The 71,018-nt window shown below is 33.2% G+C and overlaps 4 protein-coding genes and 1 non-coding gene across 5 annotated transcripts; 2 read left to right on the forward strand and 3 right to left on the reverse strand.

The window, feature by feature from the left end:
* Nucleotides 1-1,324: 1,324 nt before the first annotated feature.
* Nucleotides 1,325-9,152, reverse strand: LOC137831176 (tryptophan synthase beta chain 2, chloroplastic). The gene is made up of 5 exons (XM_068638750.1): nt 8,948-9,152; nt 8,491-8,844; nt 6,929-7,371; nt 6,749-6,843; nt 1,325-1,866 (listed from the first exon to the last, which is right to left on the reverse strand). Exons 1-5 carry the CDS (start codon nt 9,104-9,106, stop codon nt 1,691-1,693), a joined length of 1,227 nt encoding a protein of 408 aa, XP_068494851.1. The 5' UTR covers nt 9,107-9,152; the 3' UTR covers nt 1,325-1,690.
* A 16,172-nt stretch (nt 9,153-25,324) lies between these two features.
* LOC137831178 (uncharacterized) lies at nt 25,325-28,307 on the reverse strand. The gene is made up of 2 exons (XM_068638752.1): nt 28,037-28,307; nt 25,325-25,879 (listed from the first exon to the last, which is right to left on the reverse strand). The coding sequence occupies exons 1-2, from the start codon at nt 28,179-28,181 to the stop codon at nt 25,596-25,598; spliced, it is 429 nt and encodes a 142-aa protein (XP_068494853.1). The 5' UTR covers nt 28,182-28,307; the 3' UTR covers nt 25,325-25,595.
* A 72-nt stretch (nt 28,308-28,379) lies between these two features.
* LOC137831177 (octanoyltransferase LIP2p, chloroplastic-like) lies at nt 28,380-31,699 on the forward strand. Its single transcript, XM_068638751.1, has 5 exons — nt 28,380-28,479; nt 29,877-30,087; nt 30,174-30,438; nt 30,534-30,684; nt 31,272-31,699. The coding sequence occupies exons 2-5, from the start codon at nt 29,930-29,932 to the stop codon at nt 31,595-31,597; spliced, it is 900 nt and encodes a 299-aa protein (XP_068494852.1). The 5' UTR covers nt 28,380-28,479; nt 29,877-29,929; the 3' UTR covers nt 31,598-31,699.
* Nucleotides 29,659-29,754, forward strand: LOC137833790 (small nucleolar RNA Z266). The gene has a single exon (XR_011084837.1). It is a non-coding gene; the product is annotated as a small nucleolar RNA Z266 (small nucleolar RNA).
* Nucleotides 31,700-34,159: 2,460 nt separating the features above from the next.
* Nucleotides 34,160-36,322, reverse strand: LOC137831179 (uncharacterized). Its single transcript, XM_068638753.1, has one exon. It carries the CDS (start codon nt 36,226-36,228, stop codon nt 34,237-34,239), a length of 1,992 nt encoding a protein of 663 aa, XP_068494854.1. The 5' UTR covers nt 36,229-36,322; the 3' UTR covers nt 34,160-34,236.
* Nucleotides 36,323-71,018: the final 34,696 nt, after the last annotated feature.

A 71,018-nucleotide genomic window follows, 5' to 3' on the forward strand; every position in this document is an offset into this window, starting at 1 on the left:
TTCATTCTTGGCTTAAAAGTTTGCGAAACCATTCTAACAGTGCCCTTAGAGGACCTGTTGCAAGACGACATTGGAATGATGTGTCGAGCCCTTGCCCTGACCCGCCTGGGTTGTGAAGACCGGTGTCGCTATGCCGAGGAGGTCTTTCGGCTAGAGCATTAGTTGTCCGAGGCTTCGGGCAACTTGAAGCAATCTCTCACGGTCAACACTGAATACAAAGAGAGACTCGCTCGGGCTGAGGCTGAGCGGGAGATTACTAAGGACAGGATGTCGAAGTCGAGCGGCAGGCCACCGAGATGGCGTCTGAAGTGGCTCCCCTGAAGAAGACTTTGGAAGAGACCACCCACAAAAACTCGATGCTGGAGAACAAGGTTTAGGAACTCGATGCTGAGACCGAGCTCAAGACCGAGGTTGAATCTAATATACTTCAAATGCATATATATATATATATATATATATATATATATATAAAAGAGTATTTCTATATTAAATAACCCTTTTATAGTAATTAAATGTCTATTAATTATAAATTTAATTTACTTTTTAAATATATTTTTTCCATTTTTAAAAATATTCTCAATTACATGGTTTATATTTTAAGCTATAATAATACTTTTTTAAGTTTTATTAAAAAATTAATTTTTTTATTTAGTAAATAGTTAAACTATGATTAATAATGTTTGAAATTATTACTTTAAATTTATAAGATATTTATACTTCCTAATGATTTTTTTCAATATATTAAATATTCATTTTACATTTTTTTCATAAATAACTATAATGTGATATATTCTTTTATCTCTTTATTTTATTTTTATTACTTTTCTACATAAAATATAAAAACAACAATTTATTTTAAAAATTAAATTAAACAACACCAATTAATTACATTATTATTTATTGTAATTGTGTCGGTGTCACAAATTTAAACATCATTCCTATTAATTCATTAAAATATTAATATTGCCAATTGCCAATTAAATCATCATACACTACAACTCATCCAAATATTAATATTGATAATGTGGGTGTATAATTTAATTTTATGAATCAACATGTTAATACATGAAATCTTTTCTCCGTTAATTTTTTCCCCTTTCCAACTTAAACAATTTTAACCAATATGTGTTTACACGAGCAACCATCCTTGTATAATCAAATTCCATATCATATATCAATGGTAGTTTTCACTGCTTCCATTGCACTTTACAAAGCTGTTTCTCTGTGACACAGATTATAAATAAATAAGACATTAACCTTCAAATTAGTTTCTAGATACCAATTAGGCATAGGTAGATTTAACATGGACCACAACAAAGCTGAATTAGGTATAAGTAGATGCTTCATTTTGGCAAAACTGAACAACATCTATTATTCATCTATCATACATACTTTTACTACATGACTCCACTCCTTTTTCTTCTTTTTTTGTAACAAATAAACAAAAACAACATCCCTAAATTCCATGTAACATTTTCAAAATTTCTAAATCACATGTTGGCTTTCACAAAGTGGAATATTCCAAGATCAATTGTTTTCACAAATCAGTTCTTTCCAAGAAATTGGCCTCAAATTCTACATAGCAATCTCAATAAGAAAGAAAGCCACCCAAGAACTTGTTGAGCTATGCCGGAGACTCAATCATGTCATAGCAATGCAGCAGCAGTCTAGCAGAACAGGACCCCTACTTTCAAACATTCAAGTACTTGACAGCAGTTTGAACATCCTTATCCCCTCTGCCACTGCAATTAACCACAACCTTAGTTCCATTCGGAAGGGTAGGGCAGAGTTTCTCCAAATAAGCAAGAGCATGAGATGTCTCCAAAGCTGGAATAATACCTTCCAGCCGAGATACTCTCTTAAAGGCTGCAGATTACAGAACACCCCAACGTGAGACACAGAAACAAGATACAAGGATTAAAGCAACTTCAGCTTCTGATCTTGGAAAATATAAGATAAGAACTAATAGCTCTACTGCCTCTATATAGCAGATCAGATGAATAAGGGAAACAATAAATGAAGAATTTTGTAATGGCATAATGAAAAGAATAGTTAACCTGGAATTGATTCATAACATGCTAACAATGGCCATTATTAGCATATATTTCTATCTAAGCCAACAATATGTTATCATGATAAAGTTGGAAAATAGTTGCACCGTTATTAAAGTGGAAAGAAATAGATGAAATATATTTCTGAGATCTCTTACAAATGTGATTACAGTTTCTATTTATAGACTGTTTTACAACCTAATTAAAGAAAGAAATAATAGGCAATGAAAGCCAGAAATAATGAGTGTTTAAAGCTGTACAAATCAAATAAAATAAAATTACTAACAAATCTGTCCTAATAAATATAAAATGGAATCTGCACTTAATTATAACATAATTCTCCTGATTATGCAACACTCCCCCTCAAGTTGGTGAATGTATATTTATCATTCCCAACTTGCAAGTAAGATCTTCGAATTGTTTTGTGGAAAGTCCCTTAGTAAACATATCTGCCAATTGGAGTCTTGAAGGGATGTACTCAGTGGCTATAAGACCATCATCCAACTTCTCTTTAATAAAGTGTCGGTCTATCTCTACGTGCTTTGTTCGATCATGTTGAACCGGATTGTGTGCAATACTGATAGCGGACTTATTATCACATGCCAAACCCATAGGAGCTTCATATTTTATTTTTAAATCATCAAGTATAATCTTCATCCATAAGAGTTCACACACCCCTTGAGCCATGGCTCTAAATTCTGCCTCTGCACTTGATCTTGCAACTACATTTTGCTTCTTGTTCCTCCATGTCACCAGATTTCCACCCAAGAACATGTAGTACCCTGTGGTGGATCTCCTATCAACAATCGATCATGCATAGTCAGCATCAGTATATACTTTCATGGATAAGTTTTCCCCCTTTTTGAATAGCAATCCTTTTCCTGGAGAGGCTTTTAAGTACTGAATAATTTTATCTACTGCCTGTAAGTGTCTTTCTCTTGGATCATGCATAAATTGACTAACCACACTAACTGCATAGGTTATATCTGGCCTAGTGTGTGAAAGATAAATGAGTTTTCCCACAAGTCTTTGATATTGTGTCTTCTCCACTTTTGGGTTTTCCTCATCATTCCCAATCCTATGATTTTGCTCTATTGGCACTCCAGTGGGCTTACAACCCAACTTACCAATCTCTTTGAGAAGATCAAGGATGTATTTCCTTTGAGAAATAAAGATGCCCTGTCTCGAGTAAGCAACCTCTATCCCAAGGAAGTACTTCAGCTTCCCAAGATCCTTCATTTCAAATTGAGCAGCTAGTCTCTCCCTCAAATTTTGTTTTTCAATCTCATCATCACCTGTAATAATCATATCATCTACATAGACCAAAAGTAGAGTGAGTTTACCATTCTGAGAATGTTTTATAAACAGAGTATGGTCACCTTGGCTTTGTTGGTACCCCAAAGATACCATAGCTTGAGTAAACCTTCCAAACCAAGCACGAGGTGATTGTTTAAGACCATATAGGGTCTTCTTAAGTCTGCACGCCTTATTCCCTTCATTAACAATACCATAACCAGGTGGAATCTCCATGTATACTTCTTCCTCCAAGCTTCCATGCAAGAAGGCATTTTTAACATCAAATTGATGCATTGCCCAACCAAAGTGTGCTGCCAGGGAGAGAATAATCCTGACGGTATTCATTTTTGCCACTGGAGCAAAAGTCTCCTCATAATCGATCCCATAGGTTTGAGTGTACCCTTTTGCAACCAACCTTGCTTTATACCGATCGAGTGTGCCATCAGACTTATACTTAACTGTGTATATCCACCTACAACCCACTGCTTTCTTATCTTTTGGTCTCTCTACAATCTCCCAAGTCTCATTCCTTTCTAACGCGCTCATTTCTTCATTCATGGCTCGAATCCAGTTCTCATCTTTTAAGGCTTCTTGTACCGATGAAGGGATTTTGATAGAATCAATAGCTGAAAGAAAACTCTGGTGCTGTGCTGCATAGAAAGTTTTTCTGTAGACACAAATTGGGATATAGGATATTTGGCACAAGATCTTTTTTCTTTTCTCAAGGCAATAGGTAAATCATTTAGGTTAGGTTCAAAAGCAGTATTTAAGGTGTCCTCAAGAGTCTCATTGGTATGAGTTCTTACCTCCGGTTCAGACAATTGAAGTTGCTGTTCGACCAGGACGGGTTCTTGTTGCCTTCGCTGATATTGTTTTCCAAAACATTTGTCTTCATTATTCTTCTCTGGTAATGATGTTGGTGCAGGGTCTTTGTCATCCTCCCTAAGAACGAAATCCTGCAACAAAGGAAAAGGTGGCAACTCAAGGTCCTCAGCTTCTTGAATACTCTCCCCCTGAAGCTGAGAATTAGGAAAGAAAGACTCTGTTTCATGGAAGGTGACATCTTTGGAAATATACACTTTACGACTTTGAGGATGATAACATTTGTACCCCTTTTTGTTGGGGGCATAACCGATGAAGACACATTTGATGGCACGAGGATCTAACTTACCCCGATAAGGACTATGAACATGGACAAAAGCAGGACAACCAAAGACACGATTCTGAAGACTATTCAACATGGGAATAGAAGGATAGAATGTGGTCATAACCTGAATAGGAGTAACACCCTCTAAAACCCGAGAGGGTAATCTATTAATCAAATAAGTGGCAGTCAGGACTGCTTCCCCCCAGTAAGATCTAGGAACAGATGTTTGGAAAAGTAAAGCTCGAGTAACCTCAAGGAGATGACGATTTTTCCTTTCAGCAACCCAATTTTGTTGAGGAGTGTCCACACAGGTTAATTCATGAACAACTCCATTTTCCTCAAGGAACTTGGAAAGGTTTTGGTTCACATATTCTCTTCCATTATCAGAACGCAATCTCTTAATTGGACTTTCAAATTGTGTTTGAATCATTCTGTAAAACTTTACAAACAAGTGAAAAACTTCAGACTTATCTTTCATGAGGAATATCCAAGTAACCCGAGTACAATCATCAATAAATGAAACAAACCATTTTGCACCCGAGATATTAGGAATAGGTGAAGGTCCCCATACATCTGAATGAATAAGATCAAAAGGTTTAGAACTTTTATTACCATTGGGAGGAAAAGTTGTCCGATGGTGTTTAGCAAACTGACAAACATCACAACGAAATGACTCAGCAGACACTTTTGTAAATAAAACAGGAAATAAGGACTTTAGGATACTAAATGGAGGATGACCAAGACGTCTGTGTTGAAGCCATATCTGAGAGGATGACCAAGATTCACAACCTTGCTGAAAATTAGAAGTGTGTGCCTGTAGTCTAGCACCCTTTTTACTTTCTTCATGTTGTAAATAATATAACCCGCCCTGCTCTTTAGCAATTCCAATAGTCTTCCCCGTGGCAAGATCCTGAAAAACACAATGGGAAGGGAAAAATACCACTGCACAATTTAAATCTTGGGTAATCTTTTGAATAGACAAGAGGTTATTGGATAGTTTGGGAACATGAAGCACATTTTTTAAAGGAAATGAAGGTTGAAGGTGAATGTTACCACAACCATTAATGGGGGTAGTGGAACCATTAGCAACAGTAATATATGGCTTACCGGATAAAGTAGTGTAGGATGAAAAAAAAGAGGAATGAGGTGTCATATGATCAGTAGCACCAGAGTCTATAATCCAGATATTTTCAGTACTAGAAGCATTAAAGGATAAAAAACTAGAATTTTTACCACTCATAGTAAAGGAACAATAGCTAGATGGCTTACTAAGGGAGTCCATGAGAGTTCAAAACCAACTTTTTTCAGATTGGCAAAATTTGATCCTGTTCACGCACAAAAAAAAAAAAAAAATCCGCTGGAAAAATTTTCCGGTGGCGGTTTCCGGCGAGCAGTGGCAGTTCCGGCGAGCGACGGAAGTGGTGGTCGGTGGTGGTGGTCGGCGGTGGTCAATGGCGGTGGCAGTAACGGTCAATGGTGCAAGGTGGTGGTGGTGGTCAATGGAGAAAGGATAAGGAAAATAAAAAGTTGCAGCAATGAAGGCTGTCCAACAAAAAAAAAATTGCAGCAATGAAGGCTGTCCAAAAGAAAAATAATTGCAGCAATGAAGGCTGTCAAGAAAAAATGATTACAGCAATGAAGGCTGTCAAGAAAAAATGATTACAGCAATGAAGGCTGTCAAGAAAAAATGATTACAGCAATGAAGGCTGTCAAGAAAAAATGATTACAGCAATGAAGGCTAAAAAAAAATAAAAATTGCGGAAGCAGAGTCTCCTATACCAAGTGGAAAGAAATAGATGAAATATATTTCTGAGATCTCTTACAAATGTGATTACAGTCTCTATTTATAGACTGTTTTACAACCTAATTAAAGAAAGAAATAATAGGCAATGAAAGCCAGAAATAATGAGTGTTTAAAGCTGTACAAATCAAATAAAATAAAATCACTAACAAATCTGTCCTAATAAATATAAAATGGAATCTGCACTTAATTATAACATAATTCTCCTGATTATGCAACAATTAAGATCAATCGTTACAACTTTATCTTATCAAGACACGGCAGTCTTCTCTTTCTCACTTGTCACATTTTATGTTTTAGTTAAATCCTTATGTATTTGAAGATTTGTAGAGAGTGAAAAGTGACCAAATCAAAGAATAGAAAACCATGACAAACAAAATTTTAGTGACTAATTTTCTGCCGAAGATATATCACTATACATTTGACAAGGCAATAAATATAAGATAGTCCTACCTTCCAGTGCTTCTTCATCAGTAACACTATAGTATTCAGCACGCCCTACATCTTTCAAGAAACTATGTTCTGGTCCAACTCCAGGGTAGTCCAACCTATACAATGGAAAAGGAAAACTGGAATGAACAAAACCTGGATAAACAAAAGAAAAAGTAAACAAATACTAACCAGATGAATTACCCTGCACTGATAGAGTGAGGCTCAATTATTTGCCCATCTTCATCCTGCAAAAGATAGCTCATAGCTCCATGCAAAACCCCAATTTCTCCTTTTGTTAATGTAGCTGCATGCTTAGCACTATCTAGGCCTAACCCTGCAGCCTCCACACCAATCAGCCTAACATCTTCATCATCGATAAATTCATGGAAAAGTCCCATGGCATTTGAACCACCACCAACACATGCTACAAGAACATCTGGCTTCCCTCCCCACTTTTCCAATGCTTGCTTTCTTGTTTCTTTACCAATCACCGCTTGAAACTCTCTTACCATCATTGGATAGGGATGTGGCCCGGCAACAGAACCCAAAATATAATGTGTTGTCTCCACATTGGTCACCCAATCCCTTATAGCTTCTGATGTGGCATCCTTCAGTGTAGCAGTCCCTGAATGAACTGCTCTGACCTACATAACAAAATTACCTAACTAATGAGAAAACACATTGACAAACTAGTAGCTGCTCTATCAATGCCTAATTTATGTTAAAAATTTAACTATTAAGATAATGTCTTGCATCAGATAAACCCTGCATCCTCAATAAGATGCCTTTCCCCATGCTCATTTTGAACTTCAAACTTAGTCTTGAACACTAAGCAACTAATTGGATTGGATTATAATTCATGTGAACTGACATCTGACATAAAAACACTATCTCACCATTTTTTCATTCCTACACCATCTACAAACAACCCTAACAAAAAGCCAAAACGCTAAACATAGAAAATCAATCATTCATTCATCCTCACAAAGTACTACTACTTCATTCCATATCTATCAATGGTTAAGATTAATATACATAGATTAAGGAACATGAATGTAAAACATTGTTGTATTTGAACTAATATACTCTTATTCAGTATCTCATTACTTGTGATAAATTCTAAATTACTATTGCAGCAACTGTCAAACAAGTGTACAAGTAAAAAAAACAAGTAATAACATTTTGGAATCTTAAAACATCAATAGTATCTTTTCTTAAAAAAAGAGTTAAAACATCAACCTTATTTCTAGTTTTCTATGTTCAATTCAAACACAATTATACTCTACACGCTCACACATTAAGGAGGCATTCACTTGCCATTTTGTTTCCTGTTTTCACTTTTTAATCACAAAATTGTCATCTAGTTTTCAATCGGTTTCCTCTTCTCAAAGATTTGTGCAGGGATCAATTTAAACAACTTTTCCATTTTTGTTTCCTATACAAATCTTTGAAAACATGAAACAAGTTAAAATGGCAGTTTTGTAATTAAAAAGTGGAAACAGAAAATCAAAGTACAAATAAACACCCCCAAAGGTGAACGTCTCTCTCTTTGTTCCCCACGTTGCAGGGCACTAGCCCCATCTACTAGACTCAACCAAGGATGGTATTAAAACATCAACCTATAAGATAGGGAAGTGCTAGTACCAAAGTTACCAACATAGGATCGTTTTCTCATAAACATTCTCATTAATCATTTCCATTCCCCACCAAAAGAAAACACAAGAACAAGCTAAGAACAACCAAGTAGCCATTAGACAACACACCTCAGCACCAAGAAGCCGCATTCTAAACACATTAAGAGCCTGTCTCTCCATATCCCTCGCCCCCATATATACCACACACTCCAACCCAAACCTCGCACACACAGTGGCAGTGGCCACCCCATGCTGCCCAGCACCAGTCTCAGCAATGACCCTTCTCTTCCCCAACCTCTTCGTCAGCAAAGCCTGAGCAACCGCATTATTGATCTTGTGCGCGCCCGTGTGGTTCAGATCCTCCCTCTTCAGATACACCTCAGGCCCTTCTCCGTCACGCGCGTAGTGGCGCGTGAGCCTCTCCGCGAAGTAGAGTGGGCTCTCGCGACCCACATAGTCCCGCAGAATCTCCGCAAGCTCATTCTGCGAAAGACGAAAACTTTATCGGTTTTGGGAGATACCATTTTGAAGGTTCGGAGAAATACGAAGTGGGGATTGGGAATTGAAATGAGAGAGAGAAGAGAACCTGAAAATGTTCGTCGGAAGCGACGGAGTGGAACGCGGATTCGAGTTCGGTGAGGGCGAACATAAGGGTTTCAGGGACGTACTTGCCGCCGAACCGGCCGAACCGTCCGCGTGAGTCGGGTCGCTGAGAGTGGACCGAACCTGTGTCGCGGTTCGCCATTGGAAGAACTGAGGTGGGAATGAGAAAGAAAGAATGAAGAGGAATAAATGTATGAAGAAGAAGCAAGGTTGTAATAGAAAATTAAATTAATAAGTTAAATAATTTAAATAATGGTAAAATTACATATTAAAAAAATATGCATTTATCTTAAATTTAAACATAAATAATATTAAAAGTATATAATATTTTTTATATCAAATTTAAATTTAAATAAAAATAGTTAAGATTTCCATATATGTTAAATTTTGTTGAATGAATGCTCTTTTTATAAGACAAGCTAGGGACAAGCAGATGAATTCCAATATTTATTAAAATTTTATTTTTAATATTTTGTAACACTCCATTAATTAGAAAAGTTAGCTAAATTGGCTACTTTATTTAAAGGTATTAATTTTCCAAAAAAAATTAAATGCTTTTTTTTTTCAAATTATCTATAATGTTAATGTGATATATTTTAGTTTTAATTATTTTAAAGGTATTAATACTTTCTTACCGGTACTATAATGTCAATTTTATTGATATGTTATATAAAAAAAACAGGAGGACTAATGTTTCCAAAATTTATTGACAAAGGCAAAGTTAAAATGTGAACAAGTTTAAGACATGACTAAATGCAAGAAAAAATAAATAAATGTTAGAAGAACTCTAAAATAATAATTTGATTATACATTGGAAGAAAGTTCGTAGAATAGGTTTTAATGGATGGATATATATTTTTCAATAGATTAAATCAAATTAAAAAAATTATTGTTAATTTTAAAAATCTGTTTAACACGTGATTTAAATGGATTTAGGATTTTATTAAAATATATCGTCAAATCCGGATGATGTAATTTAATTTAATTTAATCAATCTTATTGTTGGAGATCCCACGTCGACTAGAGGTTAGAGTCTTTCATTGTATATAAGTGGGTGCAAACCTCAACCCTATGAGTTGGTTTTATGGGATTGAGTTAGGCTTAAAGTTCACTTTGTAATATGGTATCAGATCTTTTCATGGTTTTATGGGGTTGAGTTAGGCTTAAAGTCCACTTTCATAATACTTATCTTAATAGTTTATTAATAAAAATCTAATCTTATCAATTAGAATAACTAAAACTTTATGAGATGATAACAAATAATATCAAGTTTTAATAAACAAAATATTTTGTGTTGAATATGTATGTTTATTTGACAGAATAATTAGTTGATTAAGGGAAAACAACCTTGATTTTTTTAAGTCTTTAGATTATCTACTTAACAATAGATTTTTGTACGATGCTAATCTAATAGTAGATACAAGGTTTAAAACAAAATTTATTAACAACACATTCATACATCTCAATAAAACATCTTACATAATACAGCAACTTTCCTACAATTACATTGTCAATACCAAAAAGAGATGTTTAGTGAACAAGTTGAATGCAACAAATATATATTAACCAAAAGACTACTAACCTCTTTTATAACTTTCACACAATAATATAAGATTTGCATTTTGCATCCAAGTCACAATACTCTTATTCAAAATGTTTATAAGTAGAAGTTTTGTCATTAAAAAAAAAAGCGAACTTTTTATATGTTGTTTGCTTAAGTTATTAAGTTTTAAATCATAATTTGTCTTATAAATGATATAGATAGAAACACTATATGAGTAAAACTTTCCCTCAGTGACGTGAAATTTTTGAAAGTATAGAAATAGGTCTATTTTTAGTCAAGCAAAGGTTGATATAGAGGAAATCTTATCCATGACTCAAGTCCAGTCTTGGGCTTGGATGAAATATAAAGTAAGGAATGTCATTTTCTTTTCTTTTTTTGACTGATTGTTGTCTTCCGTAATTTGCATTACCATGCAACTAAATAAATTTGCTCGCAATGTACTCGTTTATATTTGTGTGTCTGAATGGCTATAATGTATGCTCTTTGTCTCTATGCTTTAACTCAGGCGTAAAAACATTACAAGGTTTTTATGCATTCCAAGTGTTTATTTTTAATTTTCTTGTGCTGGTTGAGAGGCGTGGAAGGTTTTTGTTCTATGTGCAGGTTGTGGTGTAGCATCACTGGGTGTGTTAGAACTCCTTGTGATGGCGACAACGGTTGTTGAAAACAAATATCATTTGGTTAAAAAAGGATGCAGCAGAAAGAGACGTGTATGAGACAACAAAAGGACTGTGGGATCTGCAACTTAGGATGGAAGCAACAAGGCAAAATCAGAGTAAAGCTTTTCCTAGCAAGTGTAGAATAAGTGTAGATTGAGATACCTTTTGCAGCAAAATAGTTGATGTTAGTGCAAGTGAAAGCAATGCAGATTGTCTTAGCAGCTTTGAAGGGTTTTTTGACCATCACTAGAGGTCTTTATGGGAATGGTTTTGGAAGTGAATATGTGAGGAAAGCAATTTAAAGTATATTGTGCTGGAAATATGCAGATTTGTTGCACATTATGTTTTATTTTGTTTTTTCTATACTGCTGAAAAATGCAGAGTTGTTGCTCTAAAAAGCATTGGTCCTTATAAGTTTTTCAGTTTGTTGAGATGCTTTTGGTTGTTTTTTTTTTTTAATTTATTTTAACAATTGTAAAAGGATTGGTCACCTCTCAAATTTTCTCTTTAATTAATTTAATCTTTGCTTAAAAAAAGAGTAAAATTTCCCTTATGTGAAGATATCTCTCAACAATAGAAATTTTCAACTGACATAACATGCTTCCCAATTTTATTTTCACGGATATCATATTGTGCCTTGTCATTACATCAATAGCACGAATTTCCTATAAGGTCAGAATTGGGTCCTCAGAGAGCCAAATTCCAACTTATCTATCATTAGTTAAATTTAACGGGAATGCCACCCAAAATTCGATTCCTAGGAAGCCAAATTCTGAGTGGTTATTTTTTTTCCATTTTTCAATTTAAAATAATATGAAAGGGCGAAACTTTGAAAAAAATTGTAAAATTTAATGAATTTAAAATAAATAATTTCAGAAAATTAATTATATTTAGTATGTGTGTAAGATATAATTATTTAGACAAGTAAAAAAGGACAGAAATGATTTTTTATAAATAGATATATTTTAAAGACTTTAAAATTAGCAAAAAATTTAAACAAGAAAATTTTGTGAACAAAAATAAAGAATTTAGAGATAAGGTAAAAAAATAATATTTTTGAAAATAAAGAACTGTAACAAAGTAACGCAGCGTATGTGATATAATTGAGTATGTGATATAATTGAATTTATTCAATTGTTAAAAGATATAATAGTTTATAAAAAAAAGTGTATGTAATATATTAATTTTGAGAAATGAATACTTGAACAAATAATTATTTTAAAATACAAACATTTTAAGTAAATATAAATTAAAAAATATGAAAAAAAATTATAAATGAAGTTGAAGGTTAATAATTTTCAAAGTAACATTGTCGTATTTTAGTTTTATAATTTATGACTATAATAATGAGGTTTATTAATGTAAATAAATTGGACATTTTTTATAATGAGTAAATTTAACAGTATGGGTGATCCTATACATTTCCATGTACATAATAGTTAATTAAGAAGAAACTTAACTATAGTGTAAGGTTATGCAAAGATTCATTAAAATTTACAAGTACATGAAGTATAAGTATTTGTTACCTATTTTTTCATACATTAACACCCCACCAATTTATCCTTATGTTTTTATGTCCTAGCATGGACATGGTTCCTCTATATGGTTGTTATTTGAGTGGTAACATGTTTTCTCTTAGTCACTTTAATTTTATCATAGATCCAGCTAGTGACTCCCCCCTTTGAGTTATGCTAAAAAATGTAGCACACATTTCTTCCACTCAAACAAGTTGGTCCAATCATAGGGGTTCCATCCACTCTCAGTCCTACATCTTGTATGGTTATTGTGCATTCTCCAGTTGGGAGATGAATGTATGTGTCTTTGGTCTCTACCTTTCCACCAATGTTGTCACCAAATCGTGATCACCCTGAGATGCCTGAGTTTTGTAATTTCACCAAACATTGTTTTCTTTAGTATGAGAACTACTAGAGGGTACGACTCAGGTATTGGATAACAATATGCCAATATAATGCTTCCTTTCAGGTCCTAATTGTGCAAACAAAATTAGCCAAACTTTCAAATGTCAAAGCTTTAAACAACTAAGACAATACATTAAATTAATCTACCATGGAAGTGATGTAGGCAAATATGTGTTCCTACTGCTTCCATAACAACATTTTATTGTGATTGAAGGAAGTTGTGAAGAATGAAGATTTTACTTTGCAAATTTAGGTTCGATTGAAAGTTTTGTTTATCATGTATTGAGGGTGTAACATGAACATTTTACCAATATATAGAAGAATGTGGAAGTAGGAGGTTACCACATGGTTGTTTTTGGAGTGGTAGAAGGGGTCATGAATGCATGTCAAGTCTTGTCCAGTGTCACGTTCAATCTTATGCATTCATCAAGGGGGATTTAATCTCCATTGTTTGTTAAAAGTTGGCACACTTATCAATATGTTTCATCACTCTGTGAAAGGCAAAAGGAGTCATGAATGCATGTCAGGTATCGTTCAGTGTGACGTTCAATCATGTGCGTTCATTTGCAGGGATTTCATCCTGACCTTTTGTTAAAAGATGGTGCACTTATCAATGTGTTGCGTCTGCGAAAGGTAGAAGGAGTCATGAATGCATGTCAAATCTTATTCAGTGTGACGTTCAATATTGTGCATTCATTTTTGGAGATTTAATCTTCACCTTATGTTAAAATGGCATACTACTCAATGTGTTATGTCACTCTGCAAAAGGAAGAAGAGGTCATGGATGCATGTAGGTCTTGTTCAGTGTGAGGTTTAATCCTATGCACTAATTTGTGGGTTATACCTTTTGTTAAAAGCTAATGCACTGCTCAATGTGTTGCATCGCTCTGCAAAAGGTAGTAGAGGTCATGAATGCATACTAGGTCTTCTTTAGTGTGACGTTCAATTCTATGCACTTGTTTGCAGGGATTTAATTTTCACCTTTCATTAAAAGTTGGCATAATTATAAATGTCCTATGCCACTCTACAAAAGGAAGAAAATGTCATCAATGCATAACAAGTCTCATTCAGTGTGACGTTCAATCCTGCACAGCCAAAACCTACAGATGATCTATAAATTTACTAGCTCTCGAGTTAATGTTAGTCATCCCTTTAATGTACAATTAGAAAACATAATTATTTCTTTGTACCTTAACATTGTGATACATGACGATGTTAACTGCTTTGGACAATACTAACTCATTTGTAGCAAGTTTCCATTTCAGTGGCCGATTACCATTCACATTTGAGGGTTTGTACTTCAGTTCAACTTATCTTATAGTAAGGGTGGTCATGGATTGGATTTTGGAATATCCAATCCAAATCCAAATATGTGGATTGAATTTTAAATCCAAATCCATATTTTTTTATGAAAGTAATTTGGAATCCAAATCCTTATTTTTTATAAACCAATTTGGATTTTTATAAAACCAAATCCAATCCAAATCAAATCCAAATCCATATTTTTATAAAACAAATTAATTGGATTTTAAATCTAAATTTATATTTTCTAAATAACTAACATAATATTAATATAATAATAAATTAATTGGATTTTAATTAAATCTATATTTTTTTAAAAAAACTAACATAATATTAATATAATAATATGTAAAAAAAATAATATTATATAATAAAATAATAATTTAATAATACCAAAAATTATAACGACTATTTTTGAAAAGTTTGAAACTAGTTAATTTTGTTCATATCATTCTAAAATCAATCTTGCAAGAAGAAAAATTGGAAGCATTAAAAAAAAAAATACTAGAGACAGAATAAACCTCCAATATATAAATTTATGTGGTCAAATAACATATTGAAATCCAATTCTTGAAGCTAACCTTGTCAACAAATAAGAACAAAAAGAATAAAAACCAGCAAAGAAATCAATAACAAAATCAAATCAGATAATTCTGTCACCTAATCATTCACAACATAATTTTCATTGAGACTACAAACCAGACCACGATCACAGATCATCTCACATGTTTAACAAGCAACTAATCAAATGAACCCTTCCAAGCAGCAAAGTACATGCCAAAACCCACCAATGATGGATATCTGAACAGGACAATGGTTGTGAAAAGGTAGAGGATTTGGTTTGGCTGAAGAGGGAGTGAAGGAGAGGTTAGTTCCTGTTGAGGCAGATTCATCAATGATGGTTGCTTGGAATGGTTGATTCACTGCCTCCATTCATTGGCAAGGTCAAATCCAAATCAGGAACCATAACTTCAGGAACTGAAACCATAATAATTATAATTAATTCCTTAAAAAAGAACAACAACAAACAAATTCAATACTTGCTATCTTTGTGCATTGCTTGTAGAATATGAATCAACCAAGTAAAATTCTACAGTACAACCCTTCATTTGAGATGTCAAAATGAACTAAAATATATGTTCAAAAGAAATAAACTAAAACTAGACTGCAAAAGGCAACTCTGAGGATAATATGTTGCTGCATCCAATGTACTACCAACATGACTAATCTACAACATACATTCAACGCATTTTAAGGACATGTATGTCTTAAAAATTATCTAGGTCAAGAAAATTACATAACCAAGTTGCATCATTTTGCGTTGTTATCTTTCAACTTCAATTTCAGACAACAATGAGTCATTTTGTAGTGTGCCTAATACCTACTGGCATAACTTAATGTGAAGCTTTCCCATTCAATTTACAGTCTATAATATACATACAACACAACTCTGGACTTTCAAATGCCAAAAAAGAGTGTGCACAAATGCCAACTTGCATAACCAATTTGCACCAATTAATAATAAACAAAAATCAAATGCAAATACAGTAAGGGTTTCCTACCGAAGACCCTTCTCAACAACTACTTAGCTTCAAAGCCTCTCTCCCCAACCCATCTCTGCTCCCCAACCAAAACCCCTATTCCTTTACCAGCATCACCTACAACTAAACCAGACCCACCTCACTTCCATATACCTCACCTCCATTTCTCTTAGTACCAACTTCTCCATTAAGGCAGTTCATGCCCTTTTTATTATAATGTGCAACCAAATAAGTGTTCGAGGAGGACGAACCTGGATAAGGAGGAGGTGATTGAACACGACGACGGTGGATGGACGAAAAGAAGATGCCGACGGTGATAGGATGAACTGAAGAGGCGCCGACGGTGATCAGACGAATTGAAGAGGTGACGACGGTGATCAGACGAATTGAAGAGGCGTCGTTGAAGAGGTGACGACGGTGATTAGGGTTGCAGCAAAAAGGGGAATGAAACAGAAGGAAGGGTATCAGAGAGAGAGAGAAAAAAAAAATTGGATTGGAAATTATGATTTTCCAATTTTTAAAATCCGTTTAATCAAAATGGATTTCTGATTTGAAAAATCCATAAAATATGGATTAGAAAAAAAACCAGATTTGAATAAATGGATTTTAAATGGAATAAATCAGGGCAAAATTGGACATAAATGTCTAAACTGTCATGTCACTCACAAGATCGTCTAAAACTCTCGTGCCAATTTTGCTTACAAATAAGACATAAATTACAATAACTTCCCACACAAGTTACTCATACTTCCTACTTTCTTTGAATTCTCTTTATTCTTTAATAATTACAAAAATTATCTTCCTTTTCATTTCAAATGACTTCTTCAATTCGAGTAATGGTCTACGATGATTGTAAGATTGTTAGTTATGTAAGAAATTATGTAAATTGATTTCTATAAAGTGACTCACATGACATAGAGTTTGGGCTTTGGGGCCGAATATGATTTAATAGTAATAATATAATAAAGTGCCCATTGGTTAACGTGAGAATATATATATATATATATATATATATATATATATGATGATACCTAAATAAAACCTACACCTGATGGAGATTGGGAATTAAGGAAAATAGGGTTCTGTCTCTGCTAATAATAGTTATCTCACTATTAGCCATCAAGAAAGTGTGTGACAATAATGTAATTGCCAAGAGATAGATTGGGACAAAGGAGATAAAGTAACAGCTAAAGTAGGATCACTCATGGATCAAGGTAAGTGCCTATAATGGTGTTAACACCCAACGCCATTAACGGTGTTAACACTCTACGAACCCATTAACGGAACCGCAAGCCGTCGCTGCTCGTCCATATCCGTCGCTGGTTATGCCTGTAGCGATGACGTGGTTGACCGCGACCTGGTTCGGCGTTAAGGATCAAGATCGAAACCCAAGCACGACAGTTCGTGTTTTATAAACCCTGATGCGATGCGGTGGTTCGCGTAGCATGGTGCTGGTGCGACACTTTGTGTTCGTGTAGTAGGTCTTTATGTGCGGTGGTTTGTGGCTGTGACATGAAGGTTCCTGGACCCTTAACGAAACGGTGGTTCATGGCTTAGGGTCACCGGTGGTTGTGATGAGGGTGATCAGAAGAACAATGTCGTTGTGCACCACCATAGACAGAACTTTGGCCACATGATCCTTAAAGGCGCTGTTGCTGGTTCATTGAGTGGGGATCCAGTTTTCGGATTAGGATTTCATGATAAATTTGAAACGGAATTATATTATAATATATATTAATGAAAAGACTATTGAATTTAATTAATGAATTACGTCAATTAATTCTTCCCTGCACCTTACGTTTGGTTGCACCTTTAATTGAATAATATGTGGGGTAGTAATTTGGTTCAAATTTTGAATTTAACATTACATCATCATTTTTTTAAAATTAATTTTTATTATGTTATAATGTAATTCAATTTGCATTAAATTAAAGTTTAGTTAATTGATTGAAAGTGAGGAATAGAAAATTAATTTTTCTGCTTTATGTTTTCAATTTTAAATTGAAATTTTGGAATTATTTGTATGATAGATTTGTTAATCACCAAAGTGATCAAATCTTTAAGTTGTATTTAATTCCAAATTATGGATGAATTTTATTTCAATTAATGATATTTTTATTTTTGGAATTATTTGTATGATAGATTTGTTAATAACCAAAGTGATCAAATCTTTAAGTTTTATTTAATTCTAGATTACTGATAAATTTTATTTCAATTACCTATAGAATGGATGTTAAATTATTTAAATATGGGTAAATGGAAATTCATTATTATAAGACATTTTCAGATCACCCAAAGGTTGATTAGTTGTCCTTATAATTAATATATATGGTTGTTGGTAGTGAGTATGCGTTATTAGTTTTGCTTGTATATCCAAAGATAACAAATGTTTCTAGTTAATGCATATATCTTGCCAAATAAAGTTAATACTATTAGCATCATTATGTTTTGTGTATTAATGAATCTGCCAAAGGAGAACATTAATATACATAGAATGTGTTTCTAAATCTGTATTGTATGTTTAGTTTATGACTCGAAATATTAATGTTAAGCATGTGTGATTGCAGTATCTGTTCCTGTAGCCTTACATTTGCAAGCTACGTCTGCTCCAGTCTTTAATGGTCTAAATTTTTCTGACTGAAGTGAAAAAGTCCAATTTCACTTAGGTGTATTGGATATTGATTTGGTCATTCGAATCGAGAAACATGCTGCTATTACTGATGATAGTAACAATAAGGAGAAAACTCAATATATGGCTTGGGAAAAGTCAAACAGACTTAGCCTAATGTTTATACGAATGAGCATAGCAAACAATATTAAGTCCGCTCTTCCCCAAACCGAGAATGCAAAAGAATTCAGTGGATGATAATTTTCTCGTGCAGTTCATTTTGAACTCTTAACCGTCTGAGTATGGTCCTTTCCAGATGAACTATAACACTATGAAAGATAAGTGGAATATGCATGAATTGCATAAAATGTTAGTTTAGGAAGAGACTAGACTAAAGAATCATGGAAACCACTCCATACACTATGTGAACAATCAGGGAGCTGGAAAGAAAGTCTTCAAGAAACATGGAAAGGGTAAAGGACCACTAAAGATAAATGAGTCCTCTACTAAGCTCCAGAAGAAGAATGACAAATGTCATTTATGCAAGAAATCTGGACATTTCCAAAAGGATTTTCTAAAACGTAAGGCTTGGTTTGAAAATAAGGGTAAACATAATGCTTATTATGTATGTTTTGAATCAAACTTAACTGAAGTTCTACATAATTCTTGGTGGATTGATTTTGGATGCACAACTCATGTTTCTAATAGGATGCAGGGATTCCTTTCAACTCGAACCATAAAGCCAAATGAAAAGTTTGTCTTCATGGGGAATAGAGAGAAGGTTCCAATGGAAGCAGTCGAGACTTATCGTTTAATCCTCGACACTGGATTTTATTTAGACTTGATGGATACTTTTTATGTACCTAGTATATCTAGGAATTTAGTTTCATTGTCTAAACTTGATGTTGCCGGATACTCTTTTAAATTTGGGAATGGATGTTTCAGTTTATATCAGCGTACCTATTTGACTGGATTTGGTACTCTTTATGATGGATTATATAGATTGAATCTTGATAATTTATATGCTGAAACTCTTATGACCTTGCATCATAATGTTGACACTAAACGTAGTTTAGTGAATGAATGTTCTGCTTTTCTGTGGCACAAACGTTTGGGACATATTTCCAAAGAAAGGATGGAGAGATTGGTAAAGAATGAAATTCTTCCAAGTTTAGATTTTACTGATCTAAATGTATGTGTGGATTGTATTAAAGGAAAACAAACAAAACACACAAAGAAGGGAGCCACAAGAAGTACTCAGCTCCTTGAAATTATACACACTGATATTTGTGGACCTTTTGATGTAAATTCTTTCAATAAAAAAATGTATTTTATCACCTTTATTGATGATTATTCACGTTATGGTTATGTCTATTTACTGCATGAAAAATCGCAAGCAGTGAATGCGTTGGAAGTTTATATAAATGAAGTGAAAAGGCAATTAGACAGAAAGGTGAAAATTGTCAAGTCATATAGAGGTGGTGAATATTATGGAAAGTATAATGAAAGTGGAAAACACCCTGGTCCATTTGCTAAGTTCCGTGAGAGACGTGATATTTGTGCTCAATACTCAATGTAGGTACACCACAACAAAATGGTGTTTCAGAAAGGCGTAATCGAACCTTAATGGATATGGTTAAGAGCATGTTAAGTAAGTTAACTGTTCCCGTTTCATTGTGGATGTATGCTTTAAAAACTGTCATGTATCTGTTGAACATGGTTCCTAGTAAGGCAATTCAAAAGACACCTTTTGAATTGTGGACAGGAAGGAAACCCAGTTTGAGACACCTGCATGTTTGGGGATGTTAGGCAGAAGTTAGAATATACAATCCGCAAGAAAAGAAATTGGATGCAAGAACAATCAGTGGATATTTCATTGGTTATCCAACAAAGTCAAAAGGGTATATGTTTTACTGTCCTACCTATAACACAAGAATTATTGAATCTGGAAATGCACGATTCATTGAAAATGGTGAAACCAGTGGGAGTGATACTTCACAAAATGTGGAGATTAAAGGAAGTTAGAGTATAAGTTCCTTTAACTAGTACTTCAACTTCAAGTATTGTTGTTCCTAATGTAGTTGAATCACTCAACGATGATGAAAAACAACAAATTAATGATCACGGGGTTAACAATGAACCTGTAGTAGAACAACCACAAGAAATAGAATTAAGAAGATCTCAAAGAGAGAGAAGGTCTACTATTTCGAATGATTATGTGGTTTATCTACAAGAGTCAGAAAATGACTTAAGTATTGATAATGATGCAGTTTCATTTTCAGACGCCATAAATAATGATAATTCTGATAAGTAGTTAGATGCCATGAAAGATGAGCTTAAATCAATGACACAGAATAATGTATGGAACCTTATAGAATTGCGAGAAGGATGCAAGAGAGTCGGGTGTAAATAAGTCTTTAAGACTAAACGTGACTCTCATGGCAATATCGAACGTTACAAGCCCAGACTTGTTGCCAAAGGTTTTACTCAAAAGGATGACATTGATTATAAGGAAACATTTTCACCTGTTTCTAAGAAAGATTCCTTTAGAATTATCATGGCATTAGTAGCTCATCATGATCTTGAGTTGCATCAGATGGATGTCAAAACTGCCTTTTTGAATGGGGATTTAGAAGAGGATGTTTATATGGACCAACCAGTGGGGTTCATTGAAGAAGGAAAGGAACACATGGTGTGTAAACTTAAGAAATCAATATACGGGCTTAAACATGTTTCTAGACAATGGTATCTTAAGTTCAATGATACTATTGTGTCCTTTGGATTTAAGGAAAACATCATTGATCGGTGTATATATCTAAAGGTCAGTGGGAGCAAGTTTATATTCCTGATTCTGTATGTTGATGATATCTTGCTTGCAACTAATGATCTTGGTCTATTAAGTGAGACTAAGAAGTTTCTCTCTAATAACTTTGAGATGAAAGATATGGGTGAGGCATACTATGTGATAGGAATTTGAAATATTCCGTGATAGATCACAAGGACTGTTAGGTTTGTCTCAGAAAGGATATATTAATAAAGTCTTAGAGAGATTCAAAATGGATAAATGTTCAACATCTCCTATTCCAATATAGAAAGGAGACAAATTTAGTCTCATGCAATGTCCAAAGAATGATTTAGAACGGAAACAAATGGAGAATATACCTTATGCATCTATTGTTGAGAGTTTAATGTATGCTCAAACTTGTACATGACCAGATATTAGTTTTGTAGTTGGTATGCTTGGTAGATACCAGAGTAATCCAGGATTGGATCATTGGAAAACTGCAAAGAAAGTTTTAAGATACTTAGAAGGAATGAAAGATCACATGCTTACTTATAAAAGATCTGATCATCTTGAGGTGATTGGATATATAGATTCAGATTTTGCTGGCTGTCTAGATACACGGAAGTCTACATTTGGTTATGTGTATCTTTTAGCCAGAGGAGCAATTTCATGGAAAAGTGCGAAGCAGTCAGTCATTGTTGCATCCACCATGGAGGCTGAATTTGTGGCATGCTTTGAGGTCACAGTTCAGGCTAATTGGTTGTGAAAATTTGTTTCAGGACTTGGAATTGTTGACAGTATTGCCAAGCTGTTGAGAATTTATTGTGATAACTCCGCATCTGTCTTCTTTTCTAAAAACGACAAGAATTCCAAAGGTGCTAAACATATGAAATTGAAATACTTTGTCATTAAAGAAGAAGTTCAGAAACATAGAGTGTCAATAGAATATATTAACACTGATCTTATGATTGCTGACCCTTTAACAAAAGGGTTACCACCCAAAACATTTACTGGTCATTTTGTAAATATGGGCATTATGTCTACTAGTGAATGATGAATGTTGTTATTAATGCTTATTTGACACTCTGAGCTCATTGGTAAATAAATTTTATGAAATTTATGTTTTCTACTTTATGTATATGCATGTAAATTATGTTGTGGAAAACAAATTATGTTGTTATTGATGAAAAATGACATTATGTTTGAACCTATTATGGATTTTTTCACTATAAAGTCATATTAAGGAGAAAAAAATGATATAGTAGTACATGAAAGGAAATGTGTTGATTGAAATGACATGTAACCGCCATGACTCTTATTATTTATATATACTTGATTTTGATGGATGATAGAACCAATTTACGTAAGGCCTTTTAAATGCACATTTATGTAATTATTAAATCATGAAAGTATTATAACTCATATGAGTCAAGTGGGAGAATGTAAGAAATTATGTAAATTGATTTCTATAAAGTGACTCACATGACATAGGGTTTGGGCTTAGGGACCGAATATGATTTAATAATAATAATAGAATAAAGGGCCCATTGGTTAACGTGAGAATATATATATGATGATACCTAATGAAAACCTACATCTGATGGAGATTGAGATTTAAGGACAATAAGGTTTTGTCTCTGCAAATAATAGTTGTGTCACTATTAGCCATCAAGAAAGTGTGTGACAATAACGTAATTGCCAAGAGATAGATTGGGAAAAAGGAGATAAAGTAACTGCTAAAGTAGGATCACTCATGGATCAAGGTAAGTGCCTATTTCTTCTTGATTGTATGAATATGTGTGAGAATCATGATGTGATAAGATCTATATGTGAACATAAATGCATGCGTTCATAATCATGTTTTAATTTACAAGTTGTCATAAATTAGGGTTTTCTTCCAAAGTGAAAGTCGTGATGGTGGGGATTCACATAGGAATGATATTTTAGGCATTCAAAGAGAACTCTTATAGAAATGCACTCGAGGACCACATGAAGAACTTTCCACAATCATGTACAAATACCTTATTCAAATTGTTGGCGAAAATGCGTACTACACTACAACTCAACCGATTGTATTACATAATTTGATATTATTCTCAATTATTTTTTGAAATTACTATTTTTAACTTAGCTCAAAATTATTTATTCATGCTAAATTAACTTATATAAATTTCTCTTACTTTTTCTCCCATAAATAGTATTATTAAATATATTTTCCTTTCTCATCATTATTTTAAAATAATTTTTATATTTATACATTTTTTTCTTAAATTATCACAACTAGAAAATCATTAAATAGAAATTAATTTTAGAAACAAAAAATAATTAGTTGTTATATTAACTAAATTAGATAATACAAACATTATTGGTATCTAAATTAGTTTCTATTATTGATAAATAGCTTCTAAATTGGAATCTAATTAGTTACAAAGATTTTAGAACTTGGTAGTTAAAATCTTCACAGCTAATTAGATATCAATTTAAAAATTATTTATCAATAATAAAAATCAATTTAAATACTAATAATTTTTGTAGTAATTATAATAGTATTTAATTTATCAATATAATAACTAATTATTTTTTATCTTTAAAGTTGATTTCTATTTAATGATTTTATTGTAGTGCATTTCATTTTAAACCATTACCATATTTTTACAATTCTTTCTCTTTTCTTCTTCTTCATAAATTTATTTTATTTACATTTTTCTAACAAAATTATTTCCTTTAGCTAGTTGTATTTTAAAATAATTATTTCTTCAAATATTTGTGTTCTCTCAAATGATATATTACATAAACTTATCTTTTAAAATTACTATATTTTTTACAATTCAATCCATTCAATTAGATCCGATACATTCCATTCCTTTTCTACAATATGTTTTATTTCCTTTTTTTTATTTTCTTGTTTAAATTTTTTTCTAATGTTAAAGTTTTTAAAACATATATAATTTATAAAAAATTATTTATGTAATTTTTCACTTGTCTAAATAATTATATGCTACACACTAAAAATAATTAAATTTCTCATATAATTTATTTTTAAATTAATTATTTTTTACATTTTGTTCTCATGTTGACAGGTTCTTTTCAAATACATGTATTAAAGTTTATAAATCAAATTACTAAATATTGAAATTAATTTTAGTTGTATAACTTACTTAGAAAGCAAGTATGTTACTTTAAAAAAAAAACAAGTTTTATCTTTTAAAAATTATTTTCTTGTAAATTAGGCAAAAAAGATTGGTTATGTTAGCTTGGGGGCAGGCTTAGCCTAAGTCCATTTTTTTAGTTTATTTAAGAAATATATCAAGCTAGACTAACACAATTGTTTTTATTTGGCTTATTGGAATAAACCATGCTAATTTTACCATCTCTCTCTACAATGTGTTTATCTACATGCTAGATATATAATTTTTGTAATTAAATTCACTAATATAATGATTTATATATACTTTTTGTAATTAAATTGACTAGTATAATACATTATTCTATTTTGTTATATGTAATCCATCAGCATCTACTTATTTATGTTTTAAATTTTATTTGGACAAATTTCTTCCTAAACACTTATAGAAGAGAAGAATATCAATAATTTTTTTCATAAACTAAGATTAATGTAGAAAAGCTTTTCCTATTATTTCTTAACATTTTAATTTTTAACTTGGGCACAAATTAATTTTAATCTATAAGAAAATTATTTATTATTCCTTATTTTTCACTTCTAAAAATGCTTATAGAGAAACTCAGATGTATTAATTAACATATGATACACCCTAACATAACTTGCATTACTTAATATTAATTCTTTTTGAATTTTGTGAAATTTTGTGAAATTTTATAAATTTAATATACTTTATCAACATGCATGGCTGTGTCTCTTTATAAACATAGTTATTACTTGGTTTATTTTCTCATATCAATCAGAGGAATTTTACCTCATCCAACAAAATCTTCTTCATACATAATGTTTAAAACAAACCAGTTATATAAACTTTGTGAATAAATATGCATTTAAGCCATGAGATTCATAGCACAGTTCAATGACAGTACCATTTACTATGATTTTGCTTTGCTATCTATAATATTACCATTTACAATTACTCAAACGTCTCATGCTTACTATGTCTAGGCTCTAGGAACACCACTTTCACCTACATGTATAGTATAAAGAGAATATGTTTATATACTCATTAGTTTTGAACTAGTTCAACCAAAGCATAAGCACTCTCAGATTCAGAGCAAGACCATATATATCATATGCAGTAAGTTGGAACACTGGTGGGTCGATACACAAAGGTCCTGACATTGTGTGAATATCCTGATGGGTGATTGTAACTGAATTTGACTCCCAAGCTGCCCTCACCAAGTTGAGTGCACTGCTCATGGAAACTACTGATTGGTCGAGCTAGACACGCATCCCAACGATCACTCTCCGGCATTGTCTCGGCCACTGTGTATATCCCCTTGGCGTCTGTGAATGCCTGATAGTTTAGAACTTCTCCAGACCTGGTGATGCAAAGAACAGCAACCTCAGCACCTACATTAGAGCAATAAAGTCAATTATCTTTTGTTAAGAAAAGGAGATAATAGTCTAACAGTGTGTTTTTTAGAGTTAAAATTGATATATGGAAATTGCACTGTGATTTTTGAGTTGCAGCAAGATTTTCAAAATGCACTAGCAAAAGGAATCCTGTGTGAATCAACATCAACCACGTTGCAAGATTAAATACTCCTGAGCGATAGTTAAGTAGTACCGTTAGAAAATGGTGAAAAGAACACCCATAAGAAAGGGAAATAGAACATGAAAGTGTAAGCTTCCAAGCAATGAGAGGAATGTGCATGAATATACTTCAGCTTCATAGCAATTGTAGAGGATGGCAAGATGAGAGCAGGGACATCTCCTTCGTTCAGTTTTTTGTATGATTGTTACATTTCGAAACTAAACCACCACCCGATAGAATGGAATGATATGAAAGTTGAAACTATGAATCATCACCAAAGGTTAAATCTGAAAATGGGATTACTTAAAAAACCAGACACAACAGAATAAGAAAGAAGGCTTGTTTCTGATAGAGACAACATTAAATTAGGCTGGAACTAAGAGAAGGGGTTTAAGAGACACTTATCTCCTACAAAAACATAGAAAGACAGCTAGGAGTTTATTCCTATGAGTTTGGTCTTCATTACTCTAAAATACTCCCAGGACAGCAATACTAATTCTCTCATGGAGGCACTAGCAAGGACTCCAGGAATTTAGTCGAACACCTGCATCTCTTATATCTCTCTTAACCAAAATCTTTTGAATAACACTTGAAACTACTTTAATCCTTGTTTATGTCACAAGGATGTGAACAAAAATGTTAGGGAGTAAAATATGGTTATCATAGAAAATGAATAGCAAAGAGATGTTCAATTATTTTTGAGCTTTAGTTTGAGACACGCTGATAGCAACCTACTAATAAAGGGAGCTGGTCATAACAAAAATAATGTTAAGGAGCTTTGAACATACAAGATACCCGCAAGCATAAATCAACTAACACAATACATTCACTCCCAACAGAAACATAATTTCACTCCCAACAGAGGCTAATAGGGCAATGCATTCTTATGAATATCTGCAAATACTTTGATCATACCAATCAGGGTCATCTCATTCTCCTTCTGTTGATTAGTAAAAACAAAATACAAACAAACAATTCATCAGTCATTGTAATCATCATCATCATCAAATACATGAAACGATGAAAGGGTAAGAAAGAAAAATAGAAATCTTCACAAGGATTAGACATTAATAGTCATTGATACAAATAAACTTCAAGAAATGGAAAGGCAAAGTGAGCAGAATGAAGAGAATGTCACGAAACATCTTTTCAACTAGTCATACTATCATGGAAAAATCAATATATCCGACTGGATCAGGAACACAAATATTTCAGATACCAAATTCTACTTGGGATTGAAGAAAGAAAAATAATTTCACTCCCAACAGAGGCTAATAGGGCAATGCATTCTTATGAATATCTGCAAATACTTTGATCATACCAATCAGGGTCATCTCATTCTCCTTCTGTTGATTAGTAAAAACAAAATACAAACAAACAATTCATCAGTCATTGTAATCATCATCATCATCAAATGTCAACAAACAAATCCTGAAAACATCTTCCTTGTTCAATCAATCCAATGTGTCACCAGGTCTAACTGGCTAATAATGACTAAACAATACAGTGCATAGTCTATGCCTGGTTTCAAAAACAGTATCCGCAACCAAAATTTTGACTGCAACTATATGGATTTTGGTTCAGCCGTTACTGCAATTGTAACCATATTTGTCCGCAATTTCCTACAATATCAAAGATCACAACAAAACTTCAACTGCTACCGCAATTTGAAACCTTGGTATTCTTTTGCTATGACAAATTTACTCAACAGGGTCAAACAACCAGAAAATCAAACAAAAAAATTTGAAGGGCTAAACGGTTAAAACGCTAACAAATAACTACACCACTGATAACAACACGCACAGCTCAAATTTTCAACCCAGTTAAACAATCGGTGGAGAGTGATATGGTTTATTTACAACAGCAAAAAGCAAACAACTTTCATCATAAAAAGGAAAACACCATTTCAGAAACTCATCAAAACGACAAAAATTGAAACAAAACGCCTATTGAAGAGAGAGTGAGAGGAAAACCTTCAACCACATGGTCTTCAGGTCCAAGAGAAGAATCCCCACAAACATCACAAACAACTCTTCCATGGATTTCACCAGTCCAAGCACGCACACCCACAACAAAAAGCAAAAGAATGAAACCCATCACTGTCTTCTGTTTTTCCATGATTGGGATTAAGAAAAACAACAAAAAAATGGCACCTTTCTCAAGAGAACTCTGTTTTTGAGTTTATGGGTAGTTTTCTTTTAACTCTAACAGTGCATTGATATTTCCACCGACACAATAGGTGAACACTAAGTCCAACGCCCGAGTCGACTGGGACTGAAGTTTCATTATATAAATGTTCAGGGACTAAATTGGAAAGTAAAGAAATTATGCCCCTTGCTGTGTGAATCTATAAATACTAACCAAACCATTTACATATACTTGTATTGTGCCGCTTCTAAGAGGGACACGGGGATTGGTATGTTACCCATACTCTCTGTTTTGATGTATTGCGAATTTCTTTTGATACATCGAGAATTTCTGTTAATGTGTGATTATTTTATCGTTTGTATGTTGTGCCCTTTGAATAAGACTTTTGTTGTTATTGATTGTTTTTGTTGTGTTTGGGTTCTTGTGTATTGTAAGCTAGAAGGTTCAATTTTTGTTTTGTTTTCAATAGGGTTGTTTTAATTAAAGTTTCTGAATAGTGAAAAATTAACTGGGTCACAAGTGGTTTTGGTGTGGAGGGCACTATGCATTGGGGATATAGGAATATTGACCCTTATAATCAAGCTCAATGTCGCTTTTACTTTTTTTTGTTTTCTATGGGGAGTATAATGTGTTGTTTTTTGGTTTGGTACTTTGGATTTGTAGGTGAGGGTTGGGGTTTACAAAGTGGATGCTTCTCTCGATGGCCTAATCTGTTTTTTTTTTTTTTTTTTCTGTTTTGTACTTTGGATTTGTTTCCATTGCTTTCTAAATATATGAATCACATAAGTTGGGTGACCACGATTGCTCTTTATTGTCATGAATCGAATTTCCTATAATGATTTATAATATAGTAGTGGACTGAATTCCCTGTGGAGAAATGAAATCTGAGGGATGTTCTTCTGCACTTTGTTTTGAAGTAGTGTGCCATATAGCATCCATTATGAGTCTTAAGCGTCTAGACAACAATGCATAAATTTCTACTGCTTCAATTGTCAATTTGTGAAGTATTTTGTGTCATAATTAGTTTGGTTTCATTTGTGTCATGAACTGTTATAGCATATATAAGCACGACCCTTAAGATCGCCTTCCTTAATTCTTACCATGGAAGCGTTTCGAGTCATAGTTGTGCAAAATCAACTTACCAACTATGGAGTTTCCCATTAGGGTTTTCCTTGTGGGTCCTCCTCTCCTCACTTGATTCATATATTAATGAGGCATAGACTCTTTTTACCATCGGACCTGTTACTGTTGATCTTGTTGGAAATGACTTCTTGTCTCATAAGATTTAACAAATAGGATCAGTTTCTTTGGTTCTTGATTAATGTCTCAGCTAGAAAGTGGGAACACTTACATCAAATGACACTTTCATATTTTGGTGGCATGTACCTTGATGACTGATTTGGTGCTTTGTGTTTACTTTTATTAGTTCTGTTTTAGTTGAAAATACAAAAGTTACGTTTGATGAATCAATTAGATATGTGAGAGGGGAAGTCCTTTCTATTCTAAACTTTATGAGTCATTGATATTGATATATCTGACTTTTTAATCTTTTGTGTTGGGAAATACTATGAACTAATTTTAAAAAATCCTAAATTAGTACGTTTATCATATGCAGAAGGGCGTTTTAAAAGATTCTCCCCCTCCCTTTTCATGTTCTGTTTGCAGGCTCATATTTTGTGAACTCAGGTGGCAATGTTCTTAGTTATAGCAAATTAGACATGATTTTGTTAGGTGCATATTGTTTCAGCACAGTCCCATCAATAACACCAGCATATCCTTCTCTACCTCTAGGGCCCTACTTTGATCTGCACAAGCCACTCCTATATTCCAAACCATCCAAATTCACCTCGCTTGTAATCAATGGCCACAGAAGGATGTAAGTTGCATTGTTCTTCTCTTCCCTTTCCATTAACATCTCTCTTCCTAACTCTGAAAAATCTAACCATTAAACTAAATTTGCAGTTGTGATCTCTTTGATTTGCACCAGGAGCAAGTCCCTTATGAAGTGGCATGGTCTTGGCAAAAAGAAATTGTCAGGGACAAGAGGGCACAGATTACAAAGGAAGGAGATTGTAATGACACCCTTATTATTCTACAACACCCTCCTGTTTATACGTTAGGCACTGCTAGTACTGTGGAGAACGTCAAGTTTGACATGAAAAATGCTCCTTTTAATATTTATCGGACTGAGCGTGGTGGAGAGGTTACATACCATGGCCCGGGTCAGGTGCTTGCACTAAATCACTTGCTACAGTTTGGAAACTTCCTATTTTGAGTTATTTTGCACAGCAGTTCGTAACATAATTGCATTTTGCATTACAGCTAGTTATGTACCCAATTATCAACCTCCGAAAGCACAAGATGGATCTTCATTGGTACCTAAGGACTCTTGAAGAGGTTGTCATTCGTGTTCTTTCTTCAACATTTTCAATTCAGGCTTCTATGGTGGAAGGTTTAACTGGTGTTTGGGTTGGTAAACCTCTAAATCCTATTGATATAACCCTTGTAGTTTGGTATATTTTTTTCCGCACCACTTGCCCTGATTTAGAATTATCTTGGTTATTACACATTAACAGATAATAATTGTACTGCCTTGGCTTTATCTTGTTTTAATCAAAGTATTTTCAAATATGATCTTTCCCTCTTAGCTATAACGTTTGTGTTCATTTCATGTGACATTTGAGGAAATTATTTGAGATGACAAGTTTTAGTTTCATACATAAATCTCCAAATTAAATCAAGATTATAGACATTACACTTTTAGTATTATTGATACTCTCTGCATATTTTAAAGGATGTTGGATTATTTTTTATTTCTAATTTGAGAATCTCGATCATATTTAACATTTTAGATGTTCCTGTCTCTGAATGCTTTTTTCTGGGGTTTAGATTATATATTTCAGCTCACAAATGTTCATGAAAGAGAAGATAAGTAGTTTTATAGCAATAAGGATGAGACTTGCTGCTGTGAAATAAGATTATACAACACATTTTATTATGTTTGTGAGTTTGTCATGATTCAAATCATTTTTCTTTTACCTTAGTAATAATGCATTACAGGAAATGAGAAACTAGCAGCTGTTGGTATTAGAGTGTGTAGCTGGATAACCTATCATGGGTTGGCACTTAATGTCACAACAGATTTGTCTCCCTTCAAATGGATCATCCCATGCGGAATTCGAGACCGTCAAGTAGGAAGCATTAAGGAGTTGGTGAGAGAGGGTAAGCCATGTGTTGGTCATGGAAGACCTGGTTTGCATCATCTGGATGATGCTAGTCTTATTCATATTACACATAAATCCTTGCTTGAAGAATTCTCACAAGCATTTCAGCTTGAATACAGTCACAAAAACATTTCTTCCCCCATGTTGTATGAAAGGAAATGAAACTCTTTTACCAAGTAGACACAGCAAGGTTAAATTTGTTTGATAGTGTATACACTTCTCAATCCCTTGTCTATGAAATATCACATCTGTTTTGCAATACAACACACTTTTACATACTTTCCACATTTACCCAATTTCTTGGGATGAATAGCTAGCTGATAACTATAAGACTATTGAGATTGTGGCTCATATATCTTGAAGATGGAGTTTGGTTTAATGTACTTTGTTCCAAGCAAGTACAAATTTGGAGATTTATGTAAAACTTATCATTGAATCAGACACTTTTCTTGTAAAAATTTAACGTTTAACAAAGACTGAAATAATACATCTTATCAGTCGATGCATAGTTACTTTTTTTGTTCATCAACTGTAATCAAAATTGTCAAAAAATCTGACAATGTAATGAATAGTTCTTTATCTTGCTTCTTTGTGACAACAAATATTGTTTATGCTTGTTTTACTCTGACCCTTGTTAATTTGATATAGTTGCTTCAGAATTTCAGAAGTGGAAATTTGTGGGGTCTATTTTTTTTTATCTTCAAGGCAACACGAAAAAGAAAGGCCTTAATTGATAGTGAGTTGATAGATCACGAAGTAGCACAAACATGAGTTGATGATGGTGATATTTGAGTTTGTAATTTTGCCACTTTCTGTCAGTATTTATAGGAAAGTGAAGTAGGTCGTTTGTATCCAATTCTTCATTATCATTAATTGCATTTTGGAACGAAAGAGCTTATGATTTAAACAGCACATCATCTTTTAATGGTAATTTTACTGAAATAGATGGCTAAAGATGTTATTAAGTGCAAAACTTATCTCAGCAAGATACAAAGTTCATGACTTCATTGAGAAGTTACATTCACCTATTATTTGGCATGTTCAGCAGTTGGAAATTTGCACACCATTTATATAAATACCACAAACACCAAATAACCAAAATACTCTCACCTTTATTTTTTTCCCATCATTTGAAAGCTAGAAATAATGAGATTTAATCATTTTTGGGTTGGTGGTTCATTTCTTTAATAGAATATCATGAGGACCGGTAAACATTCTTCTATGCTTCATTTGGTGCAATGAAATATTTAAATGATGTTTAAAAATTCTTCTAAATAAATCTATGCATAATGATATAATTAGTTTAAAAATTAAAGTTGTATTAGTTATTTTGGAAGCTAGTTATTAATTGAATGAGTTTTGGTTTAATCTTCTATTTTTTTAATTTAATTTTACTTTTATAGAATTCTCATGCTATGAGACTCGAACACTCCTATTTAACGACGTGTCGGTGTCAAACTCGTAAGACAGTGAAGTATCCGATTCAAAAAAAAATATTTGTTAAATTCTTTTATAATTTTAGTAGAGTTCTAACACAATTTTAAAAATGAAAAACACATTAATTTTCTAAAATCTCAAAATTATTGTATAATTTTTTATTATGATTATAAAAATAAGAAATAAATCATTTTTAACTAGTCATGAAAAATATCTTTATGTTCTAAAAATATCTGAAACATGTTTGTAGACATAAATCTTTATTATCAATTTATTTAATTCATAATTATATAATATATGGATATGTGTGTCTATGTCCAACATTTTAGAAATTATTCGTATCTCCGTGTCCGTATCAATATCCGTGTCAATGTCTATGCTACATAGTTCAAATGTAGTGATATATAATTGATAAAACTTTAAGTTACCAACCTAATTACGAACTTAAGGTTTCATAGAGATGTGTAATATGATATTAAAAAAATAAACAAAATACTAACACACTTTGAGGCATAATCTGATATGGAAAAGTAACATGCATAACCTCATAATTAGATGTAAAATATCCATTCTGTACCAATGATAAGTTGGCCCTACGATGTTTATAGTAAAAAAACATGAAAGTAGTAATGCTGTATGCTATTTAAGTTGGCTTTCGAACAATTTTTTTGTAAGAATTTAAAAAAAATTAAAAAGTTACTTTTTAAGTTAAAATTATTCATAGTAAAATTAAAAGGTAAAAATTTAAAGAACTTCTGTGAAGTAATTTATGTATATATATATATATATATATATATATATATATTCTTATTTTCCTATCTTAGAAGTCCTGGTGAAGAAATTTGTCTAAATAAACCAAAACTATAATCTCCATATGAAAGACACCCATATCATATACACCAGTTTTGGTTTGGACAGAGATATAAGAGTAGAGTGCATTCTAATTAGTAACAAGCACAACCAGAAAAATTCAACCATGCAATCATTACATTGACTCAAGTTACTAAGCATCTCATACATTCTAACAGTGTGCAATGAATATGAACATTTTAGAATCTGTAAAATCTACCATGGCATTGCAATGGATAGATTAACACATTATCTAGAGATGTTTCTTTCATCTTCAGCATTCATATATAGGGTTTTTTCAGTCTAAAAAGCCAGATTGATGCTAAATTATGTCTATATGCATTGGCCCTGTAATGCTGTGAAATCTGTCCAATACCATGTACCAGTGCTAACTAACATCCTATGGTATCATGTTGTACTTGTTTTTCTGAACATTGATGTCATGCAATTTTGTATGTATAAGAAGTAATACATGTTACCTTGTAGTAAGGTTTTCGTTTGATCAGCTAAATTTTTCAACGGTGACCAAATTTTTCTATCTTTAATTTTTTAATCACTGTCTTCAGTCTTTTGATTCTCTCTTCAAGATCCTTTACATTCATTCCAGATACACAATTATAGCTTTCACCTTGAGTCGCAGATAGGCTTACTCTCTCACTAGACATCCTTGCTTCTTTGCTCCCATTTGCATCTTCAGTATCTTCCTCCAAAAGCAATGGTTCAACCGTATCTTTTCCAACCAGTTTTGCCTGTGGTGATATCCTTTTAGCATTTTCGTAATCTGCGGTAGAGGCTGAAGAACTTTGGTCGGACAAATTCTTACATCTTGTAGGAGCTTCAGCATCAATATTTTCATTATCTTTGAAACCATCTTGAGCAGAATTTCCAGAAGGAACAGTTTTCAAGCGTTTAAGAAGAAAACCAGAAGACGCATTATTAGCATCACTGTTACCTTTGGTGGCATTTGAAGCAACATTACCGGATTTTCCAGAATACATAGTGGCACCAAGTTTGGGAGCAAAACCGGGAGGAACATCAGCATCGTTACCATTTTCATGAAGTGACCTTAGACTTCTCTTTGACTGCACAATATTCTTCGGAAAATCATGTTGATTGAGTAATACTGATTCGGAAAACCACTTTGCATAACGTGTGGTGACATCTCCCTCAAAAAGCCTAGCAGGAAAATACAACTTAGTGGCAGATATGGGCCTGCAGTAATTTTTCCAAGCAAACTCTTTACTCCCATGAAATCTAGGCACACAACCTGGAACATCTTGATCCATTCCAAATTGCATAGCAACTCTATGTGGCATGTATTTCTCTACAGTGGATTCAATTCCAACAAGCACAGAAACTCTCAAGCATGTAACAAAAGAGACTAGTTCTTTATCCAAATCCTTCCCTAATGGTACCAAAGTTTCATTTTCGGGATAAAACACCTTGAACCTACCAGCATATTGAACATAAGGGCGCCATCGAAAATGATTCATAGCCGAGTCTAGTGCCAATCTGGCATTGTCAATTTTCAAGGGCTTAACCTTGTGCCACCTATACAACCAAGAGTTTTCAGGGTTGATCAAGCTCGGCTGTGGTTGCAAATTCTTGAACCTCTCCCACACCCAAATTTGCACCAAGTAAAAGGGAGACCGAAGTGTTACCTCCAATTCCAAGTTATCACCAAGTAATAGTTTTTTTGCCAAACCAACTATTGTTTTCTTTAACAGAGACAAGTCCTGATATATGCTGGCCAAAACTGGTGGTCCCAAAGCCATTGGGTTCCCTCTAGCAAGATTGATGGCAATAGGGAAAGCAAGTTTACTAACGCAGCCATTGGGAGATAAACCAGCCATTGACAACCAAGTTGCTAGGAATGCTTCATGCTCTATTTCACTCCCACTATTACAAAAACGATCAATCCACACTGATAAGGAAGCTTTACCTTTATTCTTCTTCCAAGGTTCCTTTCTTGCAAGAATCAATTTTTCCTCCACTTCTCTCATTTCCTGGCTTTGAAGTGTGGTGAAAATAGGATCACCAACAACAGGGTAACCCCCCAACACCATCACATCCTCCAAGGTGATTGTTGCCTCACCCCATGGAAACAAAATGGTATTTGTCTCAGGACACCACTTTTCAGCAACAGCAATGCACAAGTTCTGATCTTTCACTAGGGAACACTTTGTACTCATGATGGCTTCAAAGATGCCAACTTTCTTCCACACCGACTCATATCGGTCTCTAAGGGCATCCACCCATTCAACCCATTTCCAGTTTACGCGAAGCCACCAGCTGAAATGGACCACTAAAGGCCACTCCTTTGGTTCAAAAACAGGTGGCAGTGGCATAGTCATAGAAGTTGAAAGGACCTCGGAAACTGGTCCTTCAAGGGACTTTGCAAGGGGTTTCAGAAAATAGGCAGATCTCAAAGCTGGTTTACTGTCACCAACTGGTGAAACCATGAAATCTTCCCTCACCTCCATGATGCTTGACAATGATTCATCCATAATCAAAATTACATTAAAAAACTATAGAGCTAAATTGTTCAATGGAATGTGAAAATGCAACCAGTCCTGAAAACTAAACACATGAATTTCTTTAACAAGAAGAAAGTAGTTGTAGTTTAATATAGAGACTTTCAATAACTTTTTATTTATGTACAGAAATTATATTTTAAATACACAACTTTTATTTTTTATTATTATTTCATTTGTATAGAAGTTATATTTAATATATATTACTTGTTTTTTCAAAAAAATCTCATCCTTTCACTACTTCTCTTTATTCATTTTTTTTGCACACTTTATACTTACCATTTCTTTCTTGTTTTAATGTTTTTAATTTTTTTCTGTTTTTTAAATTTTTATATGCATATATATTTTTTTAATTTAAGCTGTTTTTAATAATTTGGTTAATGGAATTTTTTTTTTAAACTTTTTATGTTTTTCTATATTTTTATATAATCATTTTTAATTTTTAAGATATTTTCTTAATCATTTGATTAATGAATTAAAAATAATCTTCTTTTACTTTTTTTTTAATTTTTTGTTATATTTTTAATTTTATATTAATATATTTTATTTTGAATTTTTAATAATTTGGTTATCAAAATTATAAATGTAAATTTTAGTTATTAAAATATATGTGAATATTGTAAACAAAATGAAAATATTTTAATATTTAAATTTTAATTAATTAATGAAATTGTTAAAAATATTTTGAAGAAAAATATGTTTATAAAAAAAGAATAAATTAACAATTAAAAAAATTAGTAAAATAGAAATCATACTAGTAAAGTACGTTAAAAAATGTTGTATATTCAAATCACAAAACTTAACTTACTTATAATCTTTTAAAATTTACTTACTTTAATATATTAATCAAAACTGCACCAATTTAATTAAACCAACTTCAACACACAAACATTATTGGAGGTAAGGTAAAGTTTGTCAAGATACTTATAGTATAATAGTAGCAAATACACCATTTTAAATTATACGTTAAATTAAAAGAAAGATACAAAAAAGAACTAAAATTATAAAAATATTTATATAAGTATTTTTTTTTCTATATAGATAATATTGAGATTAATCAAACTTTAAAAGCGTATTATCTAGTTCTTTATATCACTTAACTTTGTTAATATTTTTTAGATCTTAATATATTTTAAACATGTTGATAAGTCATTATAGATACAGAAACATTTAATACTCGTCTGTTCTTAACTAGTATATGTATAAATCCAATTTTCTATTACATAAATTATTCCAACAATATATAGATAACTAATTTAAATAAAATATGAAAGGTATAAATGATTTTTTTAAGAGATGTGTATACTTAATTTAATATTTCAAAATTTAAAATGTATAGTAGTAAAATTGAAAGAAAAATTTCTCAAATTTTAAGGATAATGTTTGATATGTTTCATTTCCCCTTATAAGAAAATTCTAAATAAAATTACTCTTTCAATAAAAAAGAAAAAAAAATTTGTCCAAAATAATTTATTTTTTTTGTGAAAACTAATTGAAGAGATTTTTTTGTCCGGCAAACATCAAACCCACAACTTCCCAAGATAAGGTATATTTAGAAATTAATTCAAACTGTTTTTGTTTTTATCTACAGTTTTTGTATCGAACAGGTCATCAGGTGTGATGACGTGTCTTGCACGTGTTCGGGCGGGGCGTGCTCAGTGGAACGCGTAGGTTAGAAAAGATGAATGGTTCAGAAGTAGGCATAATCGCCGATCGCTGAATTGGCGTTTTCCGATCTCTAGTGTGCGTAACCGGCGGTCACCAGAGTTACGTCGCAGTCGCCGTACGAGAGCGCTAGGAGATCGGGTGATCAGGTGGTTTACACGCCGCCACAAGGAGCACATCGCCGGATTTCTCAATAAACTTAGTTAAAGCTATCGAAGGCCCAGAAGGGTGATTTCAAGCGTGTAAGTTCAGTAAGGCGATTGTGGTACCAACTTGGGGCATGAAGGTCGAGTGGGTTGGGGGGAACACCTTGCACTTCAGCGACAGGATTCCCAGAGTGGACATTCGTTGGTAGCAAGGTTTCCCCAGCTAGAACATGCATGGCGTAGCAGTAAGGGGGTGACATTCGCGACGAGCGATATCATAGAGATGATGCACTTTGTTGCATCCAATACTCGCCTTGTCGGGTGGTGTTTCACAGTGCATTATGTGCTAGGTTGCTCCTTGAGTTGAGGACTTAGCTGTGCGGCTGGTTACTACACAAGAATGACGTTCAAGTTGCCCCAATCCAGATGATGACACGTGTAGGGTTGGATGTCACCAGTTACTCCAACCTAGATGATGACACGTGTAGGGTTGGGGGCAATGGAGAAATGACGCTCAAGTTGCCGTAGCTCAGATGACGACACGTGTAGGGTTGGGCGCTACCTGCTATCCCAGCCCAGATGGCGACACGTGCAGGGCTGGATGCGAGCCACGCGTCCAAAAGCATAACGGCCTGGAGAGAGAAGAAACCTAGCTATAAAGGTAACCTTAACAGAATGTGCAGAGGTACGTTTTTCATTACGGCTGATACTGCTAGGGTTGTGTGCCTACAGTACGGTCCTACAGAGCATATTCTCTCTTAGTTTTTGGGTGTTCTTGTCACTGACTTGAGCGTCGGAGCGCCACCGGCCGCAGAGGTGCCACTGTGTGTTTTTCAGATTCGCAGAGAGGCTATCTGTGGAGTGGACTTGGAGGGCACGTGGTGTCAAGCTGGTGAGGAAGATCGTGACGAGGCAACGCTCTTGCGCTAAGTCAACCGGCAGGATCAGTTTTATATTCTTAAAGATGTCTCTAAAAATTTAAAACAATGTTTAAATTATCTTTAACTGGAACACATATATGTAAATTAAACATGAGATGTGTATTTATGGTTGATTCAAACATCAATAATGTTTTTGCCAAAAATAAAAACATTAAATGTGTGCATGTTTTGTTAAGCTTTCCAAGAGTGACGATGTTTTCCTCAACTTAGTTTATAAGTATTTTAAAAACTTCAATATATCAACTATTAACTTATGTAATTAGTATATTAACATGTTTATAAGCTAGTTTGATAAGCACAAAAATATTAAAATATAGTTATAATGTGTTTTAAAAAGTAAATAAGCTAGTTATTATCTTATTTGACTAGTTTATTAATATAAAATTATTTGATAAGGTAGCTTATTTTAATAGTTTCTAATTTACAAACTACAACTTACTTCTTATTTAATTTTCTTTCATTATTGTAAGGATCTAGAAAATAACCTTAGAGTAGAAGTGATATATTTTAAATGATATCTGAATATTTTATTATTAAAATGAAAATGACATATAAATAGAAAATTCAGTTATTCAGGTTTCATTTTAAAATAATCACCATCTCTCTAAAAGTTTCCCTTTTCCTTTCTCTCCCTTCTCTCTAAGATTCTGATCTCAGTTTGACGTATACCGTTAGACTCCTGGCAGCGAAGACTACAAGACTGCCCGATCAGAATCTGTTATAGAGTAAGTTCAGTTGAAACCATAGGTTAGAAGATTCTGGATTTGGAGGTGACGTGGTCACCAATTTCAATTGTTTTTGCTTGCAGGATTGTCTCTTTTGAAGAGTAAAGTAATATATTGACAGAAATGGTTGATTTTGAATCTTTTATATTGATTTTAAAGTGAATAATTTGTTGAAACGATTGAGAATTGAAAGTGTTTGAATGATAATATAAATGAGTTGAACTGTTCTTTTTGAATATTTTGTTGAATTACTTTGATGAGAAGTGGTGGTGTGATTTCAGAAGATGATTGATTTAAAGAGCATATATTTTGAATATTTACTGATGATTCAGTTTATGAACTAAAATTGTCTGTGACAATTTTTAAAGTAAATTATGAGTTGATTATTTTGAGAGCTATGTTGATTGTAATCTGAATTATGATGTTTTTGAGATAAGTGATCAAACTTTAATTTTCACGTTGTGGCTTCCTCATCCTTTTTATTAAATACTGTTGGATATAGTTGTAGTTGGAAGATAATTTTATTTCATTCTCCTTTTATTGTCTCTCTTTTTGGATAGTAAAACTTGATGTTATTTAGATACACTTTGGAATCTTTTGATTCAAGACATTTATATGATTAGTGAATGAATTGTTGGGTGTTTTGGAAATTCTAAATTGTGGAATGATTTGATTGTTTGATATGGGAGATTTTTAATGTTTAGAATATATTTTTAATCAAAACATAGTATTTTTAGGAAAGAAAATACCGTGTTAAGATTGTTTAGGATGTGCATTGACTAGGGATTCGTCTAGAAGGAGATATCCTGACTCTCCTGAGATAATGAAATCATATAGATAAAGTTATTCAGGTGGTGAGAGTCGAAGGAGGTTCATATGAATGGGTAAGTTGTTTGAAAGATAACTAACTTGACCTGTTATATGAGTTAACCCTGTCATACTAGGAGAGATATGATATTGAGATTCTTTATGCGCATAACTGTGTGGATTTCACAGATAGTATGACGGGTGCAGATCTCTGAGTCTAAGTCAACGCACGAGTATTCCGGAAGTAGAGTCAAGAGTCTATGTGTTATGAGTCAGTAGAAGTTCGACATATGAAATATGAATTTTATGAATGTAATAGACACTTGATGGTTTGAGAAATCGCATGAGAATTGATGAATTATGCTTATTAATTTAAAATTTGAATTATATCAAAACTTTTTATATAGATAGCTTACCCTGTTATTTGTTTGTGTTTGTTTCTTTATCTGTGATGATCGTGTTTTACACTGGAGCTGAGATTGCAGGTAATAGAGCTCCTTAGTGAGCAGCTGGAGAATGAGAGGTTGTTAAAACTTTTGATGTATATATTAAATGAGAAAGTAGTATATGTTATTTGTAATTAGATATTGCTTGTTTTACTTTTATTTCATTATATATGGCTAAAATTTAGGATGTTACAATTATTATTTTTTATTTTTAATACATTTTTTTCTTATTATCTTTAACTTCTTTAATTTATTATTATATATTTTAATTTTATAGAGATAAATAATTATTGCAATATTGTTAATATTTATTATGTTGCTCAAATTAAAAAAATTAACATTTCAAATTAAAGTAACTAATATTTCATCATATGATGTTATGTGAAAATTACAAATAATAAAATAAAATAAAAACTCAAATGTAAGAGTAATTTAAATTGAAAAAAAATAAAAAATTCTGATAATAAATAAAAATAACGAACACATTATTGATTCTAGTAGTATTAAAATAATGAACAATTTTTACTTGTGATCACATTTAAGAGAGTAGTTGACACAAAATCTTTAGCTTTAGTATTTTTTAGGGATTATCAAAACTCAGTGCTATTGTGTTGAATCACACCTGAATTCAACATCTCTGTCATTACAATGGTCTTTCTTCAATATATATTTATCATCACACACATAATAAAAGTTATTAAATTAATTGAATTCTATTTCTAGTTTTTTAACAATCACACATATTTTTTTTTAAAACCAATATATTTATTTTTTTAATGCACTAAACCAATGTTGTCAATCATTTTTATGTTATTAATTTATTTTCATTTCAACCAAGTAATAATCACAAGTTTAATTTAAAAATACAACAAAAACAAATTATTCTCTTCCCTCTGTCATACAAATTAAAAAAAACCTCCCAAATTTTAATTCAATTTTTAATATATATTTTTTACTACAAAACATTTTTTATTTATTTTTTAAATATAAAAATTACACTACATATATTTTTATTTATTTGATATTTGTTATTGCATTTTTTAAATTCCTTTCAAAATTTTAATTCACCAATAACAATAAACATCCACAAAATTTGTTAATTTCCTCCAATTTTAAAATTTTCTACAAAACCAAATTATATTTCACCTTACATGATTTAAAAATATTCTCTCAAACCATTTCAAGTTTATTCTCCCCAATTTTTTTATTTCAATTTTATAAATCAATTTCTACCTACAAATTTTTAAATTAATTTTATTCTATATTTTTTTTCATCTTCTTCCCCACTCCCTAACCCCCTGGTGCAATTCGTCCACCAAGGAACCAAATTCTAGTGGGGTTTTCAAACTCAAAAAGCACAAAACGGAGATTCGAATTTGGCTCCTCATAACAAATTCCGGCCACCAACTACATCGGATTCTCCCGGAAAAAAAAGAGCAAAACCACCCCCAAAATTTGGCCTTTAGAAAAAAGATATTTTTATCCAATAAAATAATTAAATACGTTAATTATGAAATGTTCAAATTTTAAAATAATATTAAAATAAATAAATCATGTCAATTTGATATAAATAAATTATATGAAATAGTATGATTTTAGTGTATTTAAAATTTTAATGTAACTTTAACATGTATTAATTAAAATCTGATTTATAATAATAATTTTTAAATTTTTATTTTTTTTAAAATCAACCTACAAAAATACCTAGTTTAGTAAGAAAACCCAAAAAATTTGTTTCTTGTTGTAGTATTTTGTGTTAGCTTATATTTTTTCTTCATTTTTTTATCAGACAAACTTATTAATTCCTTATAATGGTTAGGATTTTCTAACATGCCTATTTAAAAAGTTATACCTATGAAATATGAAAAAAAAGGAAATTTTCTACACATGTACCCATAAAATTTTGCAGGTAAATATACCTATCAAAGACCTATCTTCAAATAAAGAAACATATTTACTTATTCCAATTATGAATATTTTTATAGATACCCAACTTTTATCATTCCTACCCTTTGAGTTTTCTTGGTGAAGTGAAGCATTATACTTTACTCATTTTAGAAATATTGTATACATAACTTATGTTAATAAAAAGTCTTCATCTCTTAACTACTGGACAAATCAGAGCATCACTTCAATATACCCTAGTTTGAAGGAAATGACTCATCATATGATCAAAATACCAAATAAAGATGACAACAGATGCCAAGCCTAATATTTAAATTGGTTAATGCCAAAACAAAAATAAAAAAGCCATTAGTATCTTTTCGTGTTTCCTCAAACTTGTGTTTTAATATATGCATTGTGATTTGTTATGCAAGAACATTTCTTCAACCCCAACTCATTGGTTCCTATGATGAGTTGTCAATTTATTGGGAAATAGAAAATTATGTACCATAAAGGCAAACTAGAATTTATTATGAGGTGGAAAGCGGCAATGGTATATATAACAAAGTCAATATATAGTAAAATAAAATTTTAAAAAATAGTTTGAAAGTGAATAATATTCTCTAGAAAAAATATAAAATTCACTAGAAAACACACGTGAATTAGAAGTGGGGCTTTGGTGTTATAAAAGAAGGTTTGAGTTCCTCCTATGGTATCTTACACCTAGCTAGCTCCCATTTCACATCATCCATAATCCTTCTTATCGTTCTTCATTACAACCTAGAAGAATGAGTACACTTGGTGAGTCCATTTTATATAGATTGACAGATTGTAGATGAATTCATAAACTACACTTCTTATAATGTTTCCAAATTCTGCATGATATTAGGTTACTATGTTTGATACTAGTTTTTTTTTTCACTATCTTGTTATTATTTGGATAAGTTTGTTTATCTTGAAGTTTTTTTGGAAGATTGTTATTTCTGATTGATTAATGTTGATAATCCAAGGAATAAAAACAGCAGAGAAATCTTCATGGAATAGGAGCAAACCATATAAAGTGATCCTACTTGCATGCACATTCAATTCAGATTGAGATAATTGTTCTTGCCGGTTGACTCAGTCGCTGTTGACTTCAAAGGCAGATGGTGACTTTTTTTTTTATCAGCAAAGAATAAATAAAATAAAATGAGACACTTCAGGGGTGTCCCAACCCTTATACAAAACCCCAACACCAAGTTTCCTAGTATCCTGCCAACTAGGAATTCGAAAGACATTGCACTATAGATCAAAGATAAAAAACCTGACAAGATATAGAAACCTAACAAATACAGTTACCTCACCCCACCAAATATGTCACATCCTTAATCAAGGACATACATCCAACAACTAAATACATCTAACTACTAAAACAAAGTTTTTGCCAACAGGTTGAAGTACCAAACCCAAGCGTCAAGCACAACAAAACCAATACATGACATAACATCTAAACAACTAATCCATATCTTTGTAGCAGACTGAGTTGTACCAAAAAACCAATTACTAACATCAACAACTCGATCCTACGAGGAGGATGCGTAAACCAGAAAAACCCGCAAAAACACTTAACAACTTCCCAATCTGGCCACGCCAGTAACCAAAAAGAACCACATATCTTTTTGCTTCAACTCAAACAGCATAAAGATTCCAAAACCAAGCCGATAATCATGCATAGAGTCACTTCCTTTATCGCAGTTCAGAACAACAATCCTACCCTGCCAAAAAGAAAAGACCAAGACAACTTGCACAAACAAACAATACCTTCCAAACCTCAAATCAACCTTGCCAGAAAGGATTTACCGATGAGACCTGCACAAACCACACCACGGCTACCAGGACGGGGAACAAAACGTTAGTGAAATAATACAAAAACCTCCTATCTCCTGGTGGTTTCCGCTCTCTCTTTGGTAGCAGAGAGTGGCTCCGTTGAAATAGAGGGGGCCCTACCTGTTGATTGCACTCTGAAGATCAAGTCAGTACTGGACTAAGAAACAGTAAAGTATGTAAAACAGTTTCAGTCTTAGAAATGGCGTACCTTTTCTAGGGTTCTTATCACCCTTTATATAGGTTGTAACTAGGTCAACTCCCTATCCCACGAGGATCTTTCCTTTAGTGGAATTAGGATTACTGGTGAGGCATCCCGTGACGCATTGCACAAGCTTAGTGCAGCCGCGGCACAAGACATTTCTCTTTTGAAGTGCAATATCTCTAACAGTATGGCCGTTAGGGTACCAACTCATGTATCAGCACTGCGGCGCCATCTGTTCTTTGAGTGCCCTAATTATTCACGTGCCATGTATGTAGTCTTTCCCCGGACCTAACCCTTACGGGCTTTAGCACCTCCAGGGAACACTTGTGTGTGTCATACCCGAATGTACTATACATACCTCATGCATGATCCTCTCGTAATTTAGGCTTTTCTCATATCTGAGTGTTAACTCATACTATTGTGGGACCCAACTTACATGACCCATTATTACTGTTGGATCACCGAGGTCTGATGTCGACATCTGATGTCAACTTCTTTTTCAGCCGAGGTCCGAGGTCTGACAATTATAATAATAAAGTTCTGCAGTTTTTTTCTCTATATATTGATTAACTTAATTATTCTTTAATATTTTAGGCAAAAACTTCATATTCACTGTTTCCTGATTTCAATATGTAATGTGAATAATCCACTAATGTGATTCTGATTCCATTCTCACCAAGATTTACACTCTTTGTATCTCTAGAATCATCACCAAGATCAGTTTCATCACCAAGATTAGTTTCTCAAGAATCATCAACAATAATTGAAGGAACAGGAGAAGTTACAAGTGGGGATCAGATCTCACTGTTCAGAGGGTGCGTATTGGAAGGAAGATGGGAGTACGTTATTCCTGCATATAGAAACTACAATGAGTACCACAAAATCAGAATCAACGAAAGCAGAGGCACTGCACTGCATGTGGCAGTGAATGATGGGAAAGTGGAGCTTGTTAACACTCTTGTTGGAGCAATCTTGAGCCATGAAGGGAGGGAAGTGGTGAGGGGTGACAGTGCACTGAGATCAACCGATGAGAGAGGGGACACTCCTTTGCACCTTGCAGCCTCAAGAGGGTTCACTAGTACAAAATATGAAAACAACGACCCTTTATTTAGTGCGGCTTTGCGCTTAAACGCATTTGTAAAAAACGCGGTGGCATTTTTGAAATTAAATTGATTTACAAATGCAGTTCTAGGGTAAGATCGCATTTGTAAATCATTTTAATTGATTTACAAATGCGTTTACAAATGCGGTCTTACCCTAGAACCGCATTTGTAAATCAATTTTACCCTAAAAATTGAAGCACGCCACTAGTTTTCACTTTCACTTTCGTCTTCTCCGCTCTTCGTTTCAACGTTCTCAGTTTCAGTTCTCTTTGCATTGTAAGTTTCAGTTCTCTCCGCTCTTCGTTTCACTCATTTGTTTTCGTTTTCGTTTTTGCATCATTCATTATTCACTTCCTTGGCATTGTCATTTTCGTTTCCTAACTCGTTTGTGGCATATAGGTTACTGTTCTATTGCTGTTCGCTGGTTTTTTCTGCTTCGCCACCGCCACAACTTCCGCCATCGCCTTCGCCTTCGTCTTGTGCCTCTGCCACTCCGATCACCATCAACCTAAAGGTTGGTGTTGTATTTAATATTTATTTAATATTTTGAATTTATATTTAATATTTTGAATTTTTATTTAATATTTTGAATTTTTATTTTTCTGTATTATAATATATATTTAATTAATAACTAATACAACTTGGAATTTATAACTAATAACTAATAATTTATATATTTGTGTGTATTTTGAATTTTTGTATTATATAATTTCTATTTTCTTAAATTTATATTATATATTTAGTTAGTTGTTAATTACATTTTAATAAAAGTTTTTTGTTATGTTAGTTATTGTTACTTTTAGAATAGAAATATCGTGTTTGGATTGAGTCCGGGGGTGTTCGACCCTCGGCAAATGTGTGAGATTGAATAGAAAACTAATTATTAGAAAATCCTAACTATATTCCAGAATATATAATGGATCGAAGTTGGATTAATGCTGTTCGTATAAGTGATGAGTACGAAAGGGGAGTAGAGGAATTTATACAATTTGCGCAGCATAACGCGATTATTAGTGGTCATGATGGAGCAAAGATCAGGTGTCCGTGCGTTAACTGTTTGAATGGAAGGATACTGGATGTGAATATCATGAGGGAACACCTGCTATGTGATGGGTTTCTTCGATCTTATACAACTTGGACATGGCATGGTGAATTATTAAATTTACCACGTGTTTCCGTAACTGAAGAATATGTGGGTTCTACCATGGATGAAACAGTACACGATGATGGAGATGATGATCGATTGGAGGACATGATTCGTGATGTGGGAGCTGAGTGTTTTGCAAAAGCGCATGGATATGAAAGTATGTCAAAAGATGCAGAGACTCCTTTGTATCCCGGAACTAACTTCACACGGTTGTCGGCGATGTTAAGATTGATGAATTTGAAGGCAATAAACGGATGGACTGATAAAAGCTTCACGGAATTGCTCCAGCTGTTGAAGGATATGCTTCCAGAGGGAAATAGTCTACCTAATCGTAATTACGAGGCCAAAAAGATTCTTTGTCCAATGGGTATGGAGTACAAAAAGATAAATGCATGTCCTAATGATTGTATATTATACCGGAAAGATTTTGAATTGTTGAAAAGTTGTCCGAGGTGTGGGTTATCACGTTATAAGTTGAAACAAAAAGATGATGATTCTATTGATGACATGGAAAAGCATGGACCCCCAATGAAGGTTATGTGGTATCTTCCCATCATTCCAAGGATGAAGCGTTTGTTTGCAAACCCAGACGATGCTAAGAATCTTAGATGGCATGCAAATGAGAGGAAATGCGATGGCATGTACCGACATCCAGCTGATTCTATTCAATGGAAGAAATTTGATGATGACTTTCCAGAATTTGGTAAAGAATCAAGAAATATCCGACTTGGTTTAGCTACAAACGGAATGAATCCGTTTGGTAATATGAGTACAAATCACAGTTCATGGCCTGTATTACTAGTTATTTACAACTTACCTCCTGGATTGTGCATGAAGCGAAAATACATGATGTTGTCTATGATGATATCCGGTCCGAAATAACCAGGGAATGATATTGATGTTTATCTAAGTCCCCTAATTGAAGATTTGAAGTTAATGTGGGACCAGGGTGTCGAAGTATTTGACGGATTTGCTAATGAAACTTTCAAGCTTCATGCCATGTTATTTTGCACCATCAATGACTTTCCGGCATATGGTAACTTATCAGGTTATAGTGTTAAGGGTCACAAAGCGTGTCCAATAGGCAAAGAAGACACTGCTTCTCAACAATTGAAACATGGAAGGAAAACAATATATCTTCGGCATCGGAGGTTTCTTAGAAGTCATCATCCTTACCGGAGGTTGAAAAAAAGCCTTTAATGGACACCAAGAGGGTAGTGGTCCACCAACTCCATTAACCGGTGTTGAGGTTTACGAAAAGGTAAATAACATAGACCACACCTTCGGTAAGTCCAAAAAAGTCATCTGTGACAAATATTTGGAAGAAGAAATCAATCTTCTTTGATCTTCCGTACTGGTCGAGGTTAGAAGTCAGACATTGTATAGATGTAATGCATGTTGAGAAGAATGTGTGTGATAGCTTAATTGGTACACTTCTTAACATTAACGGGAAGACGAAGGATGGTCTAAATGCTCGTTTAGATTTGATTGAGATGAACATACGCGGCGAGTTGGCACCCATAGAAATGGGTAAGCGTACATATTTGCCCCCAGCCTGTTACACAATGTCAAAAGATGAAAAAATTAGTTTTTGTCAATGTCTAAAGGGTGTGAAAGTGCCACAAGGACATTCCTCAAATGTGAAGAGCCTAGTGTCAATGCAAGATTTGAAGTTAATTGGGTTGAAGTCTCATGATTGTCACATCCTGATGCAACAGTTGTTGCCGGTAGCTATCCGTGGGATCTTACCAAAAAATGTTAGACATACCATAACCCGTTTATGCTCATTCTTCTCTTCCATCTGTTGTAAAGTCATTGATCCCTCAAAACTAGATGAACTTCAAAATGAAATTGTTGTTATCTTGTGTGAATTGGAGATTTTTTTTCCTCCGTCTTTTTTTGACATCATGGTTCATCTAGTGGTGCATCTGGTAAGAGAGGTTAGATTGTGTGGACCAGTGTACTTAAGATGAATGTATCCTGTTGAGCGGTATATGAAAATTTTGAAAGGTTATGTGAAAAATCATTATCGTCCAGAGGCTTCAATGATTGAAAGGTACATAGCTGAAGAAAGTATTGAATTTTGTTCAGAGTACATGACAAAAGCAAATCCAATAGGTGTTCCAGCTAATTCATGGCACCACAGGCGTTCTACAACTAAATGTTTACGTGGTGTGAATATTGTAAGCAAATCTCGATCAGAAGTCTTGCAAGCACATTTGTACATATTGAATAACACAGATGAAGTTGTACCTTACATAGAAGCTCATAAAGCCATTGTGAAGGCAAATAACCCAAGACAAGCAGAGAAATGGGTCTTGATGGAACATAATAGAACTTTCATGCCTTGGTTTAAAGATGAGGTGTTCAAGGATTCAACGGCATCAGAGACCTTGACTTGGTTGGCTGCTGGATTGAAGTTTGATGTCATCTCATGTACAACGTACGAAGTGAATAATTGTATATTTTACACGAAGTCCATGGATGAAAAGAGTACAGTTCAAAATTCTGGTGTTACTCTTGAAGCCGAGTCAATGCAGTTTTCGACTTCGAAAGATACAAATCCAGTACTTGGATCAATGGCATACTATGGGTTTATAGAAGAGATATGGGAGATTGACTACACTAAGTTTTCCGTTCCAGTTTTCAAGTGTAAATGGGTTGACAATAAAAGTGGGGTTAAAATTGATGAATCAGGACTCACACTAGTGGACTTTCGAAAGATAGGGTATCGAGATGAGCCATTTATAATGGTTCAACAAGCATCTCAGGTTTTCTATGTGAAAGATCCTACGTCAGAACATTGGTATGTCATTTTACACGGAAAAAAACAAGGGGAAGCCCTAGATGATATTGAAAATGGCGAAACTCGTTCATTCACACCAATGATAACTAATAAAGATGACGATGTACTTGATGATGTACATGCAACCCGTAAAGACCACAGTGAAGGAATTTACATATAAACATTCAACCCACATGCAACATGTAAATAAACATTTATAATTTTTTGTATTATTTTTATATGATTTTAATTCGATGCACATTAACTAATGTTTGTTACCTAATTTTTTTAACAGAGACATGGATGACGACCAGACTCCAGACAGACCTCGATCTGGACGAGGCAGTAGAGGACCTACTAGATTGAAGCGTCTTGCATTGAGACGTGCTGCTGGTGAGAAGACACATGTTGACATTGACGTCAACACTGGAGTGGCTTTTGGTCCTAAGGCAGATGAGTTTATGAGCTATCTTGGAGTTGTTTCTCGTGAGAGGCTCTCCATTTTGATTAATTCATGGGATGAGGTTTCAGAGGTTGATCGGAACATGCTATGGGAGGATGTTCTGGTAAGCTTTACATTATTATTGTTATCATATAATGCCTTTTAATATTGATTAATTAATTTTAATTTGATGATGTTATTTTCCAGGCAAACTTTGACATTCCTGATGTGGAACCGCTTCGATCAAAGATATTATCCAATATCGCACTTAAATTTCGTACCTTTAAGTCAAGACTGACTTCGAGATACATTTTTGGCGACCTTAAAGACGAAAATCCATGTTTAAAGTACCAACATATTGATGAAGAGACATGGCGTCTTTTTAGAGAAAGCCGTGAAAATGAGGCTTGGATGGTAAGTGAAGTAACTTTTTTGTTTATATAACATTAATAAGTTTATCTTATTTACTTCAGTTTGTTTATTTCAATTATGACAGGATCGTCGGAAGAAAGCTCAAGAGATAGCTTTGAAGAATCTTACCCCGCACGTTATGTCTCGTTCGGGGTATAGAAAACTTGAGCAAACACTGATGGTGGAAAAGGAGAAATCTCAAGAGGGAATATTGTCTGAGAATGTGGAAACAGGGGTCACTTCTCCTCCATCACCACCTTTTCGCCATGTAAAATGGAAGAGGGCCCGAATTAAAAAGTTGGGTGCACCAAGTTCTGAGCAATCCGGGGTTATAATCGAAAAAATTGTAAGTTATTTTTGTTATTTTCAATTTTTTTAAAGCATTAATTATATTAATGATTGAAAATATGATTTTTGTGTACTCTTGCAGGATTCCTTGGAATCCGACGGTAAATTTGTTGCTGAAGGTCGTCACGATATCCTGGTTGAAGCAATTGGACGACCTGAACACTCTGGTCGTGTTCGTGCCACTAGACAAGGGGTCAGAATTAAACTTTATTTTGGAGTTTCAGAACGATAGCCATCCTCCTCCTCCAAGAAGGAAACTCAAATGAAGAGTAAGTTACGTGAAGAAATAATGGAGGAGATGAGAAAGGAGACTGATTTGATGTGGCTGGAGATGAAAAAGGAGAATGATCGAATGCGACAAGAGTTTCTATCGCAACAAGTTTGTGCTGAGCCGATTGAACCCCTTGTTAGTCCCACTCCCAAGAGCACAAAGGGGAGTTGTGTTACATATAATTTAATACAAATGTTGTTTATCTTGTAGAAACCTTTTCAGCCACCAAGTCCGAAAAAGAAGCGTGAGGTTCCAGTTGACGATCCTATGGCTTCCCTACGTCTCATTGCTAGTCAGATTGGCGATGATCCTTTTCCAGTTCCGTGGGATAATACATTTTTTCAAATAAACACTGAACTGCCACTGATGATTTACAACACAGATTTATCAGAATTTATATATGGGAAACAGGAGCTCAATATAAGTATAATTCAATTTTTTATGATGTAAGTATCTTTACCTATTATTCAATTTACTTTATGTTAAATTATTATTGATTATGCTTTAACTAAAAACTTGTAGGTTTTTGCATAGAGTCTGTATCACTGAGGGGAAGGAAAATATGTATGGATTCTTAGATCCTGCATATACTAATCCCGTTGGACCAAACTCAACTGAGACTCAAGCATACATCACTAACATCCTGGAAAAAGAGGGAAAACAAATTTATTTATGCCCTTATATTAATGAGTAAGTTTAATTATATGTCATCAATTATTATTATTTCATGTTTTAAATAATTACTAACTCTTTTCATTGATCATATAGGCATCATTCGCAGTTACTTGTCTTATCAATGGTTGATAAGACTGCTGTGTGGTTCTGTTCCCTACACAAGAAGATGCCCACAAAATTTAAGGATATCATTGATACGTAAGTATAGTATAAACTTAACTTTGTATGTTACTAATTAACCATCTACTAACGAGGTTTTTTGTATTAACCAGTTCATGGCGTGGATATAACATCCTAAAAGGTCGATCCAGTTCAAATAATTTGAACTACATAAGAGTAAAGGTTTGTAATTTTTTTCTTTCTCTATTATCATTGTTTATCAATATACTAACATATTACTTTTTATTGAATTATAGTGTAATAAACAACCAGGAAGCTATGAGTGTGGCTATTACATTATGCAATGGATGATTACCATTATAAGACTAGGTGTTAAAACTGGTTGGAAAGAGGTACTATATATGTTAAATCATTTTTATAATTCTTGAACATATATATATATATATATATATATATATCTAAAAACTAATTTATGTCAACTTTGCAATGCAGTTATTCACAGAAGAAACACCAATGAATGAGGAAGGAATTTCATATGTTAGAGATTCTTGGTCCACATATTTCATTAATTTTTATAACTCTAGCATAGGTAAACAATAGTGGTTTTATTATATGTAATTTGATCACTTGTAAATGTACATTTTGATGATTTCAATTGATTACTATATTTCTGTATTTGTCTGGCTGGGTTTGATCATTATGCAGGTTATTAAAATATATGGTTTTTGCACAAAACAAAGTGAACTTTAAAAAAAAAATCACTATTTACAAATGCGGTCATTTACCAAGACCGCATTTGTAAATAGTGATTTATGAATGCGGTTTTTACCAAGACCGCATTCATAAATCCTAAATCCCAAACCCACTCCCTAATTCAGAATAATATACAAATGCGGTTATTTTAGGTAACCGCATTTGTAAATGTGATTTATGAATGCGGTCCTATGACCGCATTTGTAAATGCCAGATTTACGAATACGTGCTGATCAAATGCGGTTCTATGACCGCATTTGTAAATTTAAAATAGCCGCATTTGTTTTACATATCTGCACTAGTGGTTCATTCACCTGGAAGTGCATCATAGGGAAAAATGGTGAAAGGAAGGATTTGATTAGGGTTAGGAACAACAACGGTGAAACACCTATTTTCAGGGCTGTGCTCACAGGCCAAACAAAGGCCTTTGTGTACCTTCTCGATGTTTCCAAAGATTTAGATGTTTCACTTACGAACGATCATGAAGACACCATCCTTCACCAAGCCATTTGGAGAGAATTCTTGGGTAAGCTTTTGAACCTTCTTAATCTCTATCTAGTTCCATCAATCTACATAGATGTTCAAAGCTTTTGAACCTTCTTAATCAATAATATTTTCACTTATAACCTTCTTAATCAATGTTCTTTTACTTGTTGATTTGAAATTCACTAATATGAAACTCTAATAACATTTTCTCACTTTTAATTTTGAAAAATCATTTAGACTGTAGTACCTTTAAAAGAAATACTAATGAAAAAAATAAATCTTTAATTACCAAAAATTTTGGCATGTTAATTGGTGACACATAGAAATCACTATTTTTATCGGTAAACTTGATGACTAAATTATTGATATTTTTTTTATAATGTGAGTCATAATACTTTATATATATTTATATGTTTGAAAAAAAAATACTTCTCTTATATAGTTGAATATTTTATTTAAACAGTTTTTAAAGTTTTGCATATGAATTCATACCTTTAATTTGTTTTTTCTAAAAGTAAAATCTGAAAATAATTTTATGTTGTAGATGTAGTTTATTTAGATCCTAAAAAATGAAATTAGCCCTAAACATGATTTTGAAAGACCAATAGAATAAATTACTTTCTCATATCACTATTTTAAATTAAAAAATAACTATATGTATGCAATACAAAGAATTTTACAACAACTTAATTTGAGAAGATTCAGTTTGATTGGATCAAAATATTTATTGTTAATGATTTGTATGTGTGATTGATATATAGATTTGGCAATTATAATAAACCATTGTTATCTTGGACTTGTGAACATACGAAACAACGATGGAGCCACATCTATCAAAGTTATCAGCGTTCGAGAGTGGAAGCAATCTCCCATGGTGGAAGCAAATTCTATATTATGGTAAGTGTTGTGCTCATTAATCCCATAATTAAGCCTTTTAATTAATAGTTACAATTTTATGTTGTATACATACTAATTAAAATACATCCTTTCAAAGAGAGGAATTCTTAATTAATGGCTAGCCTAATAGGGAAAAAGCTTGCAAAGCAAGTCTCAAACCCTAACCTTAAGTCTAACTTGTGGAGTAAGCTTCTCAAAATCCTATCGTTTCACAAGTTAACATGTAACAAAGTTAGCTTGCAGTTCAAGCTTCAAATCTTCTCCGTTGAGAGAGTGAAAAGTGGCACATGGAATGTGACACCACCTAACCTTAAGCAAACACTAACTTAACATCCAAACTAGATTATTTACCCTAGATTGGCATTAACTCTCTCTCTCTCCTAGGGTTAGGTTAACATAAACTTTTCATGTCCCAAATACAAGGCCTATTGATAGTTGTTATTTTGTTATCAAATTAAAATGATTCCAGTGTAGACCTGTCTAACGCTAGAGAGGTGATAATATAATTGTGGTTAGAGGATCCTAAGTCGTCTCCCAACGAATCCAATAGTAAAATTAGTAAATTTGTGTTTATAATCTCTCTGCAAGCAATAAGAATAAATATAAAAGGGGGTTGAGATAGTTGTGCAGAAAATATAAAAAAGATTAAAATAGCAATTAAAAAGCGGTTGATCCCCAAGTTCCTCCACCAATGAATTCTTCATAAGTCATCTAAAGAATATCATCCTTCAATTCTCACACAGAGTTAAACCAGATTGAACATGCACCAATCTTATTCAACTTAAAACTCACCAGTAAAGCATGCGTCTACTGGTTTAATCAGTACCCACTTCTTTCCATTCATATACTCTATGAGAATGCTTATCTCCTCTCTCTTGAATCATGCGCCCAAGACATTAATTAGAACAATGCGAACTAACTAAAAAACCAAAGTTTAAGATAAGGAAGATTCTCAATCATGCGTTCAAGTACAACCTCTTACGAAAACTAGTTTTCCAGGAGATTAGAATGTTAAAACAATTGCTATACAAAATTAGAAAAACGAAACTTTTATTCATCAAAACCTCAGAACCCAATGGGGAATTGCAAAGGAATCAATAAAAAAGGTTTATTCTTCCATGCGGAGGAAAAGAAAAGTATTACAAAGAAGAAAAGAAACTAAGAAAATCCTATGAAGCTCTCCTTAAACGCCATCCAAAAAGCTCCTTCTCCCTTCCTTTGAAGTCTCTTTTATAATCTTCTTTTCCTTGCACCAAATCATATTAAAAATCTGTCTTATGATATTGCTTTGCTATTATCAGATGTTTACTTTCCTGTTTCAAATTATTAAACATATATCCTCATTCCTAAATAGTCTCAAATTTTATTCTTGCTTCTCTTCCAGATATATTGTTTCCAATTTTCTCCAGATTTGTGCATTGATTGTAATTGATTTGGACATTGTTGTGAGGGATATTTCAGAAGATTTTCTTGAATAATATCTTCAAAGTATATTTGCTTTATTTTTTAAGGATTTTTGCAGAGGAATTTTAATTACAGGATTTTTAGAGAATATCCATGCAGAAATTTGCATTCAGTTCCTTTTTTGAGATATTTGCAGATCTAATTCTCTAATTCTTTATTTCAGATTTTGTTTCTTGTTTTGATTCAAAAGAACCAACTTGGGTTAAAAATACAAAATTAACAGAAATAATAATTAAGACCTAAATAAACCCAATTAGAAGAATATTAATTAAAATATTGGATTTATTTATTATTACATTCCAATAATTTATGATTAAAGTTAATAAGTGTGAATAAAACTATGTTCATCACCCATATAATATTCTACTCTATTTGTCCACAAATACAAGGCCCAAAATAATTCCTAAACTACTTTACAATTTTTACAAAGCTAAGAATAAGAAAAAGACTATTCAAATATGAGTGCTCCTCTTCAATAAGACTCCATCTTCTTCTATCCTCTTAGTCAATGGTGTTAAGGCTGGATGATTTACATCAAGGTAGAGACATATAATGTTAAATTGAAAAATAAAAAGATTCAAAATAAAGGGAAAAATAACAATTTTTACACTTTGCCTTAGAAATTGAAGGCTCTACCATCTATTCAACACTTTGCATGGAAAAAAGTTTTAAACAAAGTGACAACAAAGGAAAACTTGTGTCGCAACAAAATAATGATAGGAAATAATTTGTATGCAATGATAGAAAATAATTTGTATGCAATGTGTGAATTGTGAGAGGAATGAACTAGTCATTTGTTTTTTAGTTGTAAGGTCGCGAATCAAGTTTGGAATATGTGGAGTAGGTGAACAAGGGTCACAATACATAATAACCAAGCAAAGGTTCACTTTCAATAATTCAGCTTGATGGAATTAAATGAAAAAGGAAATAGGATTTGGAGGACTATTTGGATAATTATTGTTTGGAATATATAGAATCAAAGAAATAAAATTATATAGGGTTGACATAAAGAAATTGTTTAGTTTGATATACATAAAAGTTTGGGGTAGATTCTCAAAAGCAATATTTTCTTATCCATATTAGTATCTATGCCAAACAATTTGCATCAGATCCTTGGTGCAATAACCTTTGAGAGGGAAGAGAGTCAAGGAGTGGGAGGGATAGGTGTTTAGATCATAAAAGTGAGGAGTGCAATAACTCTTATTTTCTTTATTTGCTTTTCTTTTTTCCTTGTTGTATTCCTTTTTTTCTATCTTTTTTTTTTGTATTTAAAGAGGTAAACTATGAAAATGAGATACACCCCCACACTTATTCAATTCCCAAATAATTTCAAAGCTCTTTTATATTCTAAGGTACGGATAAACATGGTTTTTCTACTTTTGGGCTTTGTCACTGTTGTCGCGAACCTTGTGCTTCTAGGGAGCTCCGGTTTCGCCACATGGCCAGGGTGTGCTGCTGTTGATGCGTGCCTCGCGGTCCCAGAGAGCTATAGCGTTGCCTCGATGTGCGTCTCACCGTTTGGGCCAGTCCAAGCTGCGAAGGTCACCGGTGTTAGGCAGAAAGTTTCAAAGGCTGGGGAATCTAACAGATCTAGCAATGAGACACAGGTGGTGAGACATATACGCTTTGATGGTATATGAGCCACATGTTGGACAGTGTGTTGGTAGCTAGTGTGACCCTTGAGGAAGTAAAGAGGAAAAAAAGAGTGTGTGCTTTTTAAAGTGGATTATAAGAAGGTCTATGATTCAATAAGTTGTGCGTTCTTGTTTTATATGTTATGAAGGATGAATTTCTCTGAAAAGTGGATTGAATGGATAAAGAATTGCCTTAAATCTTCTTTGATTTTGGTGCTAGTAAATGGTAGCTTAACTGCTGAATTCAATCCAAAAAAGGTCTAAGGCAAGGGGGTCCTTTAACACCCTTTTTCTTTCTCATTGCAGCTGAGGGGGTAGCAGGAGTGGTTAGACAGGCGGAAGAGAAGAAGCTTTTGGAGTGCGTTGAGGTTGGTGTAAGGCGAATAAATGCGACTATGTTGCACTACGCGGATGACACTTTTTTTTTTTGTAATACTGATACCCAGGGTGTTAGGACTTTAAAATCGATCTTGAAGTGTTTTGAAGTTGCCTCTGGGCTTAAAGTTAACTATTCTAAGTGATGTGATTCCAATAGCCACATAGAACAAGATTCTTGACACTTTGAGGAATCACCTTGAGCTGGAAAATGTAGAGGCACTTTCTTAGAAGTTGGATCATAGTTCTAAGATCAAGAACTCACCAAAACAAGTACCAAATCCCAAACTCATTTGGATGAACCAAATATTGTCAAATTGAATCAACAAAGGAGAAGGAAAAGAACAAACCGAACAGAATTGAACTTCAAAACAAAAGAACCGAACAGAATTTAAAAACTAAACAGAAAATAGGTGCTGGAAAATTAAAGGAACCGAAACAAAAACAACTCAAAACTCAAGGCAATAAGAACAAATTGAAGAAGAAGAAAGGAAGGAGAAGAGAATGCTCATGAAGATGGAGGAATGGTTGGATGATCACGCCACTAGAAGAATGGATGCTCCTAGATGAGTGTGGAAGCCGCCACTTGAGGAAACCATGGTCCTTCAAGATAAGACTAGAGAAGAAGCTCAAAGCTCTCCAAATGCTCACTCCAATTTTGAGTATAGTTTCTTTAGATAAAATTCAAATCTGAAATTTACAAGGAAGGCACCTCTATTTATAGCCTAAGGTGCTGAAAAATGAAAGCTAAACAATTCAAAAACTCCCTCCAAAAGCCACTAGAACCGGCGCTAATTTGCCTAAGCAAGGAAGGTGTGATCCCTTCCTTCACTTTGGCACCCCCTTTTCTACTCCTACACCTATCTACTAATACACCCCCCTAAAGGTCCTATTTAAAACCTAAAAGATGCTATAACAAAAGAGGTTTCTAAGGTTTCCCTCTAAGCACCTTCAACTAAAGACACTACAAAAAGAGAAAATAAATGTCCTCTTGCTCCCAAGGCTTTGAACATGCTTCTTGTAATCCTTTGAGGTGGACTTTGACCTCCATGGGCATCCTCCATTTGTGCCTCCACCTCTTCTTGAGCTTGATGAGTGGCCTCCATGTTCTCTTGGGCTTGATCTCCATCACTAAGAGTAAGGTAGGTGGAGTTGGTGTGATTGCTAATCAGATAGTGGGTTTTGCAACAATTCTTAATTATGGAATTATGAAGGCTCTTTTTACTTATTTGGGGTGATAGTAGGATGAAATCATATGAGGTGTGCCTTCTGGGAAGGGGTGCTTGGTAAGTTATGAAACAGATTGGACTTATGGAAAGGTAAATTTCTCTCTCTGGCTGGTAGGTTATGTCTTATCAAATTTGTCATTTCCTCTTTACCGTTATTCTACATGTCGGTCTTTCGTATGTTGGTTACTATGGTGAAGGAAGTGGAATGGGTACAAAAGAACTTTTTATGGGGTTGGGGCTCAGAGGGAAGGAGGTTTATGGGTTATAGGTATAAGAAGGTTTAATTATGCTCTTTTGGGCACGTGGATTTGGAGACTTATGCCTAATGAAAGCTGTTTTTGAAAGGAGATTTTAGTTTCGAAGTATGGTGGTTGGAAGAATTTAAGGTCCTAGGTTTGTATTAATAAGGAATCTCTATGATGGGATCCTAGGAAAGTATGAAATTTAGTGGAATGGGGTAATGATTTTGAAGACAAAGGAAGGTGGGTAGTAGGAGATGGGAAAGAATTAGGCTTTGGGAGGATAAATGTTTGGATAATGAATTCCTAAGGCAACAATTTCCTAGATTGTTCTCAGTTTCTTTAGATGTTGGTCGCACCTTATCACATGTTGGTGAATGGAGTGATAATTGTTGGTTGTGGAAGCTGGGATGGAGAAAGGTTCTCTATGTGGGAATATAGTCAACCTGATCAACTCTTGCAGTTATTGGATAATAAGAGGTTAGTGGAAGAGGGTGAAGGCATGACTGATAAGTGGATTTGGAGGGATTTAGTGTCTATAGTTTATGTTGTGAAGGCAACTTATAACCATCTAAAGAGGGTTGAGCAAGTTGGTTTTGGGGAATTCTTTGCGGAGTTTTGGAAGTTAAAGACTCTACCTTCGGTGCAAGTTACATTTTGGAAAATGCTGACTAATTGATAAATGTCTAATTTCAGTAATATTTCATATTAAAATATAGGCACTTATGATGATTTATTGCTAATTTACAAGTAAAATAATCTATAATTTATTAATTTATACCTATTTACATTTTTTATGAGCTTTATTTGAATAAGAACATTTTATTTCCAAATTTGGTGTTAATTGCAGATTTTTAGGGAGGATTGAAGATTTGGAGTAAAGGAGAATAATTTGAGCTAAAAAGAGAAACCTAGAAGGTCCCAGAATGGAAAAAGATGCAGAGAAAGATTGAGCCTTTTTTTATGTTTTATCACTTAGCCCATTAGCGCGACACAAAAAACGACCTAACCCTAGAAAACTAGGATAAATAGAGGGCTAAAGACTCAACCCTGGGGTGCCAGATTGAGAAGAAAACACCATAGAGTGAATTGTAACCCAATTGGAAGAATGGTAGATGTTATAAGTATGCGTGGCTAGTTCTACCCTTTGGGATTGAGAGTAATCTGCTTGAACTCTTATGTATTGAGGTGATATCTTATATTAAAATATTAAGTTCTTGATTGATTATTGGTATTGTTGTTTTACTTTTAATTTTCCGTGATAAATTGAGAATCTTAACTCTGATTGGAAAGTATTTTTAGGGTTCTGACCTAAATAACAATAGTTAACATATTTGAGTGCTAAGAATAAACTTGAAATGTTAATTGCTATTAAACGTCTGAGCTTCGTTCTAAGTTGTTCTTATAATTATGCGAGGGATCGATAGTTAGGGGACATTCTTAAGGATTTTATATGCAAGGAATCAATATAATACGGACATCAATTTCAATAAAAGAACTTAATATTAACATGCTAATCAAAATACATGAGAGCGAGAGAGATGAAACCTAATCCCTATTTTTCCAACTTGAAACAACCAATTCTTTGTCTGTTTTCTTATTGATCATCGCCAACACAATCACTTTCAACACACTTTGAATTGTTTTGTTCTATATTTAGTAATTATTGTACTTGATAATTTAGTGTTCCTTGTGGGATCGATATCCGTCCTTATGGACAATTATTACTTATGACAAAACGGTGCACTTACGGTAAAAGTCATCAAGTTTTTGATGTCGTTGCCAGGGAGCATGTTTGATTTGTTGAGTATAATTTCTTAAATATTGTGAATATTTTAATTATTTTGATTTGTTTTAATTTTGTGTTTTAATTTTATTTTAAACAGATTTATTTTATTTTATTTGATTTTATTTTAATTTGCTGATTTTCTGTTATTATTTTAATTCTTATTTTGATTTCATTTGTTTTTATTTATTTTCAGATTTATTTTGATTCTTCTTTTGATTTTTTATTATTTTAGTTTTTTTAGGTTTAGTTACGTAGTTTTATTTAGGTTTAGGTAGTTTTTATTTAGTTGTTTTAATTATTTATAAGTACTAGTTTAGTTTTTAGTTTTACGTTAGGTAGTATCTTTTAAGTAAGTTGGTTAGTTTTTTAGATTATAATTATAATTTCCTGTTTATTTCGTTTTAGTTTATTTAGTTTTTATTTTATTTCTAATATTTATTTGTTATTTTTAGGTACGTTATTTTTTGTTTTAATTGTTTTCTTTTATTCTGATTTAGTTTTTATTTTATTTATATATATATTTTTAAATTATTTTTGTTATAATTTCTCTTAGAGTCATTTTATTTTTTTATTCTATTTTGTTTTTGTTTTATTTTATTCTTAAGTTTTAATTTGTAGTTTAGGCAGTTATTTAAATTTCTGTTTATTTAAAAAAACAAATTGAATATATATATATATATATATACTTTATTATTTTCTTTTCCACTAATATTTTAGGAAAGCAACATGGCAGGAGATGAAGCAACACATCTGGAGATTATGTCACGATCAAGGGGTCAATGGCTTTTTCTAGTATGGTCATACCTACTACCACCAAGACATTGAAAATAGATCCATATTTTCTTACTCTCATCGGTGCCCATCAATTCACAGCAATGGAACATGAGGATCCATATTCACATTTGAATACATTTTATGAATTGGTGGGAGCAATGAGCTTTACATTAGGTGAAGTTGAGAATGTTTATATGCGCTTGTTTCCTTTTTCATTGGCAGGAAAGGTTAAGGATTGACTTAGATCACTTCCTAATCAGAGCCTCACGAGCTGGGAGGATGTAGAAGAAAAATTTTTGCAAAGATTTTTTTCAATCTCTCGCTACATTAAAGCTAAGTCTGAAATCTCTATGTTCAGACAAGGAGCAGAGGAGTCTTTTTGTGAGACATGGGAGAGATTTAAGATGATATTGAGAAAATGCCAAATCATGGGTTTGAAGACATTGCTCAACTGAGCATATTCATTAATGGTCTCAAATTTGATATGAAGATGCTCTTAGATGCCGCAGCTGGTGGCACAATGATGACTCTTGATGCAGAACAAGCAACGAGGATTATTAATGCATTGGCATCAGTGGATTCTCAAGACCAGTATGATGGACGAAGTACTCAGAAGAAAGGATGGAGGGAAGATACATTATTGGCTCAAAATCAAATTTTGACACAACAGATTGATCAGTTAACCACACAAATGGCGAAATTGCCTCAACAATTACATGTTATTCCAAAGCAAGATCAAGAATTAAGGAGCGAACTATGTGGAGGTGAGCATTTCAGTGAGCAATGTGCTTACCAAAATATTTCTTCTGAAGAAAAAGTGTTTTACATGGAAGATCAAGGAAAGCAAGGAACTTTTCAACAACTCCAACTATTAGATCTTGTGTCCCAAGAGAGAATGAGCAAAATGGAAGATTCTACAAAAAAATTTACACACACCATGTTGGTTGTGCAGAAGAATGTTGAGAATTTTGAGACACAAATTAAGCAACTTACACAAGAGTTGAGGGAACTCAGGGAGAAATGTAATTCAATCACTACAAGAAGTGGAGTAGTTGTAGGAAAGGGGATTGGGGATAATCTACAAAGTATGGAAAGAGACATAGATAAGGAAGAAAAAAACAAGAGTGAAGAGGGAGAAAAGAAAAAAAAAATGAGAGGGTACAGGAAGAAAAGAAAAAAAAGGAAAAAGAGAATGAAAAAAAAAGTGTTCCAATTGTATATTTAACTTATCCACATGCTCCCTCCAGAAAGAATATAAAAGGACAATTTTTCAAATTCTGTGAAATTATGAAAGAACTAGAGATAAGTATTCCATTCACTGAAGCTTTGGAACAGATGCCTACATATGCCAGATTTATGAAGGATTTGTTGACCAAGAAGAGAAGATTAAAAGAACAAGGAATTGTGGAGCTAGAAGCAGGATATAGTGCCATTATTAAAAAATCATTGCCACAAAAATCTAAAGATCCTGGGAGTTTTACTTTGCCAGTCACAATAGGAAATTTTACAGTGGCCAAAACATTACTAGATGTTGGGGCAAGCATAAATCTGATGCCACTATCTTTGTTGAAGAAAATTGAGGATGTTGAAATTTTTCCTACAAGGATGACATTGCAATTAGCTGACAGATCAATAAAATATCCACATGGGATAGTATAAGATCTTTTGGTGAAGGTAGACAAATTTTACTTCCTAGTTGATTTTGTGATCATGGACATAGAGGAAGATGTTGAAGTACCTCTCATTCTTGGACGCCCATTTATGAAGACTGCAAAAATTATGATTTGTGGATGAAGGAAAGTTGAAGGTTCGAGTGCAGAATGAAGAAGTTAGTTTTGATGTATTTGAAGCAATGAAACATTCGATTGATCAGAATGATTGTTTTAGGATGGATGCACTGGATGAACTGTATTTGGAAAATCACAGAGAAATATTTATAGATGATTCATTGATGAAAGCAGTCTTAAATGATAATGAAAATTGCGAGGACTGGAAGGATAAGGAAGTCAATGAATGTTTGCTAGAGTTGGGAAAGGAAAAAGAAGTTCAACAAGAGATTTTTGGTGAATTAGAACTGAACAAAGCCAACACTCCTCAGAAAATAGAGCTGAAACAATTGCCAACTCATTTGAAATATGTTTTTCTTGAAGAAAATGGGGAAAAGCCAGTTATCATAAGTAACCATCTATCCAAAGAGGAAGAACAAAAGGTGATAAAAGTGCTGAAGGCAAATAAAGAAGCTATAGGATGACTGACTTGAAAGGTATAAGCCCATCATATTGCATGCATAAAATTCACATGGAGCAAGATTTCAAACCTGTGGCTCAACCACCAAGGCGCTTGAATCCTTCTATGAAGGAGGTTGTTAAAAAGGAGGTACAAAAGCTCTTAGAAGCAGGAATGATTTATCCCATTTCAGACCGTGCGTGGGTTAGTTCAGTACAAGTGGTACCTAAGAAAGGAGGTATGACAGTTATTTATAACGAAAAAAATGAATTGATTCCTACAAGAACTGTTACAGGATGAAGGATGTGCATAGACTATAGGAAATTGAACCAAGCTACTCGGAAAGATCATTATCCATTACCTTTTATGGATCAAATGTTGGAAAGATTGGCAGGTAAAGCATATTATTGTTTTTTGAATGGTTATTCAGGATATAATCAAATTGTGGTTAATCCAGAAAATCAAGAGAAGACTGCATTTACTTGCCCATTTGGCATTTTTGCTTATCGAAAAATGTCATTTGGGTTATGTAATGCTCCAGTAACTTTCCAAAGGTGTATGTTTGCTATTTTCGCAGATATGATTGAGAAATGCATTGAGGTTTTTATGGATGATTTTTGTGTGTTTGGATCTTCTTTTGATGATTGTTTAACTAATCTTTAAGGATATCAATCATTATGTTTGGGATGATCCTAATTTGTTTAAAATTGGTGCAGATAATTAGCTGAGAATATGTGTTTCTTCAGATGAAGCCAAGAAAATTATATATCAATGCCATAATTCAGCATATGGAGGACATTTTAATGGGGAAAAGACAACTGCAAAAAATTCTTCAATTAGGTTTTTTCTGGAATTTGTTGTTCAAAGATACACATGCATCAGTACAAAGATGTGACAAGTGCCAAAGGACAGGAAGCATTTCTAGAAGACATGAGATGCCATTACAAAATATTAGAGAAATTGAAGTCTTTGATTGTTGGGGCATTGATTTTATAGGACCTTTGCCATCTTCTTTTTCAAATGAATATATACTAGTGACAGTTGAGTATGTTTCTAGATGGGTGGAAGCAATTCCAGCACAACATGCAGATTCCAAGACAGTCATCAAATTTCTTAAAAGGAATATTTTTTGCAGATTTGACTCTCTAAGAGTATTGATAATTGACAGTGGGTCTCATTTTTGTAATACCCAATTGAAGAAAGTGTTTGAGCATTATGGGGTTAGTCATAAAGTAGCATCGGTCTACCACCCACAGACAAATGGGCAAGCAGAAGTTTCTAACAGAGAAATCAAGAAAATATTTGAGAAAACAGTGTCTGCATCAAGGAAAGATTGGTCAATCAAACTTGATAAAGCTCTGTGGGCGTATAGAACGACATTTAAAACTCCTACTGGCCTTTCCCCATTTCAGCTAATTTATGGGAAAGCCTGTCATCTTTTTTAGAATAAATGGGGGGGGGGGGGGGGTGAATTGTTTAAAAGGGATTTTCGCAAACTTTGAAGGTATAATGAAAATCAATGCTGAATTACAGAGAAAAGAATCAAGGAAACAAATACCCTAATCTGTTTTAAGATGATATTAGAAAAACAATCGGTTGTTTGTCGAAACAATCGGTTGTTTTTATCAGCAGTTTATAAAAACAACTTAAAAACAGAATTTAAAGAGTTAAGGAGATAAACACACAAGCAATTTATACTGGTTTACTCTTACACCAAGAGCTACATCCAGTCCCCGTAAACCACTGGGCATTCCACTATGCAATCAAAACCAGATTACAAACACCACACACCAAAGTAGTGACCTTGAACCCCTCAAGAAACACACTACCTTTGGCAAACCACACCAAGAGTGTTGATCTTGAACCCCTCAAGAACACACAACACTCATTGGCAACACAAATACAGAAATACAGTAATCAAGGAAGAAGGGAATAGAATACACTTGAGTATTACAAAACTTAAAGTTCAGAAATACAACCCAATCCTATTTCACACACTTAAGAATGACCCAAAAACTCTTTCAAATCTTGGAAAAACTGTTTTGATAAACTCTTTCTATTACTCCATGATTAGGAGCGTAAAACCACCTTTATATAGACCAACCAAGTGGTCAAAAACATTTAATAAAGGAGCCAAGTTAGTTAGGATCATTTAAAACAAATTAAAACCGCTTAACAAAATTCTGTTACGGTTTTCAGAAAAACAATCGGTTGTTTTGTCGAAACAATCGATTGTTTTGGTTTGACAGCAAAGTCAACCAAGTTTTTCAAAAACTACTATGGTAAAACAACCTGTTGTTTTGAAAAACAACCTGTTGAGATTTTGACAGCTTTTTAGAAAACACATATTTTCAAAAGGTTAAAGATTCAAATGAACTTGGATCATCTTAAGGAGTGAATTACAAGTTTCAAACAACTAGACAACACACACACACCCATCAACAAGGTCTTCAAGCTTTTCTCTTGGATTTGGAGGCATCAAAGAATCTTGTTCAACAATCTTCCGGTGGAATTAGAGCATAAAGCATATTGGGCATTAAAGACACTAAATTTAGATGCTAAAGCATCTGGGGAAAAGAGAAAATGCAAATCCATGAACTTGAAGAGATGAGGTTAAACGCATATAGTTCCTTAAAGCTTTATCAGGAACGCACAAAGAAATATCATGACAAGAAGATTGTGGAAAGAAATTTTTACCCTGGGCAATCTGTGCTTTTATTGAACTCTAGATTAAAACATTTTTCTGGAAAGTTAAAATCTAAATGGTCAGGTCCTTATGTTGTGAAAGAGGTAAAGCCTTGTGGAGCAATAGAGTTAGAAGAACCAAAATCACACAGAAGTTGGGTTGTAAATGGTCAGAGGGTAAAGCTTTACTTGGGTAATGAATAGGAAAACCTCACTACGGTAATCCTTTTAGATGACCCATAAAGACATAGGCGTCAAGCTATATGACGTTAAAAGAGCGCTTACTGGGAGGCAACCCAGTCCACATTTTAGTTTTACGTTGTTTTGTTACCTTTGTTGATTTTTTTAAAAAAATAAAAATAAATTTTAAAATTTTAAAAAATAATAATAAAATAATAAAAAATCTTATATGTCTCCTACTCATTTTGCAAGTTATGTCTTTTGACCTGGGGACAGATTCTATTATTTAAGGGGGCAGATCCAACAAATGAAGCAAAACCGTAGATAAAGATTTTAACAAAAAGCTGGATGATTTCTTAAGGAGAGAGTTTTGAGAAAAAAATATGGTTTTATCTTTCTAACTCTGTTTTCTTTTTAGTTATTTGAATTTTATTTTTTGTTTAGTTTTTATTTTATTTTTCAGTTTTCTATTTATTTGCTTATTTGTTTAGTTTGTTTTAATTGCTTATTTTTTATTTTGAATAAGTTTTCTGTTTTAATTTGTTTGTTTTGTAGTTTATTTTTCGCAAATAAAAGGAACTAGAATATTAATTTTGAATTGTTGAAAAAGAATTTGTGTTTAAATATTAGATAGTGAGATGAATTAGACACAAATTAGAAAACAAACTTTGATTCAATCCCTATTCAAATGTAGTTGAAATTATGATACATGAAAATTTAACAGGATGATTGATTAGGACAGAGAATAACAAGACAAAAAGGAATGAGGCCATTTAAACCAAGTGACTGTGTGGACCTTAAACAATTTTGAGAGTTTTACTGATGAATTGACAGAGTTGTAGTTGCTTAATTTTTATTTTGTTACATCATAAAAGAGCATGAAGATGATTGAGACATTTGTTGTGTTAATTAGGAGCCCAATGCCAAATAGCCAACCTTTATCTTATTGTAATTCCATTTTCTTTTTATCCCTTTTGGGCCAAGAATTTTTTTGTTAATATTGCACCTTAACCTTTAATGATATAATTTCCTACCCTTTAACATGTCTAAGGAAGGAGAACACAGACGCAATACATATAGAAAAGGGAATGGTTGGTTATGATTATTGAAAATTCAAAAAGTTGAAATAGGAAAAATCTATTCCTTTTGATTGAAAAAAAAAGAACTTTTTTTTGTTGAAATTCATAAAAAGATAGAAAGAAAAATGAGGAAAAGTGTGACATCGAAAGAAAGTGGTGATTAGATAACATATATATTCTCTATAATTAGATTGTACATATGTTCTTCTTGTTTAAGATGTGCATTTTGTTATCTAAGAAAAACCAATATTTTTTGGAAGCCCAACCTCATTACAATCCTGGAAAAGACCTCAAGATTCATGTTTCTAATATGTTTGTGATTTGAAGATGAAATGAAAAACAATTGTGATTTGTTGCGATTCAGTGAAAATAGAGAAAAACACTTACCCGTGAGCATATGAGAAGACATTCCTTGATGAATTGTCATTTATTTGTTTTGATTTGATCTTGATAGTTGATTGTGTCTATATTTTTCTATACGATATTTGAGTTTGGAAGCATAATAAGTTTTAATTTGATTTGTTGTCTAGTGAATTAAGCTGTTTGATATTTAAATTAAAATATATTCATTTACTTTGCTTGAGGACAAGCAAGATTTTAAGTTGGGGAGAGTGATAAGTGTCTAATTTCAGTAATATTTCATATTAAAATATAGGCACCTATGAAGATTTATTGCTAATTTACATATAAAATAATCCCTAATTTATCAATTTATACCTTTTTACATTTTTTATCAGCTTTATTTGAATAAGAGCATTTTATTCCCAAATTTGGTGTTAATTGCAGATTTTTAGGGAGGATTGAAGATTTGGAGTAAAGGAGAATAATTTGAGCTAAAAAGAGAAACCTAGAAGGTCCCAGAATGGAAAAAGATGCAGAGAAAGATTGAGCCTTTTTTTATGTTTTATCACTTAGCCCATTAGCGCGACACAAAAAGCGACCTAACCCTAGAAGACTAGGATAAATATGGGGCTAGAGACTCAATCCTGGGGTGCCAAATTGAGAGGAAAACACCACATATTGAATTTTAACCCAATTGGAAGAATGGAAGGCATTAGAAGTATGCGTGGCTAATTCTACCCTTTAGGATTGAAAGTAATTTGCTCGAACTCTTATGTATTGAGGTGATATCTTATATTAAAATATTAAGTTCTTCTTTGATTATTGGTATTGTTGTTTTACTTTTAATTTTCCGTGACAAAGTGAGAATCTTAAATCTGACTGGAAAGTATTTTTAGGGTTCTAACCTAAATAACAATACTTAACATATTTGAGTGTTAGGAATAAAATTGAGATATTAATTGCTATTAAACATCTGAGTTTCGTTCTAAGTTGTTTTTATAATTATGCGAGGGATCGATAGTTATGGGACATTCTTAAGGATTTTATATGCGAGGAATCGATATAAATGATTTTTATACGAGCATCAATTTCAATCAAAGAACTTAATATTGACATGCTAATCAAAATACATGAGAGTGAGAGAGATGAAACCTAATCCCTATTTTTTCAACTTGAAACAACCAATTCTTTGTCTGTTTTCTTATTGATCATCGTCAACACAACATTAACACACTTGTAATTGTTTTGTTCTATATTTAGCAATTATTGTACTTGATAATTTAGTGTTCCTTGTGGGATCGATATCCGTCCTTAGGGACAATTATTACTTCTGACAAAGCGGTGCACTTGCCGTAAAAAGTCATCACTAATACAATTGCTACTAAGGACAATCTCCTGCGACGTGGCATAGTTTTGGTAAGCAACAGGTAAATCATATTTTCTTTGAGTGTAAGGTATCTTGGAGAATTTGGAGTCTTTGCTTTGAGTGACTTGAGCTCTACTTGATGTACAATTACGATGCACATATGCATTTTTATATTGCTTAAGCATGTAGGTATGAAGGAATCTTCTAATAGATGTTGGGGGAATTTGGGTAGCAATTATAGGTGAAATATGGAATCATAGGAATATGTGTATCTTTAAGAATGGGAGAGTAAATAATTTGGAGGTTTTTACTGTCTATCTTGAGTTACGACTAAGGAAATATTAGCGGACTTCTCTTACTCGGATTGGTGTTTGGATCTCCTGTGTTGCATGAAGTATTTGAAAGAAATGACGTTTGGAGATTGGTTTTTAATCACTTGTCCAGGATTGGACGGTTTGTTGGGTTTTTCTGTATCGGTTTTTGCTTTTGCAATATTTTGTGGCTTTGGAAAGAGATTTTGGCTTCGGGTTAGTTTAGTGTGCAGGTACAATTTATAGTTTTGAAGAAGGAGAAGGTGGTAAAGTGATTTTTTTTTGTGTAGGGATGTTCTCTTGTTGAGTAGGTTCTTTGACCTGTTTTTGGGTTAGGGTATATGGTTGTCTTGTAATACGAAATGAGTGTTCTGGTGGGTTTTTGGTTGTTAATAGGGAGTGTTTCTTGTGTATTGTGCTTTGTTCTCATTTGCCTGAAAAATGACTATTAGGGTCTTGATAGGAACTTATGAGGGATGTTGTATTTGTTTTTTATGTGACCTATCCTTCTCTTTCATGTATCTATCTTTGAGGATTGACTAGTTGATTTGTAGGGTAAGATGGAACTTTTGTAGGTCAGATGTTGAGCAAGTTGGTCATGGTCATTTTTTGTATAAGGATTGGGACACCTTTAAAATGTCTTATTTTATTTTATTTATTCTTTGCTGATAAAAAAAAAGTTGTGTAACTATCTAAGTGAACTGGCTTAGAACAAAACCCTAGTGGCTAAGATGCTTATAAGGGTGAGTAACTTGGTGTAGTGTTAGATGAAGGCTCCTGAGGTTAGGAATACTCCCAAACTTTTGCGTTTAATACTGCAAAATATACACGGGATTTGCATTCACAATCTAATTAGCATCAATGAGGACATATATGATATCGACTGCAACCCTCTTTAGACTAGTCGTAGTATGTACCATTGCTGTTGAATGTATCTAGTATATTTGTTG

The sequence above is a fragment of the Phaseolus vulgaris genome, chromosome 6 (assembly GCF_000499845.2).
Source record: "Phaseolus vulgaris cultivar G19833 chromosome 6, P. vulgaris v2.0, whole genome shotgun sequence".
Lineage (NCBI taxonomy): Eukaryota > Viridiplantae > Streptophyta > Magnoliopsida > Fabales > Fabaceae > Phaseolus > Phaseolus vulgaris.

Bases quoted from the DNA above. Each gene is read 5' to 3' on its own strand.
- LOC137831176 (XM_068638750.1), bottom strand. From the start codon at position 9,106: ATGGCGAACCGCGACACAGGTTCGGTCCACTCTCAGCGACCCGACTCA. The intron at 6,844-6,928 runs GTAATTCATCTG...TCCATTGTATAG, and splicing joins CCTCACTCTATCAGTGCAGG to GTTGGACTACCCTGGAGTTG. The intron at 1,867-6,748 runs GTAGGACTATCT...TGTAATCTGCAG, and splicing joins TGATGAAGAAGCACTGGAAG to CCTTTAAGAGAGTATCTCGG.
- LOC137831178 (XM_068638752.1), bottom strand. From the start codon at position 28,181: ATGGAAAAACAGAAGACAGTGATGGGTTTCATTCTTTTGCTTTTTGTT. The intron at 25,880-28,036 runs GTTTTCCTCTCA...GCTCTAATGTAG, and splicing joins TGAAGACCATGTGGTTGAAG to GTGCTGAGGTTGCTGTTCTT.
- LOC137831177 (XM_068638751.1), top strand. From the start codon at position 29,930: ATGATTTTGTTAGGTGCATATTGTTTCAGCACAGTCCCATCAATAACA. The intron at 30,088-30,173 runs GTAAGTTGCATT...CTAAATTTGCAG, and splicing joins ATCAATGGCCACAGAAGGAT to TTGTGATCTCTTTGATTTGC. The intron at 30,685-31,271 runs GTAAACCTCTAA...AATGCATTACAG, and splicing joins TTTAACTGGTGTTTGGGTTG to GAAATGAGAAACTAGCAGCT.
- LOC137831179 (XM_068638753.1), bottom strand. From the start codon at position 36,228: ATGGATGAATCATTGTCAAGCATCATGGAGGTGAGGGAAGATTTCATG.